The sequence below is a fragment of the Zingiber officinale genome, chromosome 10A, assembly GCF_018446385.1.
Source record: "Zingiber officinale cultivar Zhangliang chromosome 10A, Zo_v1.1, whole genome shotgun sequence".
In the NCBI taxonomy this organism is placed as follows: domain Eukaryota; kingdom Viridiplantae; phylum Streptophyta; class Magnoliopsida; order Zingiberales; family Zingiberaceae; genus Zingiber; species Zingiber officinale.
This window is the reverse complement of record NC_056004.1, coordinates 34315592-34385767: the sequence shown is the minus strand read 5'-3', so window position 1 is coordinate 34385767 and position 70176 is coordinate 34315592. Positions and strand designations below refer to the sequence as shown.

General features: G+C 42.1%; 6 protein-coding genes and 1 non-coding gene across 8 annotated transcripts; 3 read left to right on the top strand and 4 right to left on the bottom strand.

The window, feature by feature from the left end:
- Positions 1 to 1860: 1860 nt before the first annotated feature.
- TRNAC-GCA lies at positions 1861 to 1932 on the bottom strand. Its single transcript has one exon. It is a non-coding gene; the product is annotated as a tRNA-Cys (tRNA).
- A 12576-nt stretch (positions 1933 to 14508) lies between these two features.
- LOC122028186 (lipase-like) lies at positions 14509 to 18591 on the top strand. The gene is made up of 9 exons (XM_042587217.1): positions 14509 to 14661; positions 14760 to 15446; positions 15542 to 15636; positions 15716 to 15819; positions 15897 to 15997; positions 16095 to 16195; positions 16272 to 16709; positions 16822 to 16953; positions 18402 to 18591. Exons 2-9 carry the CDS (start codon positions 15183 to 15185, stop codon positions 18559 to 18561), a joined length of 1395 nt encoding a protein of 464 aa, XP_042443151.1. The 5' UTR covers positions 14509 to 14661; positions 14760 to 15182; the 3' UTR covers positions 18562 to 18591.
- Positions 18592 to 21017: 2426 nt separating this feature from the next.
- On the top strand, positions 21018 to 37412 carry LOC122027040 (sugar transporter ERD6-like 5). Of its 2 annotated transcripts, none has more exons than XR_006124266.1 (18): positions 21018 to 21382; positions 22811 to 22873; positions 23077 to 23166; positions 23268 to 23327; positions 23488 to 23553; positions 24486 to 24551; positions 24633 to 24708; positions 25565 to 25629; positions 33219 to 33311; positions 33393 to 33473; positions 33550 to 33634; positions 34200 to 34246; positions 34312 to 34374; positions 34476 to 34535; positions 34609 to 34662; positions 34746 to 34841; positions 35091 to 35205; positions 37088 to 37115. XR_006124266.1 is itself a non-coding variant. In XM_042585839.1 (18 exons), the coding sequence occupies exons 1-18, from the start codon at positions 21242 to 21244 to the stop codon at positions 37213 to 37215; spliced, it is 1413 nt and encodes a 470-aa protein (XP_042441773.1). In that variant the 5' UTR covers positions 21018 to 21241; the 3' UTR covers positions 37216 to 37412. The 2 variants fall into 2 exon arrangements, 1 of the variants encoding a protein (XP_042441773.1); XM_042585839.1 differs by having other exon boundaries at positions 34746 to 34805; positions 37088 to 37412.
- Positions 37413 to 37487: 75 nt separating this feature from the next.
- Positions 37488 to 38175, bottom strand: LOC122027041 (early nodulin-93-like). Its single transcript, XM_042585840.1, has 4 exons — positions 38016 to 38175; positions 37878 to 37939; positions 37706 to 37781; positions 37488 to 37613 (listed from the first exon to the last, which is right to left on the bottom strand). The coding sequence occupies exons 1-4, from the start codon at positions 38077 to 38079 to the stop codon at positions 37534 to 37536; spliced, it is 282 nt and encodes a 93-aa protein (XP_042441774.1). The 5' UTR covers positions 38080 to 38175; the 3' UTR covers positions 37488 to 37533.
- A 14575-nt stretch (positions 38176 to 52750) lies between these two features.
- LOC122027763 (early nodulin-93-like) lies at positions 52751 to 53526 on the top strand. Its single transcript, XM_042586770.1, has 4 exons — positions 52751 to 52882; positions 52970 to 53031; positions 53139 to 53214; positions 53281 to 53526. Exons 1-4 carry the CDS (start codon positions 52819 to 52821, stop codon positions 53376 to 53378), a joined length of 300 nt encoding a protein of 99 aa, XP_042442704.1. The 5' UTR covers positions 52751 to 52818; the 3' UTR covers positions 53379 to 53526.
- Positions 53527 to 54804: 1278 nt separating this feature from the next.
- LOC122027762 (putative E3 ubiquitin-protein ligase RF298) lies at positions 54805 to 57119 on the bottom strand. The gene is made up of 2 exons (XM_042586769.1): positions 56661 to 57119; positions 54805 to 55377 (listed from the first exon to the last, which is right to left on the bottom strand). The coding sequence occupies exons 1-2, from the start codon at positions 57090 to 57092 to the stop codon at positions 54913 to 54915; spliced, it is 897 nt and encodes a 298-aa protein (XP_042442703.1). The 5' UTR covers positions 57093 to 57119; the 3' UTR covers positions 54805 to 54912.
- A 68-nt stretch (positions 57120 to 57187) lies between these two features.
- On the bottom strand, positions 57188 to 58679 carry LOC122026585 (putative E3 ubiquitin-protein ligase RF298). Its single transcript, XM_042585322.1, has 2 exons — positions 57308 to 58679; positions 57188 to 57216 (listed from the first exon to the last, which is right to left on the bottom strand). The coding sequence occupies exons 1-2, from the start codon at positions 58677 to 58679 to the stop codon at positions 57188 to 57190; spliced, it is 1401 nt and encodes a 466-aa protein (XP_042441256.1).
- Positions 58680 to 70176: the final 11497 nt, after the last annotated feature.

The following is a 70176-nucleotide window of genomic DNA, read 5'->3' as shown; positions in this document are numbered from 1 at the left end:
TAACTCTCTCCACACCCGGAATGGAATATATTGCTATGGGAGAGTATGTATCACAATTATTGTAGATGCCCCACACTCTAGAAGATTATAAACTCACTTATAAAAATATCCAAGTTCTTTGTGATAATGTGAGTACAATAAATTTGACAAGAAATCCTGCCCATTATTTAAAAACAAAACACATAGAGGTCAAGCATCATTTTATTCATGGTCATGTGACTCGGGGTGATATCGTCTTTAATTATATTCAGTCAAAATCAAACTTCACCGACATTTTCATTAAACCTCTTTCTGAAGTTGAATTTAGTTTTCTTCAAAGGGAATTGGGAATGTATTGTATTGACTTGAAGTTTCCTTAACCTTTGTTTTGCCTCTCACAAAAACATAGAATTTTTCTTGTTTGTTCTCTTGATATGTTTAGATGGGAGTGAAAGGTTAGGAACAATTCTCTTGGTCATAATGCTTATTATAATGCATTATAATATGCTTTCTAACGTCGTCAGCCCAAAGTATTTATAAATGATTCTTTATTCGCAGTGTTGTCAATCCTAAGATGTGGAACTTAAAAGAATCAGAGAAAATTACTGATAAGAAAAAATCTTAATAATATGCTGTAGCTAAATTTGAACTCTATATCCTTGATTGATTAATGAGAAAAATTCCTAATAATATGTAGTAGTTGAGTCTCGAACTCTAGATATTTAATTGATTAATAAAAAAAATCCAATAATATACGATAGTTGAACCTTGAACTTTAGATCCCTAATTAATACGTGAAATTACTAATAAATCTTGAAATTATTTTTAGTGTGAAATGAAAAAAAAATATTAATGTAATTAATTCACCAAATTAATTGAGTGTTAGTTAGTAATGGGTATAGATTTTTAATAAAATAGTAAGATTAATGGAGATTATAATTTCTAATACTCTATTTTAAAAATATATATATAGAAAAATTATATAAATTTAGTTGTATTTTACAAATATACCCACCATTCATTTATCGAAATATTTATGTGATCATATGTTTTGAATTGGATTTAAAGTATTTAAGTAATTCATTATTAATCTAATTTAATTTTAGACTTCACCAAATTAATTGAGAATTAGTTAGTAATGAGTATAAATTTTTAATAAAATAGTAAGATTAATGGAGATTATAATTTTTAATACTCTATTTTAAAAATATATATATATAAAAATTATATAAATTTAGTTGTATTTTACAAATATACTCATCATTTATTTATCGAAATATTTATGTGTTCATATTTTGAATTGGATTTAAAGTATTTGAAGTAATTCATTATTATAAAAAATTCAATAATTTATATGTTATAATATATTTTTTTAATATTTCATTAGACACAGTAATCAATAAAAAAATTACTCTTAAACAATTGTGTGAAAAAAGAAAACAAAATAATTATAATATTGTTTGAGGACGTTTGTTTTTTTTTAAAAAAAATCATCTTAGTTATAATTAAACTGTTAGAGATATATATATATATATATACTATATTACTATCCTAATATCTTAAACCATTAAAAAAGAATTTATACTATATTTTGAATTGGATTTAAAGTATTTGAAGTAATTCATTATTATAAAAAATTCAATAATTTATATGTTATAATATATTTTTTTAATATTTCATTAGACACAATAATCAATAAAAAAAATTACTCTTAAACAGTTGTGTGAAAAAAGAAAAAAAAATAATTATAATATTGTTTGAGGAGGTTTGTTTTTTTTTAAAAAAAAATCATCTTAGTTATAATTAAACTGTTAGAGATATATATATATACTATATTACTATCCTAATATCTTAAACCATTAAAAAAGAAAATATTTAAAAAGGGCCCAACCGGGTTCGAACCGGTGACCTATTGATCTGCAGTCAATTGCTCTACCACTGAGCTATGGACCCTTATTGTACTATGTAATATTTATAAATACTTTATTTACAAGTTGCGATTTTTTTAATATAATTTTTTTAATAAGTTTTAGTTAAAATCAAGTCTCTTTTACCAGCAACAAACATTATAGGGTGAATTTAATGCACAACATGAAAGAGTAGTGTTTGCCAACTTAGAATCTATCAGCATGTTTGTTCGAAACACTAATTTAATAGTCGCATAACAATTAGAACCCTCAAGAAGTCATTTTGTCATAATATTAACATAACATCCAACCTTTTGGATAAATATAGGGATGATATGAATGTAGGAATAGTAATGGGTCGGATTTAAATCTGACTTCATATTAAACGCATCCCATTGGGAGTGAGTCAAATAGATTATAAAGCGGATTTAAATCCGTTGACCAGATTTAGAAATGGGTTCAGAGTAACAGATTATAAAGCGGATTTAAATTACGAGTTTCAATGAACCCATATATATATATATAAAAGCTTAACAGGTTGACGGGTCCAACTAGCTCCAAATCTGTTGGGTTTTGAGTAGGTTCACCGGGTTGAAAAAATCAACGGGGTAGATCTAAGTTTGAGTTTTTTTTTTTTTTTTTCTGACGAGACAAATTTTATGATTGACCCATTCTAATCTGAATCTGTTCTATTGTCATCCCTAATTGAATGAGCCTGGTATATTTTATACTAGAAAATTTTTTCAAAGATATCCTTGAATTTCTTCTATTTTTTTATGGTATCATACTTTTTAATTACCTCACCATAAATATCAAAATAAAATAAAATTACCTCCTCTTCTCTTTTTACCTCGCTAACCACCCGTTATACTTGACAAGGGTGTTAAAGTCACCACGGACATAGCCAGGTTGTTTCATTGTACAAGGGTCAATTCCTGCTGGATTCATTTTCCTTAGAATTAATTTATCTTGTAGGACACAATGAGGAGTATTCATGGCGTATAAAATCATCGATAATGACGTTAAAACCCCTCGACACTTCGATATGATTTTCATATTGCAAAATGTCAGATGCATGCCCCCTCGCTAGGATTAAACCCTTCTCCTCAAAGCGTTTTATGGAGGCACGAGAGGTATATGCTAATCTAGTCCACCGACCACCATCGCAACTATTGTATCATGAATTAGTGTCAGTGGATTTTAGGATAAGTGTTAGTGAATATTAATGTTTATATTATATAGAGTTAGGAAATTAATGATTGTATTATGTAATTAATGGTTGAAAATTTTATTGGATAATATTTATATTTGGGTATCTCTTATATGCCCTAATGTATTTTTATATTTATATGGGTCGCGTAATTAAAAGATGTTAGATTTTTTAGCCGCCCATCTCAAGCACTTCCTAATTTATTCTAATAATCAATAAGAAAATTTTATAGGATCATACCAGTTATGTTAAAACTAGTCAAATGAAACAAACTAAATTTATTATTTTTTTAATATATTTTCATGTTACATCAATGTAGCATAAAAAATTTACTACTCTTAAAAAACCTTTCCTATAATTTTTTATTGGCCTACATTATTAACTCTTGCATCTTTATTTTTCGCTCATATTACTAATTTCGATAGTAAAAAAATAAATTTAAAATTTGACAATTATGTTTTAAATAAAAACTTCGAATCTCACATCCTAACAACTCAATTTTTTTATTCAGCTCTTTTTATTCTACAAACATGTTAAAATCCAAGGGATTTTTTTTTTAATTGACAAAATATTTATCTCTTCGAGCTAAAACAACCATCAACAGCCGCACCCATCCACAGCCCGTAACCGTGGCGCGGATTGTGATTAATTCGACGGCTCGAAAACCTATAAATCCCGTTCCAGTCAACTACTTCCAGAAGGTCGCCGGGTGCAGTGCCGGTTCATTAAATCCGAAATTATGGGAAGACAGATGGCAGATCAACTGCTCCATTATTTGATTAAGAAAAGTCAGATATGACGACATTCATTACGATCGGTAGATCACTGCCGTCCTCTTCATCGATCATCAGATCAGTGTGTTTTACTTATAAAAAGATAAGAGTCAGATAATGGGAAAAAAAAGGAAAAACACTAAATTATGAACAAATTATGTTTATAATCGTCATACTCTCACTGAAGGAAAGAGATCTTCGCACTAAAACCCTCGATTAATTAACGGTAGTAATAGAATCATGATTTTCGCAAATTAAAGTTTCTCTTTTTTATATGATAGTTTTTGTTAAAACTATTATATTGTATTTGTGAAACACTTTAAAAATTATAATTACATTCCGATATTTTTTTAAAAAAACATTTGTGATATTTTAATTTTATATTTAATTTGTAATTCATGTAATAATTTTTAAAACAAAATTATGAGAGAACGATGTCACTTGTATTTTAATTTTTTATTATTATTTATCACACCTGATCCGGCGGTAAGAACAGGGGACCCCCGTTCTATGGAGTTAACACCACGGGGAAGTCAAAGGGCAGGTGGCTGGCTGGAGAGGGCGGCGACCGGCCGGCCGGCCGGTCGGTGTCTAGTTGACAGTCAAAGGCACCCTGGCGAAAAGCAAGATTTCGGCGTTCATTGGACAAAGATCGCGGGACCGAGCGGAGGGCACGCTCGGCCGAAGACAGGAGGTAGCATGCTGCTAGCAGTATCCACCAAGCACGACTGAGGATCTCCCAACCACTATACATATCCGGCCGGCCGGACGTAGGTCGAAGACTGTCCGGCCGGATGTTAGGCAAGGGAGTAAGGACAAAAGGACAAGTGACATCTTTTTCTGACAGCGGATATGTTCCACATGTAGGCCATACTCCTAATCTTATGACAGGGGGTTCCGCTGTCCCATCGAGGACATGCTTGGACTGTAGCAGTATGGGTCAGGTAAGCTCACTAACAAGCCCTTACTGGGGTATGGGTCGCGGACACGTGTACACCTCGGTATGTGTACACTCGCTTCTCTGCTGCCCTATATAAAGGCCCTCATCCTTCGCCGGAGGTACGCGTTCTAATATTCGGAGAGCCACTTTTTCACTGCTTGCTTGCCTGACTTGAGCGTCGGAGGGTCGTCGCCGGGAACCCCTTCCCGGCCTGACTTTTGTGCAGGCTCGCCGGAGATTCGTGCGACCAGACGGAGGCCTACGCCATCGACTAGGAGAGTGCCACGTGCCCAGCGTCCGTTGGTTCAGCGATTTAGACAAGATCAAGTTCCCTGTCGAGGACAAAGTGGGAGAAGTACGAGGGGATCAACTGGCAGCTCGGCGATGCTACATCGAGATGATCCGAGCAGAAGCCAATTCCGCTCGGAAGGCACCCCGGATCGAGGTGAACGCTATAACAGAAAAACCTCCCTCTTTAGTTTATGAAGAAAAAGAGGAAGTGCAGATTCACCCGACCCGATCGGAGGCCACAACGTTCGTTGCGGCCGACCTGGAGGAAAGCCGTAAACAGGAAGTGATCAAATGCCTCTAGAGAAACTGTAATGTCTTCGTCTGGTCGACGCACGAGCTGCCTGGAATTTCGCCGAGCATAGTGCAGCACGACCTGCATGTCCGACCGGACTCTCGGCCGGTGAAGCAGAGAAAAAGGGATTTCAACGCCGAGCAGAATGCCATCATCCGGGCGGAGGTGGAGAAGCTGCTGGAGGCCGGCCATATACGCGAGGTACAGTTCCTGAGCTGGCTGGCGAACGTAGTATTAGTATCCAAGCCGGGCAACAAGTGGAGAGTGTGCATAGATTTTCGGGATCTCAACAAAGCTTGCCCGAAAGACTTTTATCCTCTGTCTCGAATCGATCAATTGGTGGACTCCACAGCGGGCTGCGAGCTGATATATATGCTCGATGCTTACCAAGGCTATCATCAAGTGCCCGCTCGCCCGTGAAGACCAAGAAAAAGTTAGCTTCGTCACTGCCGACGGCACATATTGCTATAATGTAATGTCGTTCGGGCTGAAGAACGCGGGAGCCACATATCAACGTCTGATGAACAAAGTGTTCAAGGAGCAGATCGGGCGAAATCTGGAAGTATACGTGGACGACATTCTCATCAAATCCGTCCGAGCGGCCGATCTATTCGAAGACATGGAGGAGACTTTCCGAACGCTGAGGAAGTACGGCGTTAAACTAAATCCACAGAAGTGTCTTTTCGAAGCAAAAGGAGGGCGTTTTCTGGGTTACATAGTGACCGAGCGGGGAATCGAAACAAATCCCAGCAAGGTGAAAGCCTTACAAGATATGCCGCCTCCAAGAAATCTGAGGGAAGTGCAGTGCTTGACCGGTCGGATAACAGCATTGTCCAGATTTATCTCGAAGACCGCCGATCGGAGTCTCCCATTTTTCAAAATCTTGCGCAAAGCCACCAAGTTTCACTGGGACGAACAATACGATCGGGCGTTCGAAGATTTGAAGACATATTTGAACTCTCTCCCGGTACTAGCCAAGCCAGCCGTAGGTGAGCCTCTGTGTATCTATTTATCTTCAAATGAGCAAGCAATCGGCTCGGCATTAGTGAGGGCGAGCGGAGAAGAGCCTGTATATTTTCTGAGCCATATTTTAAAAGACGCTGAATCTCGCTACACGGGGCTCGAGAAGTTGGTCTTCGCTCTGGTCCTCGCCGCTCGGCGCCTTCGCCCATATTTCCTGGCGCATACCATCATTGTCAAAACTAATAGTCCGCTTGGACGAATATTGCTGAATCCAGAAGTGTCCGGACGGCTCATCAAATGGACAACGGAGTTGAGTGAGTTCGACATTCAATACCAGCCCCGGTCGGCGATAAAAGCGCAGTCCTTGGCGGATTTTGTCACCGAAGTACAAAGGCCAGAGCCCGAAGCCATGTGAAAGATATTTGTAGATGGATCGTCCACTCGGCTCGGGAGCGGTATTGGTGTATTATTGCTGTCTCCCCAAGAAGAGAAGATGCACTTATCCGTCCGGCTGGATTATAGAGCTACAAACAATGAAGCTGAGTATGAAGCCCTCATAGCTGGCTTGCAGGCAGCTCTGCATGTGGGAGCCGGACGGGTGACAATACATTCAGATTCTCAGTTGGCCGCTCAGCAACTCTCTGGTACTTTTGAGATTAACAACGCTCGGCTCAAACTCTATGCTGAAGCCTTTGAGAAACTCAAAGCCAATTTCAGAGAGGTCATCATCCAAAAGATACCCCGAGCGGAAAATCAAGCGGCCGATAAATTAGCCAAGCTTGCAAGTGTAATAACGTCGCTCGGCACCCAGTCACCAATCGAACAAGTATCTTTGGTGGCGCACGTCGACCGGAAGGAAGCTCTCACATTCCGAACATGAAGCCCAACTTATCAGGAGAAGGGCCGGTCGGTTCACCCTTATTGGAGATCAACTCTACAAGAAGGCTTTCTCCCGCCCGTTGCTGAAATGCGTGAGCTCGGAAGACGCAGTGTACATCCTCCAGGAAGTGCACCAAGGATCATGTGGAGGACATCCGGGCGGGCGATCGCTGGCTAAAAAGATACTGCTGGTCGGATACTTCTGGCCCACCCTGCAAACAGACGCCGCTCATACCGTCTCGACGTGCCTCTCTTGTCAGAAGTATCATAATTTCTCACACCGACCGACAGAAGAAATGAAAGCAGCCACTGTGTCATGTCCCTTCGACCAATGGGGAATGGATATTGTGGGTCCATTCCCTATAGCGAGAGGGCAGCGGAAATTTTTACTAGTGGCGGTCGATTATTTTTCCAAATGGGTGGAGGCCGAGCCGCTAGCCAAGATCACCGAGCAGATGGTCAAGAAGTTTATTTGGCAGAACATCATCTGTCGGTTCGACATCCCTCGTCGACTTATTTCCAACAACGGGCGGCAGTTCACAGGAAAATTGCTCGAAGATTGGTGCAAAAGCTTCGGCATTGAACAGCACTTCACCTCCGTGGCGTACCCCCAGAGCAACGGTCAAGCCGAAGTAGCCAATCGGGAAATTCTTCGCATTTTGCGCGCTCGGCTCGACCATCTGGGAGGAAGTTGGGTGGATGAAGTGCCGGGCGTTCTGTGGGCCATCCGGACGACCCCAAAGGAAGGAACGGGCGTCACGCCTTTCCATCTTGTGTACGGCGGCGAAGCGGTGGTTCCTGTGGAAGTCGGTGTCGAGTCCGCCCGGATCCAGAATTATGATGATGGCAACGCCGAGCGAAGGAACATGGAGCTAGATTTGGTCGACGAGGAGCGAGCCAAGGCGTCCGTTCGGCTGATGGCGTACCGGCAACGAATGAAGTAAAACTACAACCGGCGGGTCATCCCCAGATCATTCAAGGTCGGCGACCTTGTCTGGAAGAATGTGAAGTCGGTCGGCGACGTCGGCAAGCTAGAAGCTCCTTGGCGGGCCCCTTCAAAATCATCGAAAATCTCCGCTCGGGCGCTTATTATTTGGAGGATGAAGACGGGCGGCAACTGAATAGGCCATGGAGCGCGAATCATCTCCAGCCTTATCGAGCTGGGTGAAAGGTGCACGGATGTAACTCATTTTTATATATGTTTTGGTCGCCTATGTCCTTGTAATGCAGGAAGCAGAAATAATTAAAGGATGACAAATAGCTTCGCCGAACGGCAGTGTCAAAATTAGCCTTAAAGGTCGTCGAGCTCCGACGTTAAATATCGAGAGACGAGTCGGCGTCTATAAACCCACCGAGCGGAAGACCGTCGAGCTCCGACGTTAAATATCGAGAGACGAGTCGGCGTGTATAAACCCGCCGAGCGAAAGACCGTCGAGCTCCGACGTTAAATATCGAGAGACGAGCCGGCGTCTATAAATCCTCCGAGCGGAAGAAGGAAATGAAAAAGGACCGCACATGTCCGAGAAACTCGCCATCAATATCGTTCGACCGACTCTACGTCCTGCTTGGCTCAAAGCCCAAAGGTACTGGTCGACTTTTAGTGAGCGATCTCTGCTATCAAAGCGGAATGTTACGCATTCAAAATAATTACCCGAGCGGAAGGGCAACACCAAGTACTTCGCAAAACTCCCTTTCGAATGCCAGAAGGGTGAGAAAAGGCGAGTGGACAACACACATATTAACTAGCAAAAGGACAAAGTGCGCGAAAGGAAGACACTGCATTAAAATTAAAAATTTAGGTCGGACGACCTAAGTACAAAAAGGATCATATCTAGCCGAGTGGCCGAATTACAAAAGTTACTCGATATAATCATAAAGGTCCTTGGGGATGTTGTCCAGGAGCGCCACTTGATCGCCGGCCGGAATGGTAGTGGACTCCGGAAGAAGACCCTTAGACTTCAGATAAGTGGTGGTGGCGGTCATAGCCAAGTCGAAGGCTGTGTACATCCGCTCGCAGATTTTCTCCGAGAATTCAGGCGAGCAGATGTAGCTCTGTCTTAAGGCAGCGATTCGACTCGGCTCGGCATCTTGATATTCTTTGAAAGCTGCCTGGGAGCCAGTAAGGGCCTCATTCAGATTCTGAAGCTTGGCCTCGTCGGCCGAGCGGCCCGCCTTCTCCCTATCGAGCTGCTCCATCAACTCCTTTATCTTCAGCTCCAGGCCCCGAGCCTCCACGTTCTTTTTCTCCAGATCGGAGATAGCAGTATTTTTTCGAGTGATGGCCAGGGTTAATTTTGTGTCAAGAGAATTGACTTGTCGCTCGGACTCGGCCAGGGCGTGAGCCTGGTCGGCCGCCTTCTTCTGCTCGGCCACCAGCAGATCTTGAGCTTTCTTCAGCTCCTTTTGCAGCTCAGAATATGAAGGGCCTTGAGAGCCGGACGGACCGATTGCCACCTTTAGTTGTCTCAGTTCTTCATCCACCATCGCCAGGCGGTTGGAGACTGTTATCTCTTCCACCCATCTCTGATGCAAAAGGAGAAGTTGATAAGAGCCGATCGGAAAAATGCATGCAAAACTTCAGAAAAAATGAACTTACCCCCGTGGCCTCCTGCATGTGGCTATTGGCCAAGTTGCGGAGGGGGATCATCGCGATGTGCGCCCGAGCGTCGGCCCACATCTCGGCTAGGGGCCCTTTCAAGGTAATGGTGCGCTCGGGCGCGGTGGGTCGGTCGGCTTCTGGCAGCAGCTCTTCAGTCGAGAGATGAAGAGTAACTCGTACGGTGCGGCCATGACCGTGGGTCGTCTGACCTGCAGTCGGAAGGGGATCAGAAGCCGGCGCAAAAAACTGAGAATGAATGGTTGAACGCTGGACCGAGTGACGAGCGGGCGGAAGGGTGCTAATCGGAGTAGCCTCAATTGGAACAGCCGGCTCGCCCCATTCAGAAGGAGTCCGGTCGGACGAAATGGCTTCGACCTCTGGCGCCTTGCCTCGAGCAGTCGCAGTGACCTGCTCGGATGGTTGGACCGTGGAGGAAGCCGACCGCAGGGGAGTCTCCACTCGGCGTCTCTTTTGTAGAGGTTGCTCCTCCTCCCGAGCGGAACCTTCCTCGAGGACAGTTGGTTCCCCAACGGGGGTGGCTCCGCTGGCCACGTTTTGTTGAGAAGCTGGAGCGGCCGACTCAGCCTGAGTCCCGCTTTCTCCTTCATGGGATCCGACCGGCTGGATACCCAGCATTTCCATTTCTTTGGCCGCCGCGACTTCGAGCGCCGCCGCCTTTCTCTTCAAAACGCCGACCATTACCGAATCCATGACGATGTCCGCTGCAAAGGAAAGAAGAGAAATCAGTTAACAATCAAAACAAAGGTCTAAGTAAAATGCTTACCGAAGCCGCTCGGAAGGGGAGTCCGCATTGGACTCAGGCCGAAGATGTACATCACCCCTTCGTGAAGAAGCTTATTGATGTCAAGCCGCAGACCGGCTAGCATATTGCCGCATGGAGGTAGTCCGGTCGGGTCTTGAATTTCTTCAGCTCGGGAGTGGGGGGGTAGGTTGACCTGCCACTTGGTCGGGAAGTTGGCCTGATCGGGCATACGGATGTAGAAAAAATAATCCTTCCAATGTTTAATGGAAGAAGGTAGTTTGTTGAAGAAGACTAAGCCGGGCCGAGCTTGGAACATGAAGGTGTTGGAACCCTAAGGTTGTTTTGGTGTGATCAACAAGTTAAGTTAGGTCCTGCGTTGTTTCTAACCTTGTGTCTAAGTGTGCAGGAGCTTAGGAACACAGGTAGTCGAGCGGAAGACGCAGCTAGCGAGAAGGATGGCAGTCCGAGGGACGAGGTGCTGCGGAAGAGTACACCGGCGGACGAGAAGGAAGCGCGCGGTGGTTCCGAGGGACGAAAGCCGGAGCGGAAGATTGCTCGGGGAGAAAGAGACGCAGCTAGCGAGAAGGTCGACGACCGAGGGACGAAGACTGCGGATGAGTACGCTGGCGGACGAGAAGGAAACACGCGGCAATTCCGAGGGACGAGAAGCCGGAGGGAAGCCCGCTTGAGAAGACCGGAAGTTGGGTTCGGGTGAGCCCTTTTCCGGATGGCAGAGATCACCCAAGTAAGCAGATCCGGAGCGGAAGATCCGGAGCGGAAGACCCGGACCGAGGCGGGACTAAAACGGAGCAGAGGTCCCAGACGCAAAAGTCAACCAGAGTTGACTTTTTGCTCCGGGGCGTCCGGAACGTGAAGTTTGACCAGAACGCGTCTTTCACGTTCTGGACGTTGGGGGATAAAGTTTTATCCCCCCCAGGGCGCCCGGAACCCTTCCAGGCGCCTCGACCAAGACTATAAATATAGCCTTGGTCCAGAAGCTATCAATCAACTGAGAACTCAAGCATTCTTTCTACACTTGTACGCTTTTCTGTTTTAAGCTTCTATTGTGCGCTTCATTGCTGTAAAAGGCTTCTCCGCCTGAAGGAGATACTAGTGCTACGCTTTCTTGGATTAACAACCTTCCCGGTTGTAACCAAGTAAATCTCGGTGTGCCTTTTACTTTTCTGCTTTTATTTATTTATCTTATTTTACAAGTGTTAGTTTAAGAGTTCGAGAAGGGTGTTTGTGTTTTGATTTTTGCAGGGTTATTCAACCCCCCTTCTAGCCGGCCCAACGGTCCTACAGAAGGTGCCCAGCTCGGCTTGCTTGGGATAATAGAAATAAAAAAAGACCTCCGGTCGGAGGGGGATGTTGTGAATCTTGAACAAAACAACAACACCACAGAGGAGACGAAAGGTGTTGGGTACCAGACTGCCGAGCGGCACACCGAAAAAATTACAAACATCTATGATGAACGGATGTACAGGGAAACGCAGACCGGCGGTAAACTGGTCGCGGAAGACACAGAAAGCTCCGCGCGGCAGCCTGTGCGGCCGGGCGGAAGGACCGGCTAAAAGAAGTTCAAACTCTTCGGGGATTTCAAAATTATCGGTTAGAGTGTCAAAGTCACGCTGATCAAATCGTGACTTCATGGTAGTGTACCAAGGGCCAAGGGACTGGTCTTCGGGATGGGAAGAGCTAGCCATGGGCCGATCGGAAGAAATCAAAAAAGCAAAAAGGCAGGAGAAAAACAACAGCAAGCGAAAAGAGGTTTCAAGGATTGAAACTGGGAGACAAATACGGAGTAAACACCGGAAACAAGAAAGAAAAGGTATAGAGCCTTACTGCGAGGAAAAAGGATCAAGAAAGAGGCGCCGGAGAGCGTCGGAAAGCAGGAAGGGAATCGCCGGAGCACCGAAACACCAGAGACAAAGGTAGAAATCACGAAAGCAAGTGAGGGGAAAAGGAGAGAGAGAAGATTTTATATAGCGGGGGTCGGGCAGCCTCCGCCATTGGATCTAGGTCACGGGAATCAAAGTGCACATCGCGCCGTCCATTTCGAACCGTCTAGATCCCATTAAAGCACCACATCGCCGCCGCCGTACGATGACGACGGTTCGCCACGTGGCGTTCGGTCATTCGATGCATTTAATGAGCGCATGCTCAGCCTTAATGTCGAAGATTGGCACGGGTTACGAGGAGATCCGAGGAAGGTTGCTGTTGACTAACCTTAAAGGTCATCCCTATGAAAAGCCGAGCGGATTAGGTGTGCCTGAAGGCGCCGCCCGGCTAGGCTAGCAGTCCAGTCAGTTGGACTAATCGCCTCCTTCGACTAGACTTGAAGGGGAGGCAAGTGATCCGGCGGTAAGAACAGGGGACCCCCGTTCTATGGAGTCAACGCCACGGGGAAGTCAAAGGGCAGGTGGTTGGCTGGAGAGGGCAGCGATCGGCCGGCCGGCCGGTGTCTAGTTGACGGTCAAAGGCACCCTGGCGAAAAGCAAGATTCCGGCGCTCATTGGACAAAGATCGCGGGGCCGAGCGGAGGGTACGCTCGGCCGAAGACAGGAGGTAGCATGCTGCTAGCAGTATCCACCAAGCACGACTGAGGATCTCCCAACCACTATACATATCCGGCCAGCCGGACGTTGGTCGAAGGTTGTCCAACCGGATGCTAGGCAAGGGAGTAAGGGCAAAAGGACAAGTGACATCTTTTTCTGACAGCGGGTATGGTCCACATATAGGTCATACTCCTAATCTTATGACAGGGGGTTCCGCTGTCCCATCGAGGACATGCTTGGACTGTAGCAGTATGGGTCAGGTAAGCTCACTTACAAGCCCTTACTGGATATGGGCCGCAGACACGTGTACACCTCGGTATGTGTACACTCGCTTCTTCACTGCCCTATATAAAGACCCTCATCCTTCGCCGGAGGTACGCGTTCTAATATTCGGAGAGCCACTTTTTCACTGCTTGCTTGCCTGACTTGAGCGTCGGAGGGTCGTCGCCGGGAACCCCTTCCCGGCCCGACTTTTGTGCAGGCTCGCCGGAGATTCGTGCGACCAGACGGAGGCCTACGCCATCGACTAGGAGAGCGCCACGTACCCAGCGTCCGTTGATTCAGTGATTCGGACAGGATCAACACTCATTCAATGACTGACCTAATTTTCTATACTAACATGGGAAGGTGAGTTTTAAATGGACAATTTTGACCGATAGCATAACATAAAGCTAGATCCTCTTAACGATAAATAAAAAAAATTACTGGAAAAAATACCTTTTGATTTTTCCCAGCAATACTATATTATTAAAAATTTGGACTCTTGTTTTTGAACTCTTTACTATGATGGTCCTTTAAATTTTAAAATTTTCACTTGGTTACTATTTTTAGAAATTTTTGTTTTTATGATATTCAGAGTATATTTGGAATTTCCGATAATTATGGGTCCTAATTAATTCTATTTTTATTAGAAGATTTATTTTTCTATAAAAACCTTTTTCCATATAAAATTAGAACATATATTAAAATTTCTTATTTTTTCTGTATAATTTTTTTTAAAAAAATAAATCTGGCGAGCTTATCTTATTTAATTATTTTTTATTTTTTATTTTTTATTTTTTTACGTTCTCTACTTCGACGGGTTAATATCTCATCCAATTTCTCCTCTGATTATTAATTTGCATCCAAGTCCAGATACAAACTAACAAAAGTCTAAAGCTTGGAAAAGAGTGCTCCCTAAAGCTTTCGTGCCAGAGAGCTAGCTATTGATCGGCACCCCCGCGGCCCATGCCACGACGACATCCAATCAATAGCCGGCAAAAAGGAAGGAGAGGGGCCACAGTTGACAGAAGACTGCGCGCGCGTCCAACGTCCCGTCCCGCGGACAAATGTACCGGTGAAGAGTAGAATTTTGCGGCAGAAATTGCATGTTTTTCCCACCTCCCCACCTGCCCATGTGTGCGCTCTATAAATAGAATAGCAACTCATCCTCTCCGCCTTCCCTGTCAAAAGGAGCACAATTTGTGATTCGAAACGGAGGAGGAGAAAGCAGAGGAAGAAGGAGAAGGTGCTTCGTCCTTTCCTCTGTTCCTCTTCGTCTTATCCATTCATTCGCTCTATAAATAGAATATGACAATTCGTCCTCCCTCCTTTCCCCGTCAAAAGGAGCACAATTTGTGATTTGGAACAGAGAAGGAGAAAAGAGAGGAAGGAGGAGGAAGAGGAGCTTCGTCCTTTCCTCTTCTTCTAATCCAACAATTCCTTGCTGGAAGAGGAGAGGAAGGTGCCTCTTGTTTTCCTTTTTGATCTTCGAACCATCCATTACGGAATCCTAGTTGACATAGAGGAGGTGCCTTTGTTCTCTGCCCATTTTTGTTTTCTGCAATTAGGAGGAACATTATTTGTCTTCTTTTTTTTTTTTTTTTTTTTTGCCTCCATCTTTCATTTTTCACAACTCGATTGTTTCCAAGTGGAGGGCAAAGAGGCGTTTTTCTTCCCCCAGCCCTCTTTTTCTCCACCATTCAATCCTCTTGAACGCTCCTTCTGCGCTTGTGGAGACATCTTTGTTGGGATTCTGGAGGAGGAGAAATGGCAAGGATCTCGATCGGGTTCCTCGGTCTCACCGAACTCTTTATCAGCACAATGGTGCATATGCTCTTCGGTTTCTACATATTCAGCACCGCGGTGGCATCCGATGTCTCTCAGGTCCTAACTGATTGCCTCCGGCCCAATATCTTCAACCTGGGAGCCAGAGAGGAGGGAGGCAATGATAGCAAGGAGAAAATGGCGGTATTGGAGGGCTCTCCGCCCCCAATTGTGCTGGTTCATGGCATTTTTGGGTTCGGCAAAGGGGTACGTACGCCATTGTCATTCCTCGACATTCTTTGCAATTTTAGAGAATTGACCCAATCTTAAATTGGATCTTGAGATGCTGCTATTTGTTGCAGAGACTCGGAGGTTTGTCCTACTTTGCTGGGGCGGAGAAGAAGGATGAACGAGTCCTTGTGCCTGATTTGGGATCCCTAAGCAGCATCCACGATAGGTGAACTTTCTCAGATTCTTTTGTTCGATTAAGCCAAGGGCATGAACATTGAAGGTTGGGAAAAATTGAAACTTCTTAGGGCAAGGGAATTGTTCTATTATCTGAAAGGAGGGGAGGTGGATTATGGTGAGGAACACAGCAGGAAATTTGGCCATTCACAATTTGGAAGAACATATGAACGAGGTGAGATTTTCGAATGCCTTTTCTCACTTAGGGTTCTCCCCGCGTTTCTCATAAACTATTGCTGTGATGGGGTGCAGGCCATTACCCTTCATGGGGTGAGCATCATCCTGTTCATTTTGTCGGCCACTCTGCTGGCGTGCAGGTTGTCAGGGTTTTGCAGCAGATGCTTGCAGATAAGGTGTTCGATTTATTGCGTCTGAGGAATTCATTACTTAATTTTGCCACTTTCTTGATCGATAACCCTAACCTTCATGAACTACACATGTTATCAACAGGCTTTCAATGGCTTTGACACCTCTGAGGACTGGGTTTTGAGCATCACCTCCCTCTCTGGAGCCCTCAACGGAACCACTAGGACATATTATGACGGCATGCAGTGAGTAACTTGTTTATTTTAGATCATAATCTTGGTTTCTTGGATTATTGATACATGTTTGATGAATTTGATTCAGGCCTGAAGATGGAAGGTCGATGAAATCGATATGTCTGCTTCAGCTCTGTCGCCTTGGAGTCATAGTCTATGACTGGCTGGACATTACATGGCTGAAGAACTACTACAACTTTGGGTTCGATCATTTTCAGATGGCATGGAGAAATTCAGGCATTACTGGTTTGGTTGATCTCATACTGGGAAACTCAGGACCTTTTGCTTCTGGAGACTGGATTCTCCCTGACCTTACAATTCAAGGCTCAATCAATCTCAATTCTGGTCTCCAGACCTTCCCCAACACCTTCTATTTCAGCTATGCGACTAGGAGGACGCAAAAAATCCTTGGCTACACTGTTCCTTCTAGCATCTGGGGCATCCACCCTATGCTCTTTATTAGAGTCTTGCAGATGTGCCAATGGAGGTTCCCGACCGGCGCATCCCCACCTTATAAAGGATACAGGTCGGTACATAGGACTTGGGTATATAATGCAGATCAGATTGAGACATGGCCGTTGAATTGTCTCACTGTTTGGTGCTAATCTGACAGAAATTTTGAATACATTGTCGTACAGGGATGAAGATTGGGAACACAATGATGGAGCTCTAAACACAATATCAATGACCCACCCTCGTCTGCCGGTAGAACATCCAAGCTTTTATGTTGTGGATGACTCAGAGTGCCAGCCTTTGCAACCAGGAATCTGGTCAGTCTTACTCACCCTTAGTAGCTATACTTTGACATGGATATTTATTACAATGCTACTTATCTACAAATATCACGGACAAAAATCAAAAGAGTACCCTTTTTTTTTTGAAATCATAAAAGTGCGCCTCTTTTTTTATTTATCATCAAAACAGTGTTCCATCCCATTTTAACCTATTTTTATTTCTAAAAATACCCTTTTTTTTTTAGTTGTTGCAACAGCTATGGAATCATAGCTGTTACATAGTCATAGCAGCTATGAGATTTATAAAAGCTACGATCTCATAGTTGCTATAATTATATAATTGTAGTAGCTACAATTATATAACTGCTATGATTATGTAACAACTATGATTTTGTAGCTGCTACAACATAATATTAATCAATGTTGATCAAAGATGAAGTTTTTATGTTATAAAGATAATTTGTACTTGTTGTAATATAATATTGACTAGTATTGATTAGAAATGAAGTATCCATATTGTAATATATAGTTATAAACTGTAGTTGCTATAACATGAAGTTACTAGTGTTAATTAGAGTTAAAGTGTTCATGTTGCAGTAGCTATCTATCATAGTTGCTACAATAGTGCCGAACAATGATATTTTTAAAAATAAAAATAGTTTGAAGTAGGATGGGATGTTGTTTTGATGATAAATGAAAAAGGTGTGCCTTTTACGATTCTAATAAAAAGGGCTCCCTTTTGCATCTAAGAAATTCACTCTATTGTTGTGGTGAACAATTCCTTTAAATTTCAGTTCTTAGCATAGTCTTGTCTAACTTTCCTACTTTTCCTCATTTAAATGTGTTTGCTGAATATCCATTCCTAGCGGAACTTATAAGTTATCTAATTGTCGTAGAGAATTTTTCTATCATCTTTTCTTGTTCCAACATGAAATTTTTACAGAAAGATTCATCTCAACCTAGTAGCAGGCATCCATTTTCACTTTACGGCATGGTCAATCACTCATATCTATGTATATCCTTTTTTGTCTCATAATGAGCATGAAATTATGTGGTTATTACAACAATCAATTACACATGCCCATGCTGCTCATATTCCCTTTTTACTACCCGGGACTATGGTGCGATGAAAGGGTGCAAAGTTGTGACTCAGGCATCCAAAGTTCGATCCCTAGTTAAGGCTCATTTACAGGGATTTTTCCTTCAAATGGAACGAGTAACCACGAGATATTGGGCTTCTGGGCCGCTCGCCGTAAACACTTCTCAATTTATTTTGATAGACGGTGGAAAATTTCCGTGAGATCAGACCAATCACCCTAGTTTAAATGTTACCTGATTCAATATTTTTTCATATTCCCTTCTTGCTATTACTGACTTTTGTCTCAAGAATTACTTTGATTAATTATACGAAGTCATTATATTCTCATTTCATTTCTTAAGTTTGCTCATTGTGAATCATAAGTAATCCCCCGTTGTTGTGACAGGTACTATAAGATCATGGAGGCCGATCACATCTTTTTCATAGTAAACAGGGAGAGAGCAGGAGTACAGTTTGACGTTCTGTATGATGGCATATTTCAGAGGTGCAGAAAGCATGTATTCAGAAGCAGTAAAACACTAATACCCAACGAAAGCAATCAATGACACCATTCTCTTCTACATTAGATATGGCTAGGGAACCATATAAGAAAGATGCATCAAGTTTATCATACACATTCTTTTACAAGCAGGCTTCCTCGTATGCACGCCTTAGTCTACCACAATGTTATGACAATGCTCACAAATGACTTGAAATTATTCAAAACTGAAGCTTCTAGGTTTTACAGGGCATACTCGTACTGATTTTTAGCTTTGCTTGTTTGTACATATGCATTTTGTGAATGGAAAAGAAAAAAGAAACTCAGGTTTTAGCGTAAATTGTGTGCTTTTATGCTAACTGTAATGTTGCATGATGAACACCCAGCGCCGTTTATATTCGGCCTTCTTCAACACTGTCGGCTGTCCGACAATAGTAATAGTGAAAAGTTCATAGCAAATATTCTGAGTTTTCAGCATAGTGTCTAAACTTAACGACTCCAATATAACAATTACATTTCAAATTTCCAGCTCAACACTCCCTTATTGATGAATATATGAAGTTGTTTACTTGCTGAAGTTGTTGGTAGTATATATGGAGTTGCTTACTTATTACATTTTCTTAATTAAAAAAAGTAAATAAAAAATTAATGTCTATGAATTTTCGAGTGATTAAAAGTTGATCCCATTTAATAGAAAACATTTTAGACTTTTGCCCTTGAAAACACATTCTCTTTTTGTTATTCAAAACAACTGAAGTTGAAATATTTTTTATTGATCTCCTTTTTTTTTCCTAAGAAATTCTGAATACCTTTATTTTAAGATGAAGGTCATTATATCTTGTGGATAATTAATTGATAAATTATAAAAATATTCACATCAATTACTCTATTCAAAAATTTTATTCTAAATTTTAGATAAGATAATTAAAAATTTTTACATCAACTGCTCTATCCATTTCTTAAATTTTACATTCATGAATATTACTTTTCTAAATTTAGGGAATGAATTTCATTCCCTAAACATTATAGAAAAGAGAAAAAAAAATAAGGAAGCTTATATATGATATAGTGAAAAATAGATATCTAAATTTAATAAAGTAATTTTTTTATCTTAAATTATACATTTTGAATAAGGAAACTAATGTAAATATTCTAACCTCTTAGATTTGTATTAACTAATTTTCTTGGGCAAAAGTCAGAAGTTTGCTTTTGTATTTTTTTATTTTGGATAATGTTGAAACAGGTAGTCACTAGTCAATTATAAGATTATCCATTTACAATTTTATAACTACTATAACATAATACTGACCCATCTTGATCATAAATAAATTGTTTATATTATAGAAATTATGATTCATCACTACTATAATATAATGGTATTTACAATAGAAGTGCCTATGTTATAGCAGTTATGAAGTTGATAATGTTATTAATGGTGATTACAATTGAAATATCTATATTATAGCAACTATAATTTTATCATGATGTCAAACATAAAATATAGTAAAATAAGAAGAAATGTTATTTTGATAATAAATAAAAATGCATTCCGAATTTTCTAATATTTTATTTATTTATTATTTTTTATGTTAATTCGAATAAGTACTAAGGGAGTATTTGGGAGAGCTTTTGTTTATTTAAAAGTGATTCTTGTAGAGATTATTTTGAATTACTAAGAAGCTAAAGTATAGAATATTTGGAAATAGAAGCCAAAAGTTAATACAAGGTAAAGTGAGAGTATTTAATAAATAATTATTTCTAACCTTAATTTTTAGTTAAATGATCGTAATATCCTTAAACTATAAAAATAAATGGTGATAATTATATAAAATGATAAATTTATTAAGATCATAAATATGATAGCAATTATGTAAAATAATAAATTTATTAAGGATATAAATGTTAATTTTTAATTTTACATCATAAATTTTCAATTTTTAAAATTGAGTAAAAATTACATAAAATAGAAGTTGACATTTATAAATACTCCAAATATTTCTAGCTAGTATCTAAAGAGCTTTGTTTGTATTTTTATTTTCATTTTCAGAACATTCTAATTTTTTATTTTTTTAAAAAAAATAATTTTTTCGTATTTTTTGTTTTCTTAAAAAAATACTTTCTCTTTTTGGAAAACGAATATAAAAAATACAACCCCAACATATTTTCTATTTTTTCAAAAAATAAAAATAAAAATAGAAAATAATATAAAAGATATTCTCTATAAAAAATAGATCAAACGCTGTCTTAAAACAATTTAGAAGCTCTATCAAATACTTTCTATGTTCTACTAAATATTCTCTAATTTTGCTGTTGTAGTTGTATGCTGTAGTTGTAGAGGAATATGGTGTTATTAAAATTATTAAATCCAATGTCAAATATGACGAACAGGATTAGTCGGGCCATAAGCGCCCTTTTCCGATAATTCCAGTCTCCTTGGAGATTCGTGAATACGTTCGCCCAGTGCCCAGTCAACCCGTCCCAGGACGGCTACGGTTGGAAATACTGACTAGCACATAAGCGCAAAGGGAGAGGGAGGTATTTCGTGTTGCAAAGGCGGGTCCCGTCGCCCAGCGGCCCCCTCACCCCTGCCCCACGAGTATGAGAGGGAGTAAATCACGGTGAATACGGGCCCGGCGATGACATGGCGGTCGAAGGTGTTTAGCACGGACAGATATTGAGGTTATCGCAGAGAGGGAGGTATTTCGTGTTCCTCTTTGGAGTTGTTCGGCCGGTGTTGCGAAGGCGAAATGGAAGTGAAGGAAGAGGGCGAAACGGGGAAGCCGCTGATGGAGAGGAAGAGGGAGAAGGCTAGCGCTTCGCCTTCCATATGGATGGTGGTCGCCAGCACAGCCGTCGCGGTCTCCGGTTCCTTCGAGTTCGGCATGTCGGTATGCGAACAATCTCCTGTTATAAAATCATTAGCTTTCCTATTTCAGTGGTGGTTATTCGAGGGTGAAAATTGATAAGGGTGGTTCTCTGCATGTCAACTCCTTGATTTGGGAACTAGCTCGAGAGTATTCTTTTCGTCAGTACTAACAGCAATGCACTTTTCTGTGAACGTTCAAAATTTAGGTAGCACAGACACCGGTTTCCAATGAATCTGAAAATTTTTACAAGTAAATATACAGAAGATGTTTCCATTTGGTTGGTTCGTCGAGTGGACCGGATGCTGGTGATATAAAGTAGGAATTAGAGAATAAAGCCGAAAGAAATGTGAAAAAAAGTGCCATAAATGCATGGAGAACCTTAACTGAATAGTTTTGATTTTAACTTTTCCGACGCATGCTGTCATATCTAGGTTGGTTCATAATTAAATTGAAAACACTTGGGGTTTCAACAAGAAGATTTGAGAACAAACTTATTCAATGGAGAGGTCAAAGGTGCTTGTTCGGAGTTGTCTACTAGATAGAAGCCTATTTTCCCACTGTTAATTTGATCTCATTTAGGTGTTAAATTTGCAACATGTATTAAGCTTAGTTATATATTTATACTAGGGGTTGATATCAAGTACAGAAGGGATTATGTTTGTGAATGCATAGTTGATTTCAGTCTATATTTGAAGTTGCTTAAACACTAGAAGTTTTCACATTTTTGTAGATTATCCAGAAGAAAAGCAATCCTTGTAGATTTTTATAAACAGTGTAAAAGATATCAGTACTATCTCATTTACCTTTTGTTCTCATATGTAATTAAGGTGGATTAATAGTGATCAAATAAATACCATCCATACTTATTGATTTATCTTTCTTTGTAACTTGCCCTACTTATCCGAGTAAACTCATTTCCCCATCTTGTGTTTGTTTTCACCTTCCATTGCATGCCGCCAGTTCATATGCTCTTTGATAGGTGCATGTTTCTTCAAATGCCTCCAAGAATCCATTAAACAGAATGCTTAAGAAAAATGGAGGTTGGATGTTTCATCTAGAGATCTAACAGTCTATGCTCAATAAATATCTTTTTCTTGAAAAAAAAATAATTCAACATCTGGAACACTTGCCATACCAAATGTGTCTTCCCAGTCGTTGCTAGAAAGCTGGTAATTTTGGCTAAATATTTGAATCAGGTACACTCTCTACTAAATTCCTAGACATAGGCAGCTAAAGAAGTTGCTGAAGTAATAAATATCACTGGGCCTTTACATGCTGCCGTTCATATGTAGTCTCATGTCATGATTAAAAAATTTCAGTACTTTGTCCAGTAAAATACGGAAAATATCCTTGCAAACTTTAGGTACTTTTTGTTTTCCATAAAAATGAAGTCTGCTTATTTGGTCACTTCCTGTAATTCTTCCATTTTCTCTTTATTTGTCCTTTCAGGTAGGATATTCTTCACCATCACAGTCTGGAATAATGCACGACCTTAACCTTTCATTGCCCCAGGTATGTGTTTCCTTCTCACATGGCCACCTAATTATGGGTAAAGAAAAGGAGAAACAACTTACAGGTGCAGTGTTAGAATCAAATAGAAAGAATATTTAGTGGTTCACGGATGGCGTGAGCATTGTGTGTAGTGGGATACATGAAACATTAGTTTCTAGCACAATTTTATATCACATATTCATATGTTATACTTGGCTCTGCAGTACTCTCTATTTGGCTCAATATTGACAATTGGAGCAATGATAGGTGCTATATTCAGTGGAAGGGTTGCAGATCTAATTGGAAGAAAAAGTGTAAGTTAAAACGACATCTATTTTTTTCCCTCAATGCTGGATCCATATCGGAGAATCCACACTTACATAACTAATGCATTATTTATTCATGACTATTGCAGGCAATGGCGGTTTCAGATTTTCTTTGTATTACTGGATGGACTTTTATTTTCTTAACAAAGGTTCTTCCCTGAGTATGAAATTGAGGCTTTATGTCACTTTTTTTATTAGTGTAAATTCACCATGAAGCCTGCAAAAGTAGTCATGTAGGTTTCGTTCTTAGACACTATGCTTGTGTTTTGAATGATCACTGATTATCATGAGCTTATTACCTGTTGTAAGGGTATCTGGTTGCTTGATATTGGAAGATTACTAATTGGATGTGGCATCGGTCTTCTTTCCTATGTGGTAAGCTCAAGCCAATATGGTTTTCTGAATAAAATTAGAAGCTAATTTTCTTGTTCTCATTTTTATTTTGGTCAAAAATTGCCATGACACATCCGTCATTTTGTGGAATATAAATATAGTCTGACATATCCAAAATATGTCACTATATCCTCATCATTCAAGATAATTTGATTATGCTATAATTGGTTTCTTTCATGATAAATAGTTATGGGTGTAGACACTAAATTGTTATCCTTTGGCCCAAGGTTTAAAATTTTGGTTGTGTTGATTTGTATCAACTCAAATAATATCTTGATGTCCAGCTGTGTTGATGGTCAGCATGGACCAATAGGGTCTGTATTGTGCTGAGATAGTTTTGGACTGACCTCACTCTTTTGATCTCCTCCCATTTGATTTATTTACTTCAAAAAACAAGAATGGTAAACAAGAATATAACATTTTCATAATCAATTGAATTAAATTTTCCTCTTGAATGACTCAAATATCAAAACCATCTCAACTTATAGCATACCTTACTAGTGACAGTGTTTCTACTAATTCCTTATTAATAGGAGTTTTAATTAGAATGAGCGTCTTGCATTGGATGAGCATATTGCTTTTGCTTCCAGGATGATACTTGAATTGGTTAATCTAAAGATTTATCATTATACTCTTGTTTGTCAACGAAGGTTAGACTAACACAATTGGACCTGTGACAAGCACAATTATAGGATATGGATATAAGTAGATCTCAGATCTTTGATTTGATTTATCACCGTTTGTTGTAGCCAAACCATAGTAGTAGGAACACCAAGTATGATGAATTTCGATGATGGGTTTAAGCTGAGCTTTATCAATGATTGTACTTGTAACAAACTTGTCTCTCTTACAACATACACATATGTTTATTTTTATGCATATATTTGTGAAGTTTAGTTGTTTTCCAAATGCAGGTCCCAGTGTACATTGCTGAAATAACACCAAAGAGTTTAAGAGGAGGATTTGCTGCAGTTAATCAGGTAATGGAAGAAGGTTTCTGAAGCTGGATAGTACAGAGTTAAATTTAGGCATCATATTATTTTAACAAAATTCTAGTGCAGCTAATGATATGTTGTGGAGGGTCACTAGCTTACCTGTTGGGAACTGTTTTCACTTGGCGTATTCTGGCAATTATAGGTAAAACTATTAACATCTGAAGAAAAGATAATTTTTATCCTAATTTGATATTGCAGAGTTAATATTGGGAATTGTTGAATCATTTGACAAGATTCATGCCGCTAAAAATCTAGCAGTTTGGGATTTGTAAACTAGTTATATGTTCCACATAGAGGTGTAATCTAGATTTAACTGGTCATTGTTATGTTATATAGAGCTACAAAAAAGGCCTATCATTCTGATTATTGATCCCTATCAAAAGCATATCAGCAAACAGGCAATAACAACTTCTTCGGACCCACATTTTGAAGATTAACTACCTGTCGAGTAGAGATCCGCTTCTCCTTTGGCTGCAATTATTCATGGCTTGCCGTATGCTTCTAAAAGCATTGTTATGTTATATAGGGCTACAAAAAAGGCCTATCATTCTGATTATTGATCCCTATCAAAAGCATATCAGCAAACAGGCAATAACAACTTCTTCGGACCCACATTTTGAAGATTAACTACCTGTCGAGTAGAGATCCGCTTCTCCTTTGGCTGCAATTATTCATGGCTTGCCGTATGCTTCTAAAAATTGCCAATGAAGACTTCAACCTGCACACAAGTGACAATACTGCACTATTTATTACACCGAACTACCTTACTTCTTACCTTCAACTTAGTACTTGCCTCTTTTAGTTTTTAACTTTTTATCTTTTGCCTGTATGAACACTTAATTGGGGTACTGAACTAGAGTGCTTTTGTGTGTTGGGTTCACTAGTTTCTACTAATAGCTTGTACTTTTCCCACCTAATGAATGCATTAGGTCTTCAACCTCATTTCTTTCCTAACAAGTGTATCTTGAAGTTGATTGACCTAATATTTTCTGCTTCAGGTACATTTCCATGTTTTCTGCAGTTAATGAGTCTCTTCTTTATTCCAGAATCTCCGCGATGGCTGGTTAGTAAATTGAACATCAATTACAGTTTTGAAATGAAACTAATATTCAGGTCTAAGTACATAGGCCTCAATGGATTCCTTATTTCACAACTAAGAGTTAGAAGTGTTAATGAGTATTAAACTATAGATTGTCATCAAGTCTAAGAGTATTCATACCTCAATGAATTTATTTTCCACGCACTCTTCATAGTTCAAGGCTTCAAGCTGTTATAGAAGTATGGGTTGGTGCTCTAGGAGTAAGTGGTCATTTCATCAAACTTATGGTGGTTTTTACAGACCTAAACTACTTAGGATCACCCTAATACCTATATGATATAAAGAATGAGGGGTCATAAATACAGAATGAGAAAAAACAGTTAAAATGATTTATGTGATGATCTTTAGGGGAGAAAAACCATTAACAAAAGATATCATGATGGAGAGAAAACAGGAAAAGGTGCAATAGCCACACTGATGGAGGGCTATGATGATTCCTCTTACATGACTATGATTCTTCTCGCACTTCCTAGTTACCTCACTGATTTATATCTTGATACACATGCGATGCATGTATTTATAGGAAACCTACATTAGCGCCACTACAAACCTTGAACCACACATGTTACTGATGAAATGTTGAGGGGGTGATGAGCGTGGTGTGTGATGATTTAATGAGCTTGTTGCCTTCTTTTGATACCACTTGCTATCTGTCAACCTTGACCAAATAGGTTGATCTGCTTCTATCTAAGGGTGAGCAAAAGTTCGGTTAAACTGAATTAACCGACCAAATTTAAAAATTCTGTATGGTTATTTTGGAAATTTATTTAAAAATATATATATATTTTTCAGGTAATTTGGTTCGGTTTCAATTTTAAAACTCGTAATTCAGTTAAATCGAATAAATTTATATTATCAACTGAACCGAGCAGCATCATAGTGGTGCTGGCACCATAGTGTTGGTTTTTTAAAACCACCACTACAGTTTGGTTAATTAGGTTTTCGATCGGATTAACTGATATTTTATCCGGTCAGTTCGAAAAAAATTCGGTTTTTTTGGTTACGATTTAATCGGTCAGTTCGGTTTTGAACCGTTTGCTTAGCCCTACTTCTATCTAGTATTGCAATTTGATTATCCAATTGTTCTACATATGAATCTAGTCTAAACTAATATGCCCACCTCTTAAGTGTTGGCAACCCAGCAATTAGCATACCATTTTAAAATACCTTAATTTTACTAGTATGGATCTAACCTGCTTGACTAAAGGGTCTAAAATTGAGCGGTCAGATATCACAACACCTCAGTACATGCACTTCAACAACACCTCGATACATACACTTCCTCTACATGATAGCTCTACACACTCTAGAAGGGGTAAACATATACTTCAGAAGTGTCAACTGACACAACACTTCAAAAAATTTTATTGAGTAGGTGAGATACATTTGAGTGGCACAATAGTAGGCAAAAGACACGGAAAGTTGAAGGGGAGCCTTGGAGCAACGGTAAAGTTGTTGCTTTGTGACCAAAAGGTCACGGGTTCGAATCCTGGAAATAGCCTCTTGCAAAAAGCAGGGTAAGACTGTGTACAATGGATCCTTCCCCGGGACCCCGCATAGTGAGAGCTTCGTGCACCGGACTACCCTTTAATAGTAGGCAAAAGACCAGTGCAATCAACTCTTTGCTAATGCACCCCATAGGATAGCTGTTGTAATGTACACCAACCAAATAGGAAATAGCAGTGTAAGATGTTAATGCTCAAAAGAGACTCCGTTAAATTATTAGAGGTTATCATATACGATGATCCTACAGAAGCTTCACCTCAAAATCTCACATCATGCATAAAACATAAAGTGATACTATCTGTGTCTGGTCCTCTTAATTATCCTTAGTCAACTATGTGAAATTCACTTAGAAAAACACTAAATTCATTGACCAAGCCCTTTGCATGGATTGCTTTCTTTGCTGCATCTAATATCACCAGTCTTAGTAAACAATAACTATAGCCTATAGAGAGCAATGCCTAACAATATCATATCTACTAAGCGTGAACATCATCTTTTCGTGATCTCTTGTCTGGATCTGCTGCAAGATAGATCAACCCTACATAGCCCTGTAGATCATTCTTGATCTGCCAAATTGCAAACATTCTTCTGTACTTTCTTGTTGCTTAATCTACTCCAATGCCTATCAGTGTCGCTTCCCTAGTTTCATCATCTGTGTATGCTAATAATGCCTATATGATCTATTTTTAACTTGATTATGACATATATCATACTCCTAACACATTAACCATAATGGATGGGTGCATTCATTCAATCTCCTGAGACGATTATGTACCACGTTTATTAGTTTGAATTCTTTCTAATAGTGCGTTGAATGACATCTGGCATTAAATAATTTTAATACCTTCTTGATGTAGTGTTGTTAATCAAGTAGCAGCTTGCCTAAGCTCCACTCCATATCCATTTCAAATATTCATGTCAAAAGTCTTCTGTACACAATGTAAAATTTTCACTTCATTATTTATAGACAATAATCAATATGTAGTACTGAAGGGGAGCATTGGCGCAATGGTCGTGTGACCTAGAGGTCACAGGTTTGAATCATGGAAATAACCTCTTGCAATGCAGCATAAACCTGCATATAAAGACCATTTCGGGGGGGGGAGGGCCACATTGGCGTTGGCAGGAGCTTTGTTCACTGAGTCACGGAAACAACCTCTTGCAATGCAGGCTAAGGCTATGTATAATAGATCATTCCTCGAGACTCCACATTGGCGGGAGCTTCGTGCAGTTGCCCTTTTCTTAAATCAATATGTAGTACTAAGTAGATGAGCATGCCGCCATCTAATTTCTTGAGAGACCAACCTTCATATTTGCTTCTGGAGAACTAAAGTGAATATAAAATAGTTAAATCTTTTGTACGCTGCTCAGAGATTGTTTCGAGCAATGACATGTTGGCTTTCTTACCAAGTTTTCTTCACTCTCAATCACAAGGCTTTCTGATTTTTACATGTAGATTTACTTGCGATCGGGATAAATGACCATTGAATTTAACTGATGGTATTTAACTAGCACAGAAAATGAGGAAGAAATAGTTTCTTTTACACAAAAGAATAGGCACAAGGCTCTCTTGTTTATAGAGAGAATTTACAATAAAAGGAAACTAATAAAAAAGAAACTAAATAATAAGGAAACTAATTAAAGCTAATATTTGATATATTATCCTTTTCTATTTTTCCCGATTTGCATATCTTTGACTTTAATGACAGAATTTCTAACACTCCCCTTCAAGATGGTTTGTAGATATCTTCCATAGCCGGCTTGCTAGTCAGCTTATCGAATTGTTTCTTGTGTAGTTCCTTCGTTAATACATCAGCTAATTTTTCATTTGTTGGAAGATATGTCATGCATATTATTCCAATGTTGATTTTCTCTTTGATGAAATGTTTATCTACTTCTATATGCTTTGTGCGATCATGAAGAACAAGATTATGAGCTATGGAAATAGCAACTTTATTATCACAATAAACCTTTATAGGAGTTGAGTAAGAAAACTTCAATTCCCCAAGAATTCTTTTGATCTGCATCACCTCATAGATTCCATGGGCAACAACTCTGAATTTTGCTTCAGCACTACTTTTGGCTACCACATTTTGTTTTTTACTTTGCTTCGTAACTAGGTTCCCACCAACAAAGGAACAGTAGCCTGATGTTGATCTCTTGTCCGTAACACTCCCTATAGACTTCAAGTTGAAGATGTCTATGTTTCTTGAATAATAAACCTATCCCTAGAGTCTCTTTAAAATATCTTAATATCCTATAGACGACCTCGAAATGTTCTGCTCCTATTGAGTGCATGAATTGACTTATCATGCTAACTGTGAAAGTGATATCAGGCAGCGTATGAGACAAGTAGATCAATTTTCCTACGAGTCTTTGATAAAGGTCCCTGCTCTTTACTTTTCCAGCCCTAGCAGCTTGTAACTTCAAGTTAGGCTCAATCGGAGTCTCAACCATTTTACACCTCAGCAAACTTGTTTCTCCAAGGAGATCAAGAATATATTTTCTTTGATTAACAAATATACCTTCCTTGATCATACAAATTCCATTCCGAGGAAATACTTGAGGACTCCCAAATCTTTAATGTGAAACTCTTTTGCGAGTCTCTTCTTTAGGACTGCTAATTCTGTTTCATCATTGCCAGTTAAGATAATATCATCAACGTAAACAATCAAAACAACACTTTACCGTTTTTTTTGAATGTTTATAAAATATTGTGTGATCTGCTTGACTCGAAGCCATAACTAACAACAGCCTTTCCAAAGTGTTCAAACCATGCTCTTGGTGACTGTTTGAGTCCATATAATGTCTTATTTAATTTGCACACCTTTTCACCAAGTCTCTTCTCAAATCCAGGTGGTAGACTCATGAACACCTCTTCTAGATCACCATTGAGAAATGTGTTTTTAATGTCAAGTTGATGTAGAGGCCAATCTGAGTTTAATGTAAGAGACAACAGAATTCTGATAGAGTTTATCTTAACAACTGGAGCAAAAGTCTCTTGATAGTCAATCCCGTAAGTCTGAGTGAAGCCTTTGACCACTTGTTTAGCCTTATACCTTTCAATGCTTCCATCAACTTTACATTTTATGGTAAACATCCATTTACACCCAATTTCTTACCTTTGGGTAGATCAACTATCTCCCAAGTGCCACTTCTCCTTAAAGCATCATCTCTTCCATGACTGCTAAATTCCAACTCGGATCATCCAACGCTTCCTGTATATTCCTTGAAACAAACAAGTGTGAAATCCTAGAAGTGAAAACTTTATGTTTTTTTTTACGGTCTTTGATAGGAAAGATAATTTGTAATAGGATGATTAGTGCAATTTTGGACACCTTTTCTAATTGCTATAGGAACATTAAGATCAGGAATAGTAGGTGAAGAATTAGACATAATAGGGGGAATCAAAGCTGGACTTAGAATAGGGTTACTTGAAATTTTAGTGCCAAAGCTTGGATTTTCAGACTGGTGTTGTGCAAGCTTGACATTCGAGTCTTTATTCTTCAGATGAAATCTTTTCCTATTATATACCTGAAGCTCAAAATTCAGATCTTGGAGATCAGTTTGTAATATTTCTCCTCCTGATCGAGAGTTTCCAACACTAAGCACTAGAGGTAGGTGATTATTTTCAAGATTGTGTGAAAAAATGATATTAGGAAGTGGGATAGAAATGTCCAAAAGAATTGTCTTTTTCTTCACTTGTTGCCCCATGAAGAGAATTTTTGGTAAAATAGGGTTTTGTTTCTAAAAAAGACACATGCATGCGCAAAAAAAAATTATTTGAGGATTGAAACACTTATACCCCTTTTTGTTTGACGAATAACCCAATAATACGTATTTTATAGCACGTGGTTCAAGTTTTGAACGAAATTGACATGGAACATGAACATTGACAGTACATCCAAAAACTTTGACCGGCAAATCAGGAAATTTTTTTTTAAGACAATCAAGAGGTGTTTTGCATTCTAACACCTTAGTAGCCATCCTATTTATCAAATAATAGGCTGTTAAAATTGCTTCACCCCATAAATATTCAGGAATATTCATATAAAACATTATGACATATGTTACTTCAAGTAAATATTTATTTTTTCATTATGCAATGCCATTTTATTTTAGAAGGGGATTGATGAAAAATGCCTTTTTCGTTTAAAAAATCACCCAAGACCTCATTAAAATATTCTGTTCTATTGTCAGAATGTAAAATATAAATTTTGGTTTGAAATTAGTTTTCAATCAGAGTAGCACTTCTAATCATCATCCCGAGTTTTGGTCCTGAAATTCGCAATGTGATTCAAGAAATATAATACGACAATTAGAATCTTTAGATAATTTATTAACAGACAAAAGGTTGCAGGCTAATTTAGGAACATGAAGAACAGAATTGAGATTAATTTGTTCGGTCAGTTTAATAAGTCCTTTTCCTACAATAGGTGAAAAACTACAATCGCCAATTCTAATTTTCTCGTTTCCAGAACAAGGGAAATAAGTATCAAATAAGTGAGAGCAACCAGACACGTGGTCTGTGGCTCCCGAATCTATGATCCACGGAGAGGAGTTTAAACAGAAGAGAGCTTTAGGATTGCTACCTGTTTGTGCCAAGGAAATACTAGGAATACCAGATGAGAAGTTGGATTTTATTAGCTTCAAGAGTTGATCCGTCTGCTCTTTGTTGAAGGGACCTGAGTCGGCTTCATTGGCAATACGAATTCCACAATTCTTCTCTCCTTGATTAACTTCTGACATGGCTACTACAATTTTATCGTTGTTCTGATACCAACTCAGAAAATGAGGAAAAAATAATTTCTTTTACACAAAAGAATAGGTACAAGGCTCTTTTATTTATAGAGAGAATTTACAATAGAAAGGAAACTAATATAAAGGAAACTAAATAATAAGGAAACTAATTAAAGCTAATATTTGACATATAATCCTTTCCTGTTTTTCTTGATTTGCATATTTTTGACTTTAATGACAGAATTTCCAACAAGCTGCACCTCTTGAGAACATGTTATCCCTTGTACACTATTGGCATGACCCAAGTGGTCCCTTTCCCATGGATGGGATAGGATTCACTAAGTGAGGAGACAACCCCATCGATGATAAATTGTTGATCATTGACCCATGTTGTCGTAGCATTAAAAATGTGTGAGATGTCTCACAACCTAATACTAGTTCCAGCATTGAGCCCAATAATGGCACAATGGCCAGTAACACAAATAATAATAATTAACATGGCATTATAAAAGAAACTGCTAAAGATATCTCTTCAACTCATGAAAACATAAATAGCAGAAACAAAAAGGAAAATATAATGAAGAAGCCTTGAGAAGTCTGACTGAGTGAACTCCTTGAAAGTCCAACACCAACAGCATTGTATGTCTTAGGGCATTGCTTAATAACTTGATCTGACTCAATTAGCACTGACCTCAAGAGAATTTGGAGGCAGGAGCAAAAGGGATTGTATGTATGAAATCAAAAGGGTAAGTAACAAGTAGGTAATTATATGTCAGTGTAGTATGAACTCTTCTATTAAAGTAGCTCACTTTGATAATTACAATAATGTCTTAAACCAATATTCTAAAAATAATATTGTTTTTTTAAGGATATTCTAAAAATAGGAAATATCTAATTCAACTACTCTTGTCTCGTTACCTTCCCCTTTGAACAGATTTTATCTTGAGTGTTGAACAGATTTTATCTTGTTACCATATGGATCCAACAATTGCATTTCCTAGATTAACGTCCTTTTTGAGTTCTTATGTTTAGGATTTTTTTTTTGTTTGCAATATTTGGTTCTCAATCTTATACACATTCTGCAGAGAGAGCTTATTATTACTTTTCTATTGTTACACGTTAAATTTTTAAAACAAAAATAAAGTAGAAATACAGGAGTCTTCCTAGCAGTGATTGAAGTTTTCAAGATTCTTCCGTTTTAAGGCTTAGCTAAATGTTGTCAGGGATAGATTATTGGTTTCAAATATCAAAATGTAAGGACATCAAACTTTACTTGGCATTGAAGTACAAGTTCAAACTCTTTGCAGGCTATGGTTGGTAGTCATCAGGAGTTTGTAGCTGTCTTAAAAAGGCTAAGGGGAAAACACTCTGATGTCTCTCAAGAAGCAGAGGAGATAATGGTACTATATTTGACTTCAAATGGTTACATAGCATATAATAGCTTCTGGAATATAAGAAATGATCTAACATTGGCCATTTAGGAGTTCACAGTAAGTCTTCAACGGCTTCCTCAGTCCAGCATTGTGGACTTGTTTCAGAAGATATACCTTCATGCAGTCATTGTAAGGTTCTTGTTCAGCAAAACTGGTCAATGCTTTAAGTTATCTTGATATTTTCTCGTTCAAATTTATTAACCAGGTCGGAGTTGGCCTTATGATACTCCAACAATTTGGAGGAGTTAATGCTATACACTTTTATGCAAGTGAAATATTCGTGTCAGCAGGTAAAGTATTAATGTCCCTCCAAACTATAATTGTGAATTTAACTATATTGCCTCATCCTAGACAATAAATGGGACTTCTAATCTTTTGTATGGGTTTTATCCAAAGTTTTTTTTTATGATTCTTATTTTTGAGAATGAAACTATTGTGGATCTCTATGAAGGCGAATCCAAGCCATCATATTCCTGCGGCCTTTGGAGCACAGGATGCATCCTTTAACGCACAGGCTAGAATGGGTCCAAAATTGTTTATTTGTCATACTTAAAATTTGGCATTGTCAGTCAAGGTCATTTAAAATTTTGCTTCTGAAAATTTAGAAGCAGTATTTTCATTTTCTTGAGAAGAATGTGATGAATGCACTGAAAGTCCTAAACTAGTGGCGGCGGCAATTTTTTATATGTAAATCTTCATAAATTGATATAACAAAAGAAACTCAAACTAAATTATTATTTTTGAGTTTGAACTTTTTCAAAAAGTTCATATAATACAAATTTTCCATGCCTCCTTTTTTAAAGAAAAGTTGAGAGACATAATCACAAATGCACGCAAACTCTATGATCTTACCAGGTTTTTCATCCGGTAATACTGGAATGATTGCTATGGTTGCAGTGCAGGTATATCCTTTATGAAATTTCTGTTTTCTTTATCAAATACATTATAACTGAATTGCTAGTTGCAGATTCCAATGACTACATTAGGCGTGATTTTAATGGATAGATCAGGGAGGAGACCACTTCTAATGGCAAGAAAATATAAGCAATATATTTCAGCTCAGATTTCTCTTTCCTTTTCCTTAAAAATGATCTGCATATTAACTCATGTCTTTACCACTTTTGATTTCAGGTTTCTGCTGCAGGAACGTGTGTAGGTTGTTTCCTCGTTGCTATAGTATTCCTATTGAAGGTCTTCACTTGAATCGAGAACTCTCTTTATTAATGTCAAAAAAGAAATCTCATTCATTTCTCAAGTGCAACAGGACCATGACTTTCCAAAGGACTTGACCACCGCGCTTGCTCTGGGTGGCATTTTGGTATTTCAATCTTGTTTCATTATAACTTTTCTTTTAAATTCTATTTATATTATTCAGACTGGCATTTTGTTTCTTCATATCAGATATATACTGGATCGTTCTCATTGGGTATGGGGGCAATACCATGGGTTATTATGTCAGAGGTGATTTACTTGAACAAAAGGAACTGAAAATCGAGGGTAATTTTTAAAATGCCCTCCAATCTTTACATCCTTTTCAAAATACCTCTTGAAATTTTATAAATGTCAAAATGCCGTTTTAAGGTTTTTATTGATTTTGATATAAAATAGAAAATTTAGAAGGCATTTTGGCATTATTAAAAGTTTGAGGAGTAGTTTAAAAAGTATTAAAAGTTGGGATCGTTTTAAAAATTACCTAAAAATTATTGTTATTGAAGCAGCTTGTCGTAATTGAGACTTTGGTCGCAGATATTTCCGCTGAACATGAAAGGAACCGCAGGAAGCCTTGTGACCTTCGTTAGCTGGGCTGGTTCATGGGTTATCTCATTTGGTTTTAACTTTCTCATGATGTGGAACTCAGCAGGTAATTAAGCATACTAGGTACTTCCATTTTATGCTGGAATTTTTCAAAATTTTAAAAAATATTCTCAAAACACGATAAGGAATTTAGTTCTACATCTAAATTTTAGATTAAGTTTAGGTCATTTAAATATCATCTGCCTGCAAAGTTATGTCTTTAAAAAAGTGAAATGAGTTAAGCCACCATATATCTTTTGATTTGGGAGGAAGCTTGTGACATTTAAATATAGATGTACTTATAGAAATTATGATGCAGACGCACATGAGGTGCAATATAAGCACTTTATTGGCACATTGCATTTTGCGCCTAAGTCAAAAGTTTAATTTACCATATATGATTGTCTGTATGGCTGATTCACCAGTTAGTATTATGCACTAACTTATTTCAACCCAAGTGGTTCAAGCTACCGGTCTAATACTTTGAGTGCGTGATCTTAATTGTTTAAGTGATCCAAGTACCCCAAACAAATTAGGATGAGTATAGCTCAAGAGACATAGCTCAACCAAGGAGTACGGAGTTGTGAGATTAAGGGTCTATTATGGGCTAGGTAAACTCAAATTCAATTGAATTCATAGTCAACCTCACTTCACAGTTGTGGTTCTAACATACAGCCATCATATTTGTGCACTTCAACCAATAGATTCCTGAATGGCGATCTCTTTCTTTGCAATGCAAATCTTATTGCTAAATCACATAAGAGTAGCGATCATGTCACATAAAAAAAAGGTGGTGCACAAAGCTCCTGCTAATGAGAAAAATATTTGAACCTTAGTTGCTCATCATTGGTGGGGTGAATTAAGTTTAAAGAAAGATGACCACATACTTATTGCTATAAGTTGGAAAACTATCATTCTGATTCGAGGCAATACCATTTTTCTACATTCATAAGTGTTTTTTTTTTCCTGTAAGATAATATCTTGATGATCAAAGAGATGGGAAGTCTTATCATATTAGAGAGGTTGGATGATTACAATTTTAAGTGATGGCAAAGAGGATGCATCTTCTTCTTACAACTTTGAAGGTCGTCTATGCCCTCAACACTCCCAAACTTGACAATGGAGAAACCTTTAGAGTCAACATGAGCAAAAGGCAAATGGGAGAACAACACTCTCATATGTTGTGACCACACCCTCAACTCAATGTCAAACCATATTTTCAACATATACCAACATCATACACTGGAAAAGGAAATTTAAGATAGATTAAAAAAAAAGTTTACATTCAAAATGTAGAAAGCAAAAAAGTTCTGAGTAATTCTATAAGTTGTGTAAGGAGGTTTATTATTTTCTCAAAAAGTAGGAAAACACCAAAGAGGAATATTGAAAGCTGGAGGATCCCGTTAAGTCAACTTTAAAGTACCACTAGATTTGTGCACTTTAGGTGGGTGAAGTTCAACGATGTTTCTAAACTGGGTGAATCGTGGTTTTTTCCCAGCATTGTAAGTCACAAAAGAGCAAATGATCTCCTGATCTTCTAAAAGAAATTTATCAATCTTAATTTTACATCATTAATAGAGGCAAAACAAACCTCAAGGAAAAAAAATTATACACTTCTGGATTATTCAATTACTTTGAGTTAATAGACTATCATTTCAATCCTATTGACAATAACATTTTCTGTCATTTTACATAAAAGTGAAAAAAAAACCCATAAAAATTTTTATTGATTAAAAAAAAGGTCTAATGAAGCTTACTTTCATTAAAAAAAAAAGGAAGTCTATTAAAACTTCACGAAGATAGTTCACATGATTTTGCCCTTATGTTTAACCAAAATATATTATTTATATATTTTTGAACGAATCATGGTTCTCGGGTGGGAGTTTTTTTATTTTTCATTTTTTAAACATCTACGTGATTACACATGACTTAATTGTTTATCTTGACAGGTACCTTTTTCATATTTTCGAGCATTTGTGGCCTTACCATTGTATTTGTGGAGCGTCTGGTACCAGAAACCAAGGGAAGAACTCTGGAAGAGATACAGGCGTCAATGAGCTTCATTTCTTCAGATTAACAAAGATTCCACGTTTTGAGGTTGAAGCAATCGGCAAAGTATTAATTATTGTAGTAAAAATAACATAAAAGATAAATTTCTGATGATAAAAATAATATAAAGGGCGAAGTTCCTTCATCTGTAATATATATTTATCTCCGTTTCAGAATAGGAATCAAAGACTAAAGTATTAATATCTTCCTGAATTATTATATTCATAATCATCTTCTCGTCCATTCACAGGATACATATTTCACACTAATTTATTTTTGCTACTGAAAGAGCTTTTTTTCCCCTGCCGATTTCCTTTCAGAAGATCCATAGCTTTCCTGCTCATAATCAAGCATCCTTGAAGGAGTTCTTCCTGGCTTGCGCCAGCACCGTCTTGTCTGCGACTACGAAGTAAGCCAATCCAGCAGCTGCATCCGCCAACATCGATCTCAAAGTATTGAAATGTCTGAAAATAACCAACATCTCTGAGAGTGTTTACGAGATGAAATGGCGAACGGACCTGTGGAAATGATGAGTGCTTGTGCCGTAGGATTGAGGTGGTACTTCGCCCATGGTAGCATCCTAACGCTGGCCAACTTGTTTGCCCGAGTTAAGAAAACAAAGTTAATAAATTAAGCAGGAAGAAAACACTAAATTTGTTTGCATCAATTGCTGCACTGCTTAGTGCTTACGGTGGGCACGGCAGCAGCGACGCCTGCGACGGCGGCGGCCTTGGCGCCTGCAACAACCCCCTCTGCCATGAAAGAAGTGAAATTCTTAACGTAGGCAATAATGAAGCTGCATGAAAAAGCAGGTTAATTATAGAATACCATGAGAGCAGCGCTTGGCCATGGCCAGCTTCTGATCTATTGACGCAAGAGTGACCGGAGCCATCGGTCGATTGAATTGTGTTTACTAGAGTGGAAGAAGAAGAAGGTTGAAGTGAGTTTTGGGAGATGGAGATGGGGGCGATGAGTCGGTATTTATGGGCAGCAGTGGGCTGATGGTTTTGCGAATTCCATGGGTTTGGATGGGACAGAAAATGAACCTTTTGCTTGTTTTGAAGACACGCGAAGATCGAGTACTGACTGAAGTGGCAGACAGCCCTTGGTCTTGTAGATCTTGATAGCTATAAAATATATTATATGCCTGTTGCTCTTTTTCTTTTGAATCATTTATATATATATATTTTTTCAATTATCAAAACATAGATTTTTTTTTATTGACAGTCAACAAATCAAAATACTTGAGTTTTCATTTTAAGCAAATGCTGAGTATGATGCACAAGAATGAATCATAGAAGCTCAAGCTCGTTGTATATGCCTTCATCAAATCTCACGAGTAAATCATTTTCCTTAAATAATTACATTTAGTACGGATTTGGATGGTAAGCAAGGATTGAATCCTTGGAGAACAATTCTTTAAGGAATGAAATCCCTTCCATCTAAATAGGTCGTTCCATCGTTATGATTTACTCAGCTGAAATACTTTAGATGAACAAGTCATCTTTTGTCATTTGAGACTATCTATTTATTTGGATTTGGTCACCAACTTCTCCTAATTAATTTTTTGGATATATGAAAGCAAACCTACAATAGTTGCCAGGCTAAATTTAATGAATAAATTGAAGAAAAAATAGATTTAAAAAATGACAAGAAAAAAAAATTCTTTTGACAGTTTTTGAAAGAAAAAGATATTTTTCATATTAATGAAAAACATATATATATATATATATAAATAAAAGAAGACGGGCGGAGAGCCCTATAATGATTAGAACATAACAAATTATATGAGAAAAAAATATATATATTTTTAATCAGATATCTAATTTTTTTAAACATATTAATCTTGGATGTAATCGGCTAAATATTTCAGAAAGCACTACTCATTCAAACAACCCGAATTCTGATGCCCGCTTTTAATAATTATTATAGTTGATCCGATGGTGGTCTGGTCGTACAGTCGTCAACGACACGTGGAAGTCAAAGTCAAGATAGGCAGACCAATGTTCTGGCCGAACGGGGAGGTCATCTCGTCGATCGGCCGTAATAGCGCCTAGGCCGCCGCAAAGACAGCTCGATCACAGGTCGGGTTTTCGATGCTCAGGGGTTCTCGTATAAAAGAATCGATGCACCGAGCGACGTCCGCTCGATCGAGCTACCGAACGACTAAGGCTGCATGCCCGTCCGAGTACACGACCGAGCGGCTCTCCCGCTCGGCCTAGTAACGGACAAGAGACGAAAGAGGACAAAATGGACAACTGGCGATATCCTTCTCGAGACATGCGCCGCCGACAGGCAGCATGGTCGGCGACTGGACCGAATAGAAGATCGTACGGTGGAAGTTTCCACTGTCATGTCAGAGATATGCTCAGACGGTTGCGGTATGACATCAGACGCACTTTTCTGACACGCTCATTTTGAGGTATGCTTGGGGAAGCGTGCATGCCTCGACGAGCGTGCACTCACCTCCCCGGGATCATATATAAGGACCCCTAGACTTCGACGGAGGTATGCGATATTCTCCATTGTAGCTACAGTCTCGTTACTCTATTTCTGCTCATCTCGCCATTGCCTGACTTGAGTGTCGGAGGATCGTCGCCGGGAACCCCTTCCCGGCCCGGCTTTGTTGCAGGTTCGTCTAAGGTCCACGTCCCCAGCGTCCGTCGACTCGATTCTTGGATAGGATCAAATTGGCACCGTCTGTGGGAACACACTTGAATCCGAACCGAGAAGATGGAAGAAGCTGGGCGTTCACACACCGTGACGCTCTCTCTAGAAGAACTCGACGCGCTCATCCAGGCACGAGCGGCAAAGATAGTGGAGTAGCAGCAAAAGGCGCAAGCAGAACGGATTGTGCAGCAAGCCACCTCGCCATCCGGCGGTCGAGCGGCGTTGGAAGACCGACCGCAGCAGTTTTCTACCTGGCCGCAGAATAGAGGGCAGACCGGCACGCTGGGAGAGGTGTCGCCCGCTACAATTCCATTTCATCGAGCCCTGTTCCGGACATCCTCCGATCTCGCCCAAGCCAACCAGGGGTCATCCGATGAGGCTCCCGCACAGGACATCAAAAAGGGTAAAGCCCCTCAAACTGAGTCATCCCCTGAACGGATCAATCGCCAGTTCTCCGAGGCGATCCTGCAGGATCCACTCCCGAGGCACTACGCCCCCTGGCGATTGGGGAGTATAGCGGCACGACTGACCCGGACGTCCATCTCGATAAGTTCGATAACGCCGCTACTCTCCATCAATATACTGACGGAGTTAAGTGCCGGGTCTTCCTCACTACACTATCCGGCTCGGCGCAACGATGGTTCCGGAGGTTACCGGATGGATCGATTCAGAGTTTTAAGGACTTCCGGACGGCGTTCCTCCACCACTTCGAAAGTAGCAGGCGATATCAGAAGACGAGTGTCAGCTTATTTTCCATGAAGTAAGGGCCGAGAGAGAGCCTCCGAGCCTACATCCAGCATTTCAACCAGGCAGCCATGGATATCCCCACGATCTCATCCGAGACAATGATGCATGCCTTCACTCAGGGCTTAGTCGACGGGGATTTCTTCCGCTCGCTCATCCGAAAGTCGTCCCGCGACTATGACCACATGCTAAAAAGGTAAACGAATATATCAACGTAGAAGAAGCTCAGACGGCCAGGAGGAAAGAAGCCCCGTCCGAGCCTTCAGCTCTGGCAGAGCGGAGGTCGCTGGCCAGCCATCAGCCACCAAGAGGGTCCCGTGCTGAGGGAACACGCCCTCATTAGGAAACGAGGTCGCACGTTGTCCAGCATGTGGCGGTCGATCGACCCAAGCAAAAAGGAAAGGTATGGACTTCTATGTTTTGTTCGCTTCACCAGCCAGCAACCTATAACACCCAGGTTTGTCGGAGTCTCGGCCCGATTGCTCACCCGACGCCAAGAAGTTATCGACGTCGATCACTTTCGCCTGATCGACGCCATCAACACCAGAGTACCGGGCGACGAGCGGTTAGGGAGTCCCCTGAACGGCAACATCATCATTAGCCAAGGGTTAATCCTCGAGTCTCGCAGGAGCGAATGAGACCGTCCGATCGGGAAGAAGAAAACAGGAGCAACATTACTCGGTGCGAAATCAACATCATTGCTGGTGGACCAACGTGCGGTGACTCAAACTGGGCTAGAAAGTCGCATGCTCGACAGCTAAGGATCCATGCAGTAGGCTGCAGTCGGGAGCAGGCACAAGGTGTAAAGCCCGAAAATTCTCAAAACTGTTTTAGAAATATAGTATGATTTTTCTGGAATTTTTAGATATTTTTCCGGAATTTTCCGAGTAGCGGAAGTAGCAAAAATAATTAGAACCGTAAAATAGCTTAGGCGGGGAATCGAACTCGAGACCTATGGTTTACGGATAAGTTTAGTAACCGGTGAACCCAGCAGGGCCGTGCTGAAAGAAAGAGGAATCAATTATATTTATATTAGAATTGAGCCTAGTTACCCACTTAATATAAATAGAAGAACTTAAGTTGGGTTGGTTTATTTTAGAATTGGTTCGGCACCTCCTCACCTCACGCCACTTTTCCCTTCCAAAACCTCACCGCCGCCTCTCCCTCTTTCTCCTCTTCCTCACGCACGGCACACCAAGGCAAGGGTCCATAGGTTCATCTTCCGGCGACGACTCCAACACGAAAGAGGTTCTTCTCCGCGAGAGGAACGCGAAGACGTGATCGGATCGTCGAGAGGATCATCTCCACCGGAACTCTAGCGAATAGAATCGTAAGAAATTACGATCAAGAGGTAAGAAACCCCTCACCTGCAGTATAATAGCTCCGTTTGGATTTTCTATGCATTAGATTAGTAATATACAGATTTTTGTGGACATGTAGGGTGTTTTAACCCTCCTCTCAGATTTAGGGATTTAGTTGAGCACCTTTAGATGGGCCGGACACGTTTACCCTCTTCAGTTGGGGTTGTAGACGTTGTCGGGTGCCTAAAGGTGATCTCCCTAATGAAGAGGAGAGTTGGGGCACACTAAGTGTTCGACAAAATAACTAGATCAGTAAAAATGCAGCTTAGGCATTTTGATAGTACAGCTAAATGCATTAGAAGCGTTTAAAACAGTAAATCAGTTTATTTTAGTTATATGGGACTACGGTCCAATGGGTGGGCTCCCACAGTCGCCTCTAGGTTTAGACAACCTAGCTCTAGGTTCAGATAACCTAGAATCAGTAAGTTACACAGTAATTAGCTACATTCAGTATTTTATTTTCAGTAGGCACTGTACAGGATCAGATATCCGTTGGGTTGGCCTCCCACAGTCGTCCCTAGGTTCAGACAACCTAGTAAACCCTACTAGATTCGAAACTTGCAATCCCGGGTCTAGTTAGGGATGCGTGCACAGCAAGTACAGTTGTCGGGCCCAAAACAGTATGATTATGTATTTTCACTTATTACGAATTAGTTTTCAAAACTCAAAATTGGTCTTGTTAGTTGAGTTTGAATTCAGTATCAGTTAGCTCCAGTTAGCTTTTATATGCTTAGTTCAATTATCTCCATTAATTTCATGTACAGCTTTAGATATGTCATGATTGTATGCTTATATGCCATGCCATGCTCATTTTATTCAGTACATTCAGCATATGTTTTAAATAGCATGATTTCAAAGCATATTTGCATCGTCGCATGTTTTTGTGAGGTAGATGGTTTCTTACTAAGCTTTTTGGCTTACAGATACTATTTTCCTTATACTGCAGATACAGGAAAATGGAAAATGGACTAGCAGGGGAAGTTGGAGGGCAATGCAAAGGTGGTGCGTGTGTATGGAACTGGAATCAAAGGTCCTTAGGGGACGTAGCAAATTGAGCATTAGACTCTTTAGCATTTTATTTATTGGTTTTGGTTTACATGTTCTAGGCACTTTTAGTTGTGTGTGTTGCCATGAATTCCTAAACTATGTCTTATGTTAAGTTAGATTACTAGTTTATGTCGTTAGGATGTTATTACATGTTGTTAGAATAGTTATGATGCATTAGTTAGATGTTATGTGGGGTTTTGGCACGCCAAAGTGCTGAAATCAGAGTTTCCCGGGTCTGAAATCAGAGCCTGGCTGTGTCACTGGATCGGTCAGTCGACCGATCCAGCCAGATACAGTATGCTACTGTATCGAGTCCCCGATTTCCAGGTGCCTGGATCGGTCAACCGACCGATCCATACATACCTGGATCGGTCGGTAGACCGATCCAGCTGGGGACAGAAGTGATGTAGCTTCGGGATCGGACCCCCGACCGATCCAGGGTCTTGTGACGTACCAGTATCAGCAGATCGGTCTGTGGATCGATCCGGAGGGTGTTACCAGTTGTAAATACCTCCCCTAGCATGTGTACAACTCCAAGGTACACCCGGAATGTTAGTGTCAGAGTTAACATAAATCAGATAATTAGTAAAATTTTGAATTAGCCCAGCTTTCCGCACAGTATAGGGTAGAACGAGGGTAGCGATTCGCCTTACAACCTAGTGGTAGTGGAAGGCGGGTCGTTACACAGGGCCCCGAGATCAGCTTCAGGCCCAGAGACCTAGAAGGAGTTGAAGTGTCGCACGACGACGCACTCATTGTCCGAGCAGTAATAGCAAATTATACTATTCACCGCATATTCATTGATACAGGTAGCTCGGTCATCATTATTTTCAAGAAGACGTTCGATCAACTGCAAATCGACCGGGCTGAGCTGCTACCCATGACAACCCCGCTGTATGGATTTACTGGTAATGAGGTTCTCCCGATCGGGCAAACTAGGCTGACCATCTCGCTAGGAGAGGAGCCACTCTGAAGGACGCGGACCACTAACTTTATCATGGTCGATGCCCCCTCCGCCTATAACGTAATACTGGGACTACCGGCTCTCAATGAGTTCCGAGCAGTCGTCTCAACTTTCTGTCAGAAAGTCAAATTCCCCGTAGAGGACAAGGTGGGAGAAGTCCGCGTAGATCAGCTGGCCACCCGACGATGTTATGTAGAGATGATTCAAGCTGAATCGAAGTTCGCTCGGAAAGCGCCGCGCCTTGAGGTAAACACTATAACCGAAAAGCCTCTCATCTTAGTTTATGAAGAAAAGGAGGAGGTGCAGATCCAGGATGGCCGACCGGAGGCCTCCACATTCATTACATCAGACTTGGAAGCGGGCCGGAAGGAGGGGCTGCTCAGGTGCCTACAGCGCAGCCACGACGTCTTCGCATGGTCAACGCATGAGCTACCAGGCATCTCGCCGACCGTCGCGCAGCACGAGCTCCATGTCCGGCTAGATGATCGGCCCGTCAAGCAGAGAAAACGGGACTTCAGTGCAGAGCAGAACGTCATCATCCGAGCGGAAGTCGAGAAACTCCTGGAGGTCGGCCACGTAAGGGAGGTGCAGTTCCCGAGCTGGCTCGCGAATATAGTGTTGGTCTCCAAGCCAAGCAATAAGTGGAGGGTCTTCATCGACTTCCGGGATCTGAATAAGGCGTGCCCAAAAGACTTTTATCCTCTGCCCCAAATTGACCAGATGGTAGACTCGACCGCTGGATGCGAGTTGATATACATGTTGGATACCTATCAGGGTTACCACCAAGTGTCGCTCGCCCGGGAAGACCAGGAGAAAGTGAGCTTTATTACAGCGGACGACACCTAATGCTACAACGTGATGCCGTTCGGACTAAAGAACGTCGGTACCACATACCAGCGGCTCATGAACAAGGTGTTCCGGAAGCCGATCGGGCGAAACCTGGAGGTATATGTGGATGACATACTTATTAAATCAATCCGAGCGACCAACCTTTGTGCATATATAGAGGAAACCTTCCAGACGCTGAGGATATACGGAGTCAAGCTAAATCCCCAGAAGTGTTTGTTCGGAGCAAAGAGCGGTCATTTTTTGGGGTATATCGTTACCGAGCGGGGCATAGAGACGAATCCCAGCAAAGTGAAAACACTGCAGGACATGCCGCCTCCCAGAAACTTGAGGGAAGTGCAACGCCTCACCGGTCGGATAATGGCCTTGTCGTGGTTCATCTCCAAAACGGTCGATCGGAGCTTGCCTTTCTTCAAGATTCTACGTCGAGCCACCAAATTCCAGTGGGACAGAGAATGCGACCAGGCATTTGAGGAATTAAAGGTTTATCTAAACTCTTTACCTATATTAGCTAAGCCCAACACCGGCGAGCCGCTCCGCATCTACTTATCCTCAACTGAGCATGTTGTAGGCTCGGCATTGGTACGACAGGACGGCGAAGAACAACCCATGTATTTTCTGAGTCACATTCTAAAAGATGCTAAGTCCTGCTATACTAGTCTCGAAAAGCTTGCCTTCACGCTAGTCCTCGCCGCTCGGAGGCTTCGACCTTATTTCCTCGCACACACGATAATCGTCATGACGAACATCCCTCTAGGGAGAGTTCTCCTCAACTCGGAGGCATCCGGGCGACTGATTAAGTGGACAACCGAACTTAGTGAATTCGATATCCAGTATCAACCCCGCACGGCCATTAAAGCGCAATCACTGGCGGACTTCGTCACCGAAGTGCAGAATCCCGAGCCCGAAGCTTTATGGAGAGTATATGTAGATGGGTCATCCACTCGGCTCGGGAGTGGTATTGGTATTCTATTGATTTCCCCTCAAGAAGAGCGGACGCATCTGTCAGTCCGGCTGGACTGTCGGACAACCAATAACGAAGCAGAATATGAAGCCCTCAAAGCGGGATTACAGGCCGCTCGGCATGTGGGAGTAAGCCAAATATGATCTACTTAGATTCTCAGCTTGCCGCTCAACAACTCTTAGGATCTTTCGAGATAAACAACCCCAGACTCAGACTCTACGCGGAAGCCTTCGAAAGGCTCAAGCCCAACTTTTGCGAGGTTGTCATACAGAAGATCCCCGAGCGGAGAACCAAGCGGCAGATGAATTGGCCAAACTTGCAAGTTCAATAATGCCAATCGTCATCCAACAAACGATTGAGCATGTAGCCTTAGTGGCTCACATTGACAGGATGGAGGGTCTCACGTTCCCAAGCGACTGGAGGACGACCATAATAGAATTTTTGCAATCGGGAGCTATGTCATCCGATTGGGAAGAGGCCCAGTGGCTGAGAAGGAAAGTCGGACGGTTCATCCTCATCGAGGATCAGCTCTACAAGAAGGCTTTCTCCCGACCATTGTTAAAATGCGTCAGCTCGGAGGACGCAGAATATATACTACAAGAAGTACATCAAGGGTCTTGTGGAGGACACCCGGGCGGCCGCTTGTTGGCGAGAAAGATTCTGCTAGCCGAGTACTTTTGGTCAACCCTCCAAGAAGATGGCGCTCGGACCGTCGCCTCATGCCTTACCTGTCAGAAATATCACAACTCCACCCACCGGACCACTGAGGAGATGAAGGCGTGTATAGTGTCATGCTCGTTCGACCAGTGAGACATGAATATTGTGGGGTCTTTCCCGATGGTGACCGGGCAACAGAAGTTTTTACTTGTGGTGGTGGACTACTTCTCCAAATGGGTCGAGGTCAATTCATTGGCAAAAATAACCGAGCAGATGGTCAAGAAGTTCATCTGGTAGCACATAATATGTCGGTTCAGCATTCCACGTCGGCTCGTGTCTGACAATGGGCGGCAGTTCGTCGGACAGTAGCTCCGAGAATGGTGCGAAGGGTACGGCATTCAGCAACACTTCACCTCTGTAGCCTATCCGCAAAGCAACGGGCAGGCCGAGATCATCAATCGGGAGATCCTTCGGATTCTTCGAGTTCGGCTCGACCATGTCGGTGGCAGCTGGGTAGATGAGCTACCAAGCGTGTTATGGGCAATTCGCACTACCCCTAAGGAAGGAACGGGGGTCACGCCTTTCCACTTGGTGTACGGAGGAGAGGCTGTCGTTCCCATGGAGGTCGAAGTAGAATCCGATTGGGTGCAATAGTACGACGCAAGTAACGCCGAGCGGAGGCAGCTGGAGCTGGATTTGATAGACGAGGCGCAAGCCAAAGCAACCGTCCGACTAATGGCGTACCGATAAAGAATGAAGCAGAATTACAACAGACGAGTAATTCCCAGGGCATTCTAGGTTGGCGACTTTGTATGGAAGAAGGTGAAGCCGGTCGGCGATGTAAGCAAGCTGGAGGCGCCCTGGGCTGGGCCCTTCAAGATCATCGAGAAGCTCCGATCGGGCGCCTATTACCTCGAAGATGCAGACAGACGGCAGCTAGAACGACCATGAAGTGCTAACTATCTCTAGCCATACCGAGCTGGGTGAAAGGTGCACCAATGTAATTCATTATATGTACTCTCCATTCTTCGGCGTCTTTTGAATGCAGGAATGAAATCAGAAAACAAAGCATGCGCCGAACGACCAGGCTCTATGAAAATCGTCGAGCGGCGACGTTAAACTCCAGAGTCGGACCGGTGACTATAAACCCCCCGGCCCGAAGACCGTCGAGCGGCGACGTTAAACTCCAGAGTCGGACCGGCGACTATTAACGCCCCGGCCTGAAGACCGTCGAGCGACGACGTTAAACTCTAGAGTCAGACCGGCGACTATAAACCCCTCGGTCTGAAGACCGTCGAGAGATGACGTTAAACTCTAGAGTTGAACCGGTGACTATAAACCCCTCGGCCTGAAGACCGTCGAGCGATAACGTTAAACTCTAGAGTCGGACCGGCGACTATAAACCCCCCGGCCTGAAGACCGTCGAGCGACGACGTTAAACTCTAGAATTGGACCGGTGACTATAAACCCCCCGATCGGAAGACTGTCGAGCGGCGACGTTCAACTCTAGAGTCGGACCGGCGACTATAAACCCCCCGTCCCGAAGACCGTCGAGCGGCGACGTTAAACTCTAGAATTGGACCGACGACTATAAACCCCCCGTCGGAAGACCGTCGAGCGGCGACGTTAAACTCTAGAGTCGGACCGGCGATTATAAACCCCCCGACCCGAAGACCATCGAGCAGCGATGTTAAACTCTAGAGTCGAACCGGCGACTATAAATCTCTGGCCTGAAGATCGTCGAACGACGACATTAAAAGCCAGAGTCGAACGGCTATTATAAAACTCCGCCTTGGCATCGTTTCAATCTAACAGGTCCTACGGAAAAAAGGTGGTCCTATACTGGATTGTCGAGCAGCAGCTCGGACATCAAAAGACGAGGCTCTCACGAATTCAATAGAGATCAGGGGAACAGATAACTCGCTCGGATATACACAACGATAGAAGCAAATAATGAAAGGCTAAAAATTCATTAACCAAAATAGGTCGAACGACCAGTACATGCAAGGAAAGAGGCCGAACGGGTACATATCCACGACTTCACTCTAGATAACTAAAAATCTCATATGGAATTGTGGTAAGCAGCTCGGCATAGTCATGGACGGGGATGGTGAAATCCTCAAGGAGCCGACTCTTTGTCTTCAAATAGTCAGCCGTGGCAGTGATGGCCAACTCGAACACATGGACGAGCCGAGCGCAAACTTTCTCAATAAATTTCTCCGAGCGGCTGAAGTTCTGTTGCATGACAGTAAATCGACTAGGCTCGGCTTCCTGATATTCTTTGAGGGCAGCTCGGGAAGCCTCCAGTGTGTCTTGAAAGGTCTTCAGGTCAGCCTGGAGAGCGATCACCTCCACTGAGCGCCCAACCTTCTCGGCGGTAAGTAGATCGGTCAACTCCTTGACCTTCAGCTCGAGCGCTCGAGCCTCGACATTCTTCGCCTCCAGGTCGGTGACGGCCCTATTCTTCCTGGAGGTAGACAAGTCGATCTTTTTGTCATAAGTCTTCACTTGGGCCTCGAGCCGGTCTACTATAGTTTGCAGGCCCGAAGATTTGCGCTGATCAGCCTCCAGCAGTTTCTTGGTCTTGTCCAGATCCGCCTTCAGTTCGGCGTAAGAGGGGCCCTGAGGGGGAGCCCCACCAGAAACTTTGAGTTTCTTGAACTCCTCCTCCAAAGATGCTAGGCGGTCGCATACCGCTATGCTCTCCACCCAGTACTGCAACCAGGTCAGAAGGGAAAAAGTCAGTACTAAATGGAGAGGAAAAAATGAAGGTTACGGTAAGAGTTACCCCGATGGCTTGTTGCAGATGGTTGTTGCCGAGCAACCCTGGGGGCATCAGGGCAATACGCGCCCGAGCGTCCTCCCAGGCCTTCCCCAGCGGTCCCCGGATGGTTATTTGGTGCTCAGGGCTCATCGGTCGTTCGGCCGCCTACAGATATTCCTCCATTGGTAGGTGGAGTATGACCTTGATCGTCCTGTGCCCACCCGGTGCAGACTGAGCAGACGCTGAAGGGGCAGGGGATTGGCTGATTGGCTTGGAACGAATGAGAGATCGCCTGCTTGTCCGTTGAGTGGGAGGAAGTGAGCTGAGGGGCTGAGCCACGATGGGGTTGGAAGGTCAATCGCTTTGAGATGGGGTCTGGTCGAAAGATAGTGCTTCCACAGTCGCCGGAGCTAATAGAGGGGGATCGTCTATCTGCTCGGACACATGTACGACTGAGGTGACCGAGCGGGTGGGTGTGCCCGTTCGGCGGCATTTGCGTCCAATCAATGGAAGTTCATCACCGGAAGACCCGGCTTCCTCGGGCCGAGTGGCCGGTAGAGTACCCGAAGGAGTGATCTCTCCTGCTGCCTCAGTAGTGGCGGTCCGAGCGGCAGACTCATCGCCCACCGTTTGCACCTCTTCGCTCTCGCCTTCATGGGAGCCGACTGGGGCGATGCCGAGTCTCTCCGCCTCCTGCGCGGCAGCCGCCTCTATCTCGGCAGCGTTGCGCTTCAGCATGACGAGCGACACCGATTTCATCATGGTCGCAGCTGCAAGAAAGAGAAAAGAAATTAGTTAGACCCAAAGAAAAGGAAAGAAATATATTTCTTACCAGGGTCGTTCGGAAGCCGCGTTCGGACCGGACTTAAGCCGAACAGGTATAGCATCCCCTCGGGCAGGAGCTTGTGGATGTCTAATTTCAGGCCGGCCAGCAGGTTAGTCGCGTGGAGAAAAGCGAGCTCGGTCCTATACCTTTTCAGGTCGGGGGGAGGAGCCAGCGAAGTTTGCCATTGGGTTCGGAAAGGTGGCGGCTCGGGAAAACTCAAAAAGAAAAAAGAGTCCTTCCAATGATTGTTAGAGGTAGACATTTTATCAAAGAAAACCAAGCCGATCCGAGATTGAAACAAGAAGGTGTCCAGCTCGGACTGCTTGAGATAGTAAAAATAATGAACAATCTGAGGCTTAAGGGGGATGTTGTGCACTCGGAAGAGCACAACTACGCCGCACAGCAGCCTGAAGGAGTTGGACACGAGCTGGCCGAGCGAAATGCGAAAGTAGTTACACACTTCTATGATAAAATGAGTGGATTGGAAACCTAAGGCTAGCTACGAATTGGTCTCGGAAGAAGGTAACAATGCCGGCCGGCGGGTCATGAGGCCGGTCGAACAGCTCGGTTAGGGTGAGCTTGTGGTCAGCAGGGATGTCATATGCGTTGATCAGATTAAAGGCAACTCCCGAGTCGAACCAACTCTCCATGGCGTGATACCAAAGGCCGGGAGAGGGGGCGGAAGAACTGACCATGGTCGGAAAATGAAAACACAGAAAGTTCGTCGAAAAGATTGACGGAGAGAGCAACGATAGAGGCGATGACAAGGAGAGCAAAGAAGCAAATGCGAAAACACGCGAAGGGGATCAAAAGCTTACAAAAGGAAACCTGGGAGGAGGATAGAGGATTGCCGGAACGCTGGGGGCCGAGGAAGACGACGAAGCACGCAGAGGCAGTAACGATGGAATAGAAGTCCGCCGATGCTTTATAAATATGGAGCTCGGTCAACGTCAGCCGTCCAATCCAGGTCACAGGGATCGAAGTTGACATCCGACCGTTGAATTCAAACCGCCGCCTGTCCCATCGGAGCTGACGCCCTCGCCGTACGATGACTGCGGTGGTGCCACGTGGCGATAGGTTAGAGGGTGACATTTAATGAACGTCATTACGCGGGCGTGGGCGCATGCTCGACCTTAATGGCAGGGATTTGCACGAATTTCGAGGAGATCCTAAAGATGTCAGCGTTAATCGCCCTCGGGTCGATAAGGCACTCAGCGGCGAGCAAAACTTTTCAAGGCCTAGCGGGTAAGCCGCCGAGCGATTGCTTGGAACCCTCACAGTGCCCGAACGGAGAAGCACTTACCTCATTGGCCGAGCAGCCGCTACACCACCAAACTAGTAGTCCAGTCAGTCGGACTTTCAGCCTCCTTCGACTAGACTTGAGGGGAAGACATGTGATCCGGTGGTGAAGGAGGGGGTCCGGTTGTACAGTGGTCAACGACACGTGGAAGTCAAAGTCAAGATGGGCAGGCCAATGTTCTGGTCGAGTGGGGAGGTCACCTCGTCGATCGGCCATAATAGCGCCCAAGTCGGCGCGAAGACAGCTTGATCGCAGGTCGGGTTTTCGATGCTCAGGGGTTCTCGTATAAAAGAGTCGATGCGCTGAGCAAGACGTCCGCTCGATCGAGCTACCGAACGACTAAGGCTGCATGCCCGTCCGAGTACGCGACCGAGCGGCTCTCCCGCTCGGCCTAGTAACGGACAAGAGACGGAAGAGGATAAAATGGACAGCTGGGGATATCCTTCTCGAACATGCGCCACCGACAGGCAGCATGGTCGGCGACCGGACCGAATAGAAGATCGTACGGTGGAAGTTTCCACTGTCATGTCAGAGATATGCTCAGACGGTTACGGTATGACATCAGACGCACTTTTCTGACACGCCCATTTTGAGGTATGCTTGGGGGAGCGTGCACGCCTCGACGAGCGTACACTCACCTCCTCGGGATCCTATATAAAGATTCCTAGACTTCGACGGAGGTATACGATATTCTCCATTGTAGCTACAGTCTCGTTACTCTATTTCTGCTCATCTCGCCGTTGCCTGACTTGAGCATCGGAGGGTCGTCGCCGGGAACCCCTTCCCGGCCCGGCTTTGTTGCAGGTTCGTCGGAGGTCCATGTCATCTGGGAGGTCATCCGAGGACGACATAGAGCGCCACGTCTCCAGCGTCCGTCGACTCGATTCTCGAATATGATCAATAGTAATTATTAAATAATTATTTTAAAATTATTTTAATTAAACTTAATTTTTTTAAAAAAAATTATATTAAAAAAGGCTCAATGTATTTATATATATATATTTTAATTTTTTACAAGTTAACAACTATTCTATATAATATATATAAGTAAAGTTAGAATAAAAGTATTTTTAAATGAAAAATATGATAAAAGTGTTATTTTATTTTAAATACATTTTAATAATAAAGCGTGCCTTTTAATATTCGTAGATTTTTTCTTTTAATAAGGCAGGAGTCTGGTAACCCAAATTATCAAGCACTCCAAAACTGGGACGAACCTCCACCTTCCCATCAGTAAAATAGGGGCGCCCACACTCGCATGGCTTCAAAACAAGCAGCCAGCCAGCCAGCCAGACAGTCCCAAAACCATCGGCTGCTGCAATATCCAACATTTAATTTGACTCCTCTCCTCTGCCTTTCCACTTCTGCCAGTCCCACTCTCCATAAATACCTGCCCCTCCTACCCCAAATTCGCACTCTTAACGCATTCCCTTCAACTCTTCTTCTTCTTCCTCTTCCAAAAATTAAAGAAACAGACATTAATTGATCATGGCTTCGGTCACTCGTGCTTCAATGGAGCAGAAGCTGGCCATGGCCAAGCGCTGCTCTCGTGGTATATATTCTAATCGATTGCTTAATTCATTACTTCCAGCACATCATGAAAGATCTTCTCAATTCTCATCACACGATTTCATGGCAGAGGGAGTTATCGCCGGCGCCAAGGCGGCCGTCGTCGCGAGCTTTGCCGCTGCCGTCCCCACTGTACGTAAGCTGCAGTAAGCAGGGCACATTGATTAATGAGTTTCAGTTTATTAATTAATTAACTTAGTTTTTCTCAATTTTTGATTAAAAAACAAAAACAAAAACAGTTGGCGAGCGTTAGGATGCTGCCATGGGCGAAGCGCAACCTCAATCCTACAGCCCAAGCACTCATCGTTTCCACAGGTATACCGTTTGCGTACATTCATCTTCAATTAACATATAACTAATGCTGTGGATCGATCGATGCAGCTGCCGGATTCGCCTACTTTGTAGTTGCAGACAAGACAGTGCTAGCACAGGCCAGGAAGAACTCCTTCAAGCATGCTGAAATGCCCAAGCAACATTAATAGTGCTTGGTTAAGAATCTAATAATAATTAGCTATATATATATATATATATCTTGATGCTAAAAATTTAAGTAAATGCATGTAAAATGAGTGAGATTAATGTACTGTAATAAGATTTTGACAATCATTTTGATGAAAAGCACAAGAATCTGAGTATGAAAATTAAGGTTTAAGAAAAAGCATTTCAGGCCTCCTAAGAGGTTCTTAGCTCATTGCGAATGAAGTGTGGATTCTGTAAGAGTAGAAATAAATCGTTTGACCTTTTCTGACCAAAAGAGCTATATAATGTTGGAGGACACAATCAGTGCTTCCTACAATGTTATCGAAATTTTTTAGTAGAAGTGAGACACAGAAAATATATGCTCCTCCAACTATGGCTAGCTTCCTCCGCAGAAAGGATGACTATCACTATGGCGAACAAAATTCTTACCAAACATTTTCAGGATTTCCTATGTTAGAAGGATGAGATCTAAAATGTAGAAGATACAAGAAACTTGGGGATTATTAAAGAGATACTCTTCAAAACCTTGAGTCCTCTAATGATCGAGTCAGAAAATTGCCAAGCAGTGTATAAATATTCAAGTTGGAAGGTTTCCTGAAGGCTTATACACTTTAGGTAAGTTAATTGCTAAAACCCATAACTTTTTCAAAGAATCACTTAGTGCATATTGGCTTCTTATCTTCTAGCAACCAAGAATTTCCACTTCTTCAATCCAAAATTAAGTCACAGGATTCACCAGAAAAGGTGAGAGCTGTAGATCATTTTTGCAACCTAAGACAGTAGTTACTCACAGTCACAGACCATGATCTTTGATACTAGTGGAAAAAGTACAATACAACTCAAATGACCATTGCACAAAAAAGTATGTAAAAGAGTATAGTTCCATTTTTTTCTTCAATCAATCATACAAGAAAATTGATGATGAAATACATATACACTTCCTGGCAGATTAAATTTGACCTGACAAACGGGAGCGAGTAGGCTTATCTCAATCTTTCCCATAATAAAAATATGCTGTTAAGTTTGACTTTGTATTCAAGATCTTTGAATTATATTTATTTTTCTTCGATGTAATCTCCATGGCAACACTAATCTGATATGTAATATGTGCTATTCAACAAAAAAGAAAGTAATAGGATAAAAAAGACGATTGAATTACACTGCAATACTGTCCGATTGCTTAAACTATGAAGGAAGGAGAAAATAAAAGGAACAGCCTCCATATCCAGTATAAAACCTCAGAATACAACTCAAACCTTTATTTCTCATCGAAGATGGAATTTGTAAATTGAGATTAAGCTGAGCGAACATGTATCCTTCGCTGAATAGGGGTCCTGCAAGAAGGGCAGTCCTTCATTCCCCGCTTCTCATGCAATTCATTGCATTTTGCACAAACAATTTGATGGGAGCAGGGAAGGAAAACAACTGACATTTCCTCAGTCAAGCACATTACACACTCTCTATCCAGTATAAAACCTCAGAATACAACTCAAAGCTTTATTTCTCATCGAAGATGGAATTTGTAAATTGAGATTAAGCTGAGCGAACATGTATCCTTCGCTGAATAGGGGTCCTGCAAGAAGGGCAGTCCTTCATTCCCTGCTTCTCATGCAATTCATTGCATTTTGCACAAACAATTTGATGGGAGCAGGGAAGGAAAACAACTGACATTTCCTCAGTCAAGCACATTACACACTCTCTATCACGCTGTACTTCATTGTCAGATCCCTGGGAATCCAATATCTCGGTATTAGAATGAGCATTCATGTCCCATGTAAGTGCTGGGGTTTTTGTATAACTATTAATTCTCAGTTTTGAAATCTTGTCTTCAAGGCTTCTGATATCTTCTTTGTATTTTTGTAATTCACTTTCTGACTTTAATACAAAGGCTGTTTCCTCCAATTTAGCTGAAGTTTCTATTTGTTCACGTTCATTCCTTTCAGCAGCGACCAGCGTGAGGATATCTTGTTTTCCCTTCTCTTCAAGTTTCCATCTATCCTGTAATATTTATTCTAAGTGAACCATCTGAAGTTACATATACAAACAACTCAAAATGGGCAATACTTTACTGAGAAAAAAATGTATCATAGGAAGCAACAGAAACTTCAATTGAATTGGCAAAAGGTGGAACCGCCACCCTAGCGGGCCCCTGGCCCCGGCCCCACAAGATTCCAGAAGGAGTAAATCACGGTTAATGCTGGGCAGGAAAGGTGACTGGGGGTCGAAGGAATTTTTGGCGCAGTAGACCAAGGTTTTATCCCCGTGTGCAACTGGCGACCTTCGACCCCACGACTTCATTGGCAAGCTGCAGGCACCTAACCAGCTGATCCAGCCCGTGAGGGCAAAACTTCAATTGAATTGAACCAAGTGACGGAGGAGCTACAAAAATTAATAAATTATCTGTCTCTAGCATCTAAAACACACCTGGTTCTTCCCTTGACAGTTTCCCTGGCCTAAGAATTGTTTTCCTTCTAGGATGACTTCAACGTAAGATACTAGTATTTACAAACAAATATGTATTTATATTTAAATATACACATCACAAGTGTTTGAATGAATAGGCTCTTAGATAGACATGATTTATTTACTAGTCATTATTATAATTGTGACACACTCATGCACACACACACATATATATGGCCAAATCTTATTACTTCAGTTCACTTGAGTGTTGATTACACCTTTACTCTAAACTAAAACATGTCAATTAATAATGAGTCTCAGATAGAATGCTAAAAGATATCTCAGGTACAATGATAAAAAAACGCAAGTGAAAATGATATTATTGGCTGGAAAGGGATGTTGAATACTTTCCAATGAGGCGAGTTATCAATGATTTTCTTAGTTATAAGGTTCTAGAATTGCAGCATTCTGTTACAATTTGTCCACAAATGAAGTCTGAATTCCCCCTGTAAATATAACATAACATTTGGTTCTCAAAATAGTCCTTGTGGGACAACAGAATACACAGGGAGCAGATGAGTATAATGAAGTCAACTTACTATTGCTTTCAGTTACAGCTCATGGTGTGCCATGAAATGTTACCTCATTTACAATCATTTATAACAATATAGCAATCATAGAGTATAGGCGCTTATATAATCATAGGTTACCAAGTAGTTCTCTGTTCTGTAACAAAGGAAGAGTATTAAATTAAAAAGGGGAAACAATGATTGAGACTAATGACTAGCATTCACAAAACAGAAGAAAAAAAAACAAGGACGAGTGGAAACAAGAAAGTAATGGCACAACTAAGTTGCACAATTGCAATTGATAATTACCTCACTTTGGTCATGGTACACTTTAGCTTCTTCAAACTTCCGGCTATGATGCAATAACTTCTGTTTTTCAGCTGCAAGATCCTCGGCAAGCATTATTTTTTCCTTTTCCCATGATTGCTTCTTTTTCTGTGTCCTGATTTCCCTCATAGATGCTTCTTGACAACTATTAGCTAGTTTAGTAGCACGTGCCTTAGCAACTTCCAATTCCTGCCTCAGCTTGTTGTTATCATCTTCAAGCCTCCTGGTAGTATCATTTAGCGATTCATACTGAGAACATGCTTTTGACCAAGCAAATTCTGTCTCTGCGACTTTCTTCATCATACTAACTTCCAGTGTTTCCTTTTCTTTAAGGAGATGAGCTGCTTCATCTCTTTCTTGCCTCAGGCTTTGAAGTTTAGCCTTTTCCTTGTTGAGTCTACGAGCAGCCTGCATCACCTTTTGTTGTCCCCAGTCTGTCCAGTCTTGTAGTTGGGTCTTTAACACCTCAATTCGAGCGAGTAATTTAACCAATATTTCATCTTTGGCATTCATAGGTGTCCAGTTTGAACTAGCCTGACTGTACAGAAAATTAGAAATGCAGGTCCTCCTAGTGGAGTCGGAACTACCATTTTTTCCAATCATGACATTATGACAAGTATTAATAGTACACAATAAGGAAGCATCAATGCTTGCAGGAGGCAAGGAAGGGTTCTTATTGACTGTATCCAAGCCAGTTGATACAATGTTAGATGAACCAGCAGTAAAAGAGAAGGTCTGAGTTGTAATTGATTCTGAAGAGGCCAGTTCAATTGTTTTATCCAGTTTTTGTGGAGAGGATTTTGGATTACTGATAAAACCTGAAACGGACTTATTCTTTTTGTCTAACAGAACACTAGCCAAGTTGCTAGTTTTGGTTGATCTTGAACCTGACCTATAACCATGAAGTCGACTATTCCTATCAGATTGATTTGATCGGCACCGATCTCTAGAGCTACTAGCAAGTCGTTTTTTACTTCCAGTAGGCTTTTCACGCGGAAGAGAAGATCTAGGTAGAGCATGAGAGAAGAGATTCTCCTCTAAAGATTTAGATGAAGTTAGTGGATTCTCCTCTAAAGGTTCTGAATGGCTGTATGGACCATGCACACTGCCTGAGGCATAGAACCGTGAAGAAGGTAAACCAGGGACGCTAGCCAAGCTTGAGGTTTCATTGCTAAAGGAAAGAGGAGGATGAGTTGAAGAATTTAGTTCACCAGCAGGAGCATTGCATTCTGACATGAGTGAACTAGGACCATAGGAATTACAGTTGGAATTTAACTGAACAGCGGAAGAACCTGAAATGCCACTGTATCCTGAACTACTGAAAGTGTCAGTATCCATCATGCATGCAATGGAAAGATTCATATCGCACATTAACAAGGACCACATTGCATTTCCTCTACTAATGAAAGGCCTCATCTCCATAAGCACACTAACCATGTCTTCCAATAAGGTCTTCTCCAACTTTCTAATCTGTTCAGAAGCATTCTCACTCTCAGAAACATCCACTGCTTTTCCGCTTGCTAGGTACTCCAGAGCATGTTCAGCAATACTTGCAACCGGGTCTTTACAACCATAGCAATGACCAACATTTAAGAGAGCATTAATTGCAATAGACTCTGTATACCCATAAGAAGTAATCTTTTTTATTGCATTCTTGTAAGCTGCATCCAAATTACTCAGTAGAAGCTCCTCAAGTTGTGTTTCTGTCATGCCACTCCAGTCAGTTTCTCTTACATCTTCCAAATCTAATACCTCCTTGAGACTATGAGTAAGAGCTCTACAAGTACTACACAAGCTTACATGCTTCTCAAGTTCTTGACTACTCAAAGGTTCAGCTGAAATCGTTTCATAGTCATGGTATGCACTTTCCATTAAAGAAGGATCAGGCGTGTCTAGTACTGGGGAATCTGCAGGAAATTTTCTCTTATTCCTGCTACACTTCTCTTGAGAGGATATAGCAGATGATCCAAGATCACCATTTGCGGCAACAATTGCTGCCATTCTAGCTTCGGGTAGTGACACAGATTGATATCTGTATATCAAGATTATAGAAATGATAACCCCCCTGATACATTAAATTGAACACAAACATCATTCATAAGAATCGTAAAATACAATAGCATTCAGATTTTCTCGATTATTATTGTAATGCCAAGAAACTCAGACTACCCCAAAAAAAATTGGGGGAGAAAAAATGGCAATTGAATCTTCGTCAACACATCGGTTCAGCGAACAACAATAAAAAAAATCAACGAGCGAGCAAACGAGCGCGTTTAACATAAACTTATTGAGCAAGAACCAAATTGGAACGATTTCCGACACAAAACATAACGACTTTTGAGGAAAAACACATCAGTTAGGGTAAATCTGCCCCCAATGCTCGATCGAGCGGAAAGTTTAATATTGAATTCCATAAGGTCCAATCAAGAAGAGGTGTGAATCCATCGGATGAAAACACCGTCACAGACGGGCGAAAACAAGGCAATTCGTTGCATGGACCGCCGCAATAAAGATCGGAGCTTACCAGGGTGGATCTGCCGCGGTCTAGATCGATTGGAGGATCGATCGGCGATCATAAAAGGGGGGATTGGGGGTGGATTGGGTCGCAGCACAATGGCATGGCAGCAATGGTCGCGGTATATATAGCCAATTGCAATTTTAACACTCTGTTCATTTACTTAATGACATCAGCCATTGCTATTTTTTTTTTTCATTTTCTTCTCTTCCACGCAAATTCTAATGAATTGAGATTTTTTTATTCAGATTAAATTTTAAGAATTAATTTTTTTCCCCATGTTATAATACCAAATGAAATTTATAGCTGAAAAAAAAATGTCTTTTTTATTTTGCAATATAAGCTAAAGCCTTCTTGACTGTGGCAAGGTGACAATCCTCAACTCAACGGTCATACCAGACCGTTCTAAAAATATTGAAAGGGAGTAAAATTATGGGGCGTCGCCCTCCTCCTCATGGTGGCTTCCTTCTACACCGGCACTCTGGTCTCCTCCGGCTCCTCATCCTCCGTCGCTGTCCTCGGTTCCACCACTCCCCCTCTGGTCATTCTTCCTTCACTCGTATTTTAAGGTACCGTTTCTTCCGTCCACTGACTTTATGCGGAAATCTCCTAGATCCGGTCATGTAACCGGAGATTCTTTTTGCAGGCGAAATGGGGTTCTCGAACCGAGTCGCTCTCGCACACATAACAAAGTCGATGTTGATCCCGCCGACGGGCGTCAATGTCTTCCCTACTGAGTACAACGAACACATTCCTTGTCACGATTCGAGTTGAGCTAAGTTTGATCTGAAGTTTGAACATTTCGAAGAAAGGAAGGGCTAGAGAGTCATTGTCCGCCCGTGGAGAGAAGATTGTTTTGCTTGGTGCCCCCGCCGGCTGGCTCAATATACCCATAAGGCCCTACGAGCAGGGACTATGTGTGGCGCAGCAATGTGAACCATTCGCTCCTCGCCGAGGTTAAAGGGGGGCAGAATTGGGTGCATGAGAAGGGAACCTGTGGAGGCGGTACCCACTTCAAGCATGGTGGCGGCCAGGTATATTCAGAGGAAGCTCGTCCGTTTGGACTCTTTGAGAAATCTATCTTATGTCCAGAATTCAAGTTGTGATTGCTGAATGTGCAGGCTGGGAAACATGACAACTAATGAAGCAGGTGATCAATTCACAACAAGACTTGTTCAAGTCTTGGATGTTGGTTGTGGTGTTGCCAGCTTCTCAGCTTATCTGCTTCCGCTTGATATTCACACTACTTCATTTGCTCCAAAAGATGGCCACGAGAATCAGATTCAATTTATTTTCGATAGAGGAATTGGGGCAATGATATTAATGTTGGTTGTGGTGTTGCCAGCTTCTCAGCTTATCTGCTTCCGCTTGATATTCAAACTACTTCATTTGCTCCAAAAGATGGCCACGAGAATCAGATTCAATTTGTTTTCGATAGAGGAATTGGGGCAATGATATTAATGTTGGCTACAAAAAAATATTGATTTCCTAGCAACTCATTTGAGATGATTCATTATATTGTTCGAAATGGCGTGTTGATTGGCATGAAAATGGTATTGTTTTCTCATATTCATCTTGAGAAGAGCTTTTTTGTTCAAAGTCTTTTGTATCATGTCATGAATGATAAGAATTTGGTGTCTCAATTCTTATATTTTATCCATTATATAAAGCACTCAATTAAATGATTGTTAATAAAAGAAGTGGCATTTCCTTAATTATGTTCTCATGACTTGCCAGTGAAAATCTGTTGCATTTGGCTCTACTTTCTTTTTAACCTAGTATGGATAGTTCTTAAAGTTGTTGGTTTATTTCTATCATTTTTGTCATTTCTTCATGCTATTTTAAATTATGCTAAGGGCATTACTCGAGAATTTGCTGTTTATGGCTTCTCTAATTGATGCTATTGGTATAACACTTGCATGGAAATTATACACATGATGTTTGATCCTATCTGGGAAATCAAGAAGATAACTAGCTAGAGTTATGGCTGCTGCATTAATTGAATGTAGACCTCACTCTGCTCTGTAACACAAGAAACATTAGTGCCAAGTCAGAGAAGGGGTCTCTGGCGTTGACCCTCTAACACTCAAGTCAGTCACCGGAAAGAGTGAAGAAGACGGAGTAACAGTGAGCACAAGCGTGAATAGTGAATAATGTGTACCTCCGGCAGTGCAACCTGTAGTATTATGAGGTTCCACTGGTGAAGATGGCGGATACCACCCTTTGTTCCATGTAAAAATTGACTGCACTCAGCTTAGATCATGATTGGTCGTCCATGCTTAAATTCCTGAATACGCCACTGGTGATATATGTGTGAGCTCCATCTTTAAGTTTGATGAGAATCTTACCAACGCCTCTTACTTGGATTTTGGATGCGTCTCCAAACGATACTTGCCCATTCACGATTTCATCTAACTCGGCAAACATATCTTTACGCCCGCTAGGGACGGATCCAAAAAAAACAGATGGACTGGGCTATATATATAAAAGGGTTGGGATAAATAAAAAAATTTATAAAAAATTAATATGTAATAATTTTATTAGTAAAAATATAATAAATTAGAATAAATAATAAAAAAGTATTGCCATTCATATTAAATTAATTTTAGACTTCTTGAATTTTCAAGATCTTATTTAATTATTAAACATATTTAAAATTTTAAATACCAGACCTAGGTCATTGACACAAGGAATTGGAGAAAAATAAATAAATAAAAAAATACTTTAGAAAGATGTCTTCTCTCTAGACATTAAAGTTATAATGTTGCAGTGCGTACGAAGAGATGCCACTTAGAAAAGTAGTGTCTCCATATCTGGTTGTCTTAATTAATTATATTCTATGAAAAAGGCCTTCGTAAGCTTCCACCCTTACCTTCCGGCAGCTCCGACAAGCCAGGATCTGACGACTCCCACGGGCCACAGGGACCAGCAGATGGATTAAACTGAGCTTTTCTCCTGCACCAAAGTGGCGGAGGACGCGACCAAGTTCGCCTTCGGCAGCATTGCTAACAAGGTCGATAAGTCTTCCACTGCCGGAGCGCCCTCTGACTTGCTCAGTGTCGTGTCTCACTAGAAGATCGAGGAAAATAGTTACGGATGACGTATTTGAAACAATGGTGAAGAGTGAAGAAACAGAAGTTGCTGTCACCTTGAAGACGAAGGAAGCGGTGCGAAATCAGAGGAAGCAGAAGCTCAGAAGAGGTGGCTTGGAAGTAGAGATGGTTCTCAAATAGGGCTGGGCTACAACCCAGTACAACTCGTACATAAATCCGTCTCTGACGCCCGCACATATGATTGCTTGCCTCGGAGTCTAAGTACCACAAATTCTTGTTTGTGGAATCTCCATCCTTTCTTGTTAGCAAAAATACATCATTGTCATTGCTTTCTTTTTATGCGTAATTAGCATTCCCTTGCACATTGTTAGAGCGACATTCCGTTGCATAATGTCCAAATTTGTTGCAAGTATGACATCTTACATTTCTTTTGTCATACTTTTGGTCTCTACCTTGATTGTTGTCTTTACTTCTTCCTCGACCTCGAGCAAAGCCCCTGCCACGGCCTCTACCTCGGTCATGTCCACGGAAGTCACCACGACTACCGTCGTTTTCTGGCGAACCTTCGGTCTTTGACTCTTCTTTTTGGTCAATAATCGTGAGCTTGGTTTGTAGAGCATGCTCCATTGGTTCTCTCCGTCTTCTTTGCATTCTTGCTTCATGAGCTTATAGAGAGCTTAATAGTTCTTGCACCTTCATTTCTTTCACATCTTTTGATTCTTCTATGGTCGCAACTACATAGTCATAACTTGGCTCCAACGAGCGTAGAATTTTCTCTACGACGCGACTATCTTCAATGTCATTGCTATTTCTTTTCAATTGGTTGACAATAACCAATACTCTTGTAAAGTAGTCTGATACATTTTCAGATTCTTTCATCTCTAACGATTCAAATTCCTCTCTCAGGATTTGAAGGCGAATACTTTTTGCTCTTTCATCATCTTTGTATGTTACTTGTAAGATCTCCCGTGCCTTTTTGGAAGTTGTAGATTCGACTACTTTCTCAAAAGTAGCTTCATCAAGAGCTTTATAGATAAAGAAAAGAGCTTTCTTATATTTTCTCTTTTGTTTTGCCATTGCCATCCTCTATGCCTCCGTTTGGTCGATTCCTTCTTGAGGCGCTTTATAGCCTCTTTCAACGATATCCCACAAGCCTTCGCTCTCCAGTAAGACACTCATTTGGATACTCCAATTACCATGCTTCAAATCAACAAGACGAGGGATAAGAAGCATTGACATGACTCTGATACTACTTTGTTGAAAAAAAATTATTGGAGAAGAAATAAATGAAATTATGGAAGAGGCGGAGAATCTCTACGTAGAATAGGAGGAGAATAAAACAAAAACTAAACTTACCTTATTAATTGAAAAATGTACATATTTATATGTTTATTGGATAAACACTAATAATCTAGATTTTTTTTTAAATTCTATCTCCACGAGACTCTTATCCTTATTATGACACCTCATCAAATTCTATCCTATCACAAACTCTCATCAATAATTGTCACCTCATCATTCTATCTTCATAAACTTTTATCAAGAACTTTATCTCTAAAAATAAAGTTTAATTCCCAACAGATAGAGCATCAGAGAGAGCGAGAGGCTTAAACAAGAATGGAATAGAAAAGTGATATGTTCCAGGTTTTCGTTGCCGCTCACCCTTGTGCGATGATTGAGTAGGGAGGCCAACGCGAGGCCGTCCTGTTGCTTGCGGGCGAGTGCAAGGTTGCTCGCATGCTCACTTGCTATGGCTCCCCACTGCTCACCTATTGTGGTGCACATGGTGCCAACACGCACAAGCAGAGAACAGATGTGAGCTTTTCATCCGATTTTGGGAGGATGAAAAAAAATAAAAAATTGATCCACGGATGGATTCAAGAATCCATCTGTCCATTATTTAATAAGAAGTAAACAACGAAAAGGACGATTAATCCATTATTTATCACACACACGTGTTGCATATGTAATATAAATATATAATACATAGTGTCACATACTCATAAATTGGATTGGTAAGGGTATCACAGTGTCATACAGTAACGGACTCTCCCTATTAAAAAAAATAATTTAAATTTTTATATCAAACATTAAACTTATAAGAATAAATATTATACTTGATCTTAACTAAAAAGTCGAGAAATACACGTTTTCTAATGTCATTGACCTAAGTTATTTATAGAAGCTTCTCTATTTCCGATGTTACCAATCCTAAGATTTGGGACTAAAAAAACCCATGACAGTGTATAATTTTTTATATTAAAAATAATAAAAAAATTACTAATAAATTTTAAAATCATTTTCAGTATGAAAAAAAATATTCATATGTGATCCTGTCCGAAAGCTGAATCAACGGACGCTGGGCACGTGGCGCTCTCCAAGCTGCCGACGTAGATCTGCGGACTATCCGCCCGGACCTCCGACGCTGGGCACTTGCAAAGAAGTCGGGCCGGGAAGAAAGTGGCTCCAGGAATCGTAGAATGCTTACCTCCGTCGAAGGATGAGAGCCTTTATATAGGGGTGTGGAGAAGCGGGTGCCCACATACCGAGGTGTACACGTGTCTTCAGCCCATACCTGAGTAAAGGCCTGTCAGTGAGCTTACCTGATCCCATACTGCTACAGTCCAAGCACGTCTTCAATGGGACATCGGAACCCCTGGTCGTAAGATTTGGAGTATGGCCGAATTATAGAGCATGCCTGCTGTCAGAAGATGTCCCTTGTCCTTTTCTCCTTACTCCCTGTCGGGCGTCCGACCGGCCAGCATCCGACTTACGTCCGGCCGATCATATATAGTGGTCTACTTGGGAGATTCTTGATAACGTGTTCTGTGGAAACTGTTAGCAGTATGCTACCTTACGTCTTTGGCCAAGCGTGACATCCGCTCGGCCCTGCGATCCTGTTTAATGAGCGTCGGAACCCCGACTCCTGTCGGGGCGCCTTTTGTCATCAGTCAGACACCGGTCGACCGGTCAGCCGGTTGGTCCACCCTTATCCGGTCGGCCTATCGGTCCACCCTTTTCTTGGATTTCCGGTCGGGCCATCCTTCTCCGGTCAGTCACCTGGCCTTTTGACTTCCACGTGGCATTGACTCCCCAGAACGGGGGTCCCCTGTTCTTACCGCCGGATCACTTGCCTCCCCTTCAAGTCTAGTCGAAGGAGGCGATTAGTCCGACTGACTGGACTGCGAGTCTAGCCGGGCGGCGCCTGCGTGGCATTATCCTCCGCTCGGCCTACCACAGGGATGACCTTGAGGTTAGTCAACAGCCACATCCCTTGAACCTCCTCGTAATCTGTGTCAATCTTCGACATTAAGGCTGAGCATGCGCTCATTAAATGCTTCGAATGGCTGAATGCCACGTGGCGCACTGTCGTCATCATATGGCGGCGGCGGCGTGGTGCTTTGATGGGATCGAAGCGGTTCGAAATGGACGGTACGATGCACGCTTTGATTCCCGTGACTTGGATCCAATGGTGGAGGCCGCCCGGCCTCCGCCCTATAAAATCTTCGTTTTCTCCTCCGTCGCCTTACCCCTTCTTTCGCGTGCTCCCAGTTATCTCTCGCGTTCTAGAGCTCCGGCGATTGTATTCTCCTGCTTCCGTCGATCCCAGGTGTTCTTCCTTCGATCCTTCTTTTTCCCGTAAGATTCTCCTCTTTTCTTTCTCGCTTCCTGTGCTTTCTTTGCATTTCTTTCCCCAGTTTCCGCTTCTAGGGAACTCTTTTCGCTTGCTGCCGTCTTCCTTCTATCTTTCTGCCTTTTTGATTTCTCCCGCTCGGATCATGGCTAGTTCTTCTCATCCTGAAGACCAGTCCCTCGGCCCATGGTATACTACCATGCAATCCCGATTCGACCAGCGTGACTTTGATGTTCTGACAGACAATTTTGAAATCCCTAATGATTTTGAACTTCTTTTGGCTGGTCCCTCCGCTCGGCCACACAGGCCGCCTCGCGGAGCTTTCTGTGTCTTCCGCGACCAGTTTACTGCCGGTCTGCGTTTCCCTGTACATCCTTTTATTATAGATGTTTGTAACTTTTTCGGTGTTCCGCTCGGCAGTCTAGTACCCAACACTTTTCGCCTTCTCTGCGGGGTTGTTGTTTTGTTCAAAATCCACAACATCCCCCTCCGACCGGACGTCTTTTTTTATTTTTATTACCCCAAGCAGTCCGAGCCGGGCACCTTCATGTTCCAAGCTCGGCCCGGCCTAGTCTTCTTTAACAAACTGCATTCTTCCAATAAACATTGGAAGGAGTATTTTTTCTATATCCGTATGCCCGATCAGGCCAACTTCCCAACCAAGTGGCAGGTCAACCTACCCCCCACTCCCGAGCTGAAGAAATTCAAGACCCGACCGGATTACCTCCATGTTGCAAACATGCTAGCCGGTCTACGGCTCGACATCAATAAGCTTCTTCACGAAGGAGTGATGTACATCTTCGGTCTGAGTCCCATGCGGACACCCCTTCCGAGCAGCTTCGGTAAGAATTTAACTTGGGCATATACTTTGATTGCTAATTGATTTCTCTTCTTTCCTATGCAGCGGACATCGTCATGGAGTCGGTAATGACCGGCGTTCTGAAGAGAAAGGCGGCGACGCTCGAAGCCGCGACAGCAAAGGAAATGGAGGCGCTCGGCATCCAGCCGGTCGGCTCGCACGAAGAAGAGAGCGGGACACATGCCGGGGAGTCGGCCGCTCAGGCTTCTCTCCCAGAGCCAGCGGCTGGGGCAACCCTCAGCCAAGAGCCCTCCGCTCGGGGTGACGGCTCAGCTCCAGAAGAAGAGCAGCCTCACCCGAAAAGGCGCCGAGTGGAGACTCCCGTCCGCTCAGCCACGTCTGCTGTTCAACCCTCCGCCCGAGCCACTACAAGTGTTCGCAGAAAGGCTCCGGAGATCGAAGCCATTTCGTCCGATCGGACTCCTTCGGAATGGGACGAGCCGGAGGCCCCTATTGAAGCCGTTCCAGTCATCACCCTTCCGCCCTCTCAACCAGTCAAGCGTTCAACCATCCACTCTCAGTTTTCGGCGCCGACCTCTGATCCTCTTCCGGATGCCGGTCGGACGACCCCAGGTCATGGCCGCACAATACGAGTCACTCTTCATCTTCCAACTGAAGAACTGCTAACAGAGGCCGACCAACCGACAGCGCTCGAGCATACCATCACTTTGAAGGGCCCACTAGCTGAGATGTGGGCCAACGCTCGGGCACGCGTCGCTCTCATCTCCCTCCGAAATTTAGCCAATAGCCATATGCAGCAGGCCACGGGGGTAAGTTTATTTTCTCCGAGTTTTGTATGCATTCCTTCCGATCGGCTAATAACAACTTCTTATTTCTTTTGTCAGAGATGGGTGGAGGAGATTGCTGTCTCCAACCGCCTGGCCTTGGTAGATGAAGAACTAAGGCAACTGAAGGCGGTCGTCGGTCCGTCCGGCTCTAAAGGCCCCTCCTATTCTGAGCTGCAAAAGGAGCTGAAGAAAGCTCAAGATTTGCTGGCGGCCGACCAGAAAAAGACGGCCGATCAGGCCCATGCCTTGGCCGAGTCCGAGCGACAAGTCAAGTCGCTCGACACCAAAATAACCTTGGCCACCACTCGAAAAAACACGGCCATTTCCGACTTGGAGAAGAAGAACGTGGAGGCTCGGGGCCTGGAGCTGAAGATAAAGGAGCTGATGGAGCAGCTTGATAGAGAGAAGGCGGGCCGCTCGGCCGACGCGGATAAGCTTCAAAATCTGCAGGATTCCCTTACTGCCTCTCAGGCGGCCCTCAAAGAATATCAAGAGGCCGAGCCGAGTCGAGTCGCTGCCCTAAGACAGAGCTACATTCGCTCGCCCGAATTCTCGGAGAAAATCTGTGAGCGGATGTACACAGCCTTCGACTTAGCTATGACCGCCACCACCACTTATCTGAAGTCTAAGGGTCTTCTTCCGGACTCCACCACTATCCCGGCCGGTGATCAAGTGGCGCTCCTGGACAACATTCCCAAGGATCTTTACGATTATATAGAGTAGATATTTTCATATGTAACTCGGTCGCTCGGCCAAAAACGATCCTTTTTTGTACTTAGGCCGCTCGGCCTAAAGTTTTATTTTTAATGCAAGGCTTTCCTTTCGCGTACTTTGTCTTTTTGCTAGTCCATGTGTGCATCCGAAAAGGATTTTTACGAAGTATTTGGCATGACCCTTCTGCTCGGCTAAATATGTAATACTTCGAATACGTAACATTCCGCTTTGATAGCAGAGATCATTCGCTAGATGCTGCTGAAGTACCTTTGGGTACTGAGCCGAGCGGAACGCAGAGACGGTCGAACAATACTGACGACGAGTTCCTTGGACACCCACATCCTTTTTATTGCCCTCATCCGCTCGGATGATTTATAGACGCCGGCTCGTCTCTCGATATTTAACGTCGGAGCTCGACGATCTTCCGCTCGGATGATTTATAGACGCCGGCTCGTCTCTCGATATTTAACGTCGGAGCTCGACGATTAGACGCCGGCTCGTCTCGATATTTAACGTCGGAGCTCGACGGTCTTCCACTCGGATGATTTATAGACGGCGGCTCTCGATATTTAACGTCGGAGCTCGACGGTCTTCCGCTCGGATGATTTATAGACGCCCGCCTCTCGATATTTAACGCCGGAGCTCGACGGTCTTCCGCTCGGATGATTTATAGGCGCCGGCTCGTCTCGATATTTAACGTTCGACTGCGTTCTTCCGCTCGGATAATGTATATCATTCGCTCGTCTCGATATTTAACCTCGGGTGCTGGGCCGAGCGGACGATAGAGACGCGCTCTCGATATTTAACGCGAGTTTCTGGGGCAACTGCCTCCCTTTTATGGGCATCTTCCGCTCGGATGATTTATAGACGCCGGCTCGTCTCTCGATATTTAACGTCGGAGCTCGACGGTCTTCCGCTCGGATGATTTATAGACGCCGGCTCGTCTCTCGATATTTAACGTCGGAGCTCGACGGCCTTAAAGGCTAACTTTAACACAGCCGCTCGGCGAACACATTAGCCATCCTTTGAATCATTTTTGCTTCCTGCATTACAAGGACATGGGCGACCAAAATATACACAAAAATGAGTTACATCCGTGCACCTTTCACCCAGCTCGATAAGGCTGGAGATGATTCGCGCTCCATGGCCTATCCAGTTGTCGCCCGTCTTCATCCTCCAAATAATAAGCGTCCGAGCGGAGCTTTTCGATGATTTTGAAGGGGCCCGCCCAAGGAGCTTCTAGCTTGCCGACGTCGCCGACCGGCTTGACTTTTTTCCAGACAAGGTCGCCGACTTGGAATAATCTGGGTATTACGCGCCGGTTGTAGTTTTGCTTCATCCGTTGACGGTACGCCATCAGCCGGACGGACGCCCCTGGCTCTCTCTTCTTCGACCAAGTCCAACTCCATGTTCCTCCGTTCGGCGTTGTCATTATCATAATTCTGGATTCGAGCGGACTCGACGCCAACTTCGACAGAAATAACCGCTTCGCCGCTATACACCAGATGAAAGGGCGTGACGCCAGTTTCTTCCTTTGGGGTCGTTCGGATGGTCCAAAAGACGCCTGACACTTCATCCACCCAGCTACCTCCCATATGGTCGAGCCGAGCCCGTAAAATGCGAAGAATTTCCCGATTGGCTACTTCGGCTTGACCATTGCTTTGGGGATATGCCACGGACGTGAAGTGTTGTTCGATGCCGAAGCTTTTGCACCAATCTTCGAGCAATTTTCCTGTGAACTGCTGCCCGTTGTCGGAAATAAGTCGACGAGGGATGCCGAACCGACAGATGATGTTCTGCCAGATAAACTTCTTGACCATCTGCTCGGTGATCTTGGCTAGCGGCTCGGCTTCCACCCATTTGGAAAAATAATCGACTGCCACTAGTAAAAATTTCCGTTGCCCGGTCACCATAGGAAATGGACCCACAATATCC

Coding starts and splice junctions, on each gene's coding strand:
- LOC122027763 (XM_042586770.1), top strand. CDS start 52,819: ATGGCTTCGGTCACTCGTGCTTCAATGGAGCAGAAGCTGGCCATGGCC. Junction 52,883..52,969: donor GGCCAAGCGCTGCTCTCGTG/GTATATATTCTA, acceptor ATTTCATGGCAG/AGGGAGTTATCGCCGGCGCC. Junction 53,215..53,280: donor AGCACTCATCGTTTCCACAG/GTATACCGTTTG, acceptor CGATCGATGCAG/CTGCCGGATTCGCCTACTTT.
- LOC122026585 (XM_042585322.1), bottom strand. CDS start 58,679: ATGGCAGCAATTGTTGCCGCAAATGGTGATCTTGGATCATCTGCTATA. Junction 57,217..57,307: donor CATTGATGCTTCCTTATTGT/GTACTATTAATA, acceptor TTTTCTGTACAG/TCAGGCTAGTTCAAACTGGA.
- LOC122027762 (XM_042586769.1), bottom strand. CDS start 57,092: ATGCAGGCTGCTCGTAGACTCAACAAGGAAAAGGCTAAACTTCAAAGC. Junction 55,378..56,660: donor TGTACCATGACCAAAGTGAG/GTAATTATCAAT, acceptor TAAATATTACAG/GATAGATGGAAACTTGAAGA.
- LOC122028186 (XM_042587217.1), top strand. CDS start 15,183: ATGGCAAGGATCTCGATCGGGTTCCTCGGTCTCACCGAACTCTTTATC. Junction 15,820..15,896: donor TGGAAGAACATATGAACGAG/GTGAGATTTTCG, acceptor GATGGGGTGCAG/GCCATTACCCTTCATGGGGT. Junction 16,196..16,271: donor ACATATTATGACGGCATGCA/GTGAGTAACTTG, acceptor AATTTGATTCAG/GCCTGAAGATGGAAGGTCGA.
- LOC122027041 (XM_042585840.1), bottom strand. CDS start 38,079: ATGGCTCCGGTCACTCTTGCGTCAATAGATCAGAAGCTGGCCATGGCC. Junction 37,782..37,877: donor TCGCTGCTGCCGTGCCCACC/GTAAGCACTAAG, acceptor CGGGCAAACAAG/TTGGCCAGCGTTAGGATGCT. Junction 37,614..37,705: donor AGCACTCATCATTTCCACAG/GTCCGTTCGCCA, acceptor TGGCGGATGCAG/CTGCTGGATTGGCTTACTTC.
- LOC122027040 (XM_042585839.1), top strand. CDS start 21,242: ATGGAAGTGAAGGAAGAGGGCGAAACGGGGAAGCCGCTGATGGAGAGG. Junction 24,552..24,632: donor GATTTGCTGCAGTTAATCAG/GTAATGGAAGAA, acceptor ATTCTAGTGCAG/CTAATGATATGTTGTGGAGG. Junction 33,635..34,199: donor TGAAATATTCGTGTCAGCAG/GTAAAGTATTAA, acceptor TGATCTTACCAG/GTTTTTCATCCGGTAATACT.